The sequence below is a fragment of the Conger conger genome, chromosome 2, assembly GCF_963514075.1.
Source record: "Conger conger chromosome 2, fConCon1.1, whole genome shotgun sequence".
NCBI lineage: Eukaryota > Metazoa > Chordata > Actinopteri > Anguilliformes > Congridae > Conger > Conger conger.
In genome coordinates, this window is record NC_083761.1 from 88,504,789 (window position 1) to 88,560,759 (window position 55,971).

Genomic DNA, 55,971 nt, shown 5'->3' on the forward strand with positions numbered 1-55,971 from the left:
CACACAGAAGTGGTATCAAAACATGACACTCGTACCACTTCAGGTAAGTAAATATCCAAATACATAATGATTAACAATGAGACGTAATCCATGCTTTCATTCACTTCCATAAGCTGTAAACTTATTTTAACCAATGTACATGGACATTTCCATAGGATAACAAAACTTTAAAAATGACAATGTCTTTTTCACCTTTAATCAGTAGTCACGGTAAGACATATTAATAAACTTTTCTTTTCCCATTTTATGTAGTGACACAGTTCAGTATAATATAATTAATGTGCTTAACTCCCTCCTTTTAAGTTACAGTTAAGTTTCACGTAACAATAACCATAAATCATACACACACAGGGCAACAATAGAGCATTTAAATGAATTACTCTTCAGTGTGATTAATGCACTAGTTTAGACCCTTGAGATTGCTGCAAACTGCGACATACTCTTAATAAATTAATTACTGATCCTACTGATTATCAACACTCTTATTTTGGTTGTTGAGATCTCATTTCAACACGCAACACATAGTATTTTTTTAATAACACTGTCATGAACTCGGTATAACTTGTATATGAACTCACTGTTCAGCAGCCGCTCTTACTATTAACCAACTCGCGTGGCGTCCGCCATTTTGTGAACTGTTCAATGTGTGCTACGTATTTGATTAGTCTTCCAATTTACTTGTTAACAGAAATGTTAAACCGATTAATTGCACCAATAACGTTATTCCAAACGTAAACTTCATAGGATTCAAACTGAATACTGAAAATACATCACTCAATTTAGAATAATGTTTGTTATCGTTCACAATATGTCCCTATATGTGACTCACGTTAACGGTGCATATTAGCGCAGACCAACGTTAGCTATGTGGTTAGCTAGTAGTGGCTATCTCTGTCGACGAGGACTGGATAGCGCTTGTTAAAGCACATTTCTTGACACAGTACACGAACCAAATCAAAACCTTTATTATAACTAGATGCTAGATATTGTTATCTTTTCAAAATCTAATCAACCTGAAGTGTATAATAAGAGACACGACAGGTGATGAAGTTGTTTAGTGTAAAATCCACAAAGGAAACGCAGAATGTATTGATCACGAGCAGGAAGGTAGGTTTCTAGCGGTCTGGAAGGTAATTTCCATGGAATAAAAGGTTATTAATAGTTTAGATTCAGTAGCTATGATACTGGAGAGTATTCAAAATGAAAAATATAGGGTGTGCTTAATTTTCAATCCTGCCAACCTGTGTCTGTGTTCACGTCTGCCCAGTACCTTGCTTGTCTGCCTGTATTTGCCTTTCAAAAAAGTGTTCTGGGTGCTTGTTTACTGTAGGCCTATCTGAAAAGCATGTGGCCAAAAGATACAAGAGGAGACATGTATTATTATTATTATTATTATGATGATGATGTACTTGAAGTTAATGAAAAGGGCTCCCACACTGGCTCACCGTTGTTTAATCAATGGCAGAAAAAGCGAACAAAAAGCCAATCTGCATACAGCAATGCAGAATCTAGTGTTGGTACTACTGACCCCTCAGCAGTGCAGAATCTAGTGTTGGTACTACTGACCCCTCAGCAGTGCAGAATCTAGTGTTGGTACAACTGACCCCTCAGCAGTGCAGAATCTAGTGTTGGTACTACTGACCCCTCAGCAGTGTGTCTTTGGTGTTGTGCAAATTCACAGATCCCATTAATCACAAGTCTTCCATTCTGGAAATGTTTTTATTATTTTACTTTTTGTTTTTGTTTAACCAGCCACAGTGTCTGGTGGATGAAAAACTTTTTACCAGACCAGACCTTTGTTTCTGCAGGAAAATCACAGACCACAATCTCTCGCACTAGCCGTTAATATCCTCCACTTCATCATTAAGACTCTGTTCCTTTTTCAACCTCGCTTCAGTCAGGACCATTATAGTCAAAGTAAGAATCTTTATAACAATCTGAGAAGGCAACACAGTCGTTCAGCAGTGTGGCTCTGTTCTGGAAGACCTCCTGGCATGGACAGAGAAGACCAGGAGCAGGCACCCCCAGCGGGTACACACAGAACAGATCCGGCAGCACAGGACACCGTTATTTGTATGGGATCGGTTGACAGCATATCTTTGGATGTAGAAGGAAGCCGGAAGAAACCCACGCAGACATGGGGAGAACATGCAAACTCCACACAGAAAGGGTCAGTTTGGATTCAAATCCGGGACGTTTTTGCTGTGGGCTGAAAGTGCTCAGGAAAGTCAGGAGTCACACTAGCCTCCCCTGCCCCCCCCCACCACAGGTACCGGAATCCACCCACCACAAACAGCCAGGACACAGGGATAAGGTAAGCAGCGTCTTTAATTATTAAAACCGCTCATGACAGGGCAGCCACCCCGCTCTGACCCCCCCTCCCGTCTCCATCACCCCCCTGCTCGTGTGGTGGCCCCACCCACCGAATAACCCCAGGCCACATGGGAATCAACGCACCAGGGAGAGGGGGTTCACACACATACACACACACACACACACACACACACACATTCATACACATGCACTCACACACACACACACGCATACAAACAAAAATATGAGTCCTTGTAATACGTAGCTAGCCAACTAGCTACTCCTTTATTTTTCTCCGGACAAAAATACACCCAAAATATTACCCAGATTATGTCTATACTTACAACTAACAGTAACCCTGACACTGGAGGCTACCAACAGGATTTGTTTCCATGAGGGCAAACCCCCCCCCAACATATTTTAATGAACAAAAATGTATATTTTCAGCACCTTTTTATACTCAATACTTGTAGATATTTGGATTCAATATAGTGAATTATACAGCCTTTGGGAGACAGTATTTTATAAAAATATAATTAGCAAAAATGCTGTCGGGTTTATATTGAAGTTTATATTGAAAGATATATGTTCAATTAAAATATTTAAAATATAATACTTTTTTAGGATAGATGAAATGGAAGTGGGAGATTGAGAGTGAACAGAGACAGGACATCCCATTTAATGAGCAGCACACAGATCAAACACCAGTCTGCCTGTGGAGAGAGAGATGAGGAACGCTTGTTGCTATACATTGCTCTTGTGTTGAACATCACTGGATATAAGCATCTGCTACAGTAAGTGTACTGTAATGCATCTGCTACAGTAAGTGTCCTGTAATTAATCTGCTACAGTAAGTGTACTGTAATTAATCTGCTACAGTAAGTGTCCTGTAATTAATCTGCTACAGTAAGTGAGTGCAGTGTACTGTAATGTATCTGCTACAGTAAGTGTACTGTAATTAATCTGCTACAGTAAGTGCAGTATACTGTAGTGCACTGTGAACATGTGGGCGTGGCTGACACTCACCTGCAGTGATGGAGTCGCTGCTCTGATGTCACACTTCTCCCCCTCAGGCTCCAGGTGGGGGCGGGGCTGTGAAGACGGACAGACTGTGTCAAAATGCTAACTCCTAGAGCAGGGGCGTGTCACAGCGCTAACTCCTAGCTCAGGGGCGTGTCACAGTGCTAACTCCTAGCGCAGGGGCGTGTCACAGTGCTAACTCCTAGCTCAGGGGTGTGTCACAGTGCTAACTCCTAGCACAGGGGTGTGTCACAGTGCTAACTCCTAGCACAGGGGTGTGTCACAGTGCTAACTCCTAGCGCAGGGGCGTGTCACAGTGCTAACTCCTAGCGCAGGGGCGTGTCACAGTGCTAACTCCTAGCTCAGGGGCGTGTCACAATGCTAACTCCTAGCTCAGGGGCGTGTCACAGTGCTAACTCCTAGCGCAGGGGCGTGTCACAGCGCTAACTCCTAGCGCAGGGGTGTGTCACAGTGCTAACTCCTAGTGCAGGGGCGTGTCACAGTGCTAACTCCTAGCGCAGGGGCATGTCACAGTGCTAACTCCTAGCGCAGGGGCGTGTCACAGTGCTAACTCCTAGCGCAGGGGCGTGTCACAGCGCTAACTCCTAGCGCAGGGGTGTGTCACAGTGCTAACTCCTAGCACAGGGGCGTGTCACAGTGCTAACTCCTAGCGCAGGGGCGTGTCACAGTGCTAACTCCAAGCACAGGGGCGTGTCACAGTGCTAACTCCTACACACGATACACAAGATCCCTTGGCCCTGTTATCTCTGCTCATGGCATCTCATATCATTGTTATGCCGATGACACCCAACTCTTTCTCTCCTTCCGCCCATCAGACACACAGGTCTCTACCCGTATCTCCGCCTGCCTGAGAGACATCCAGAGCTGGATGGGCAACCACCATCTAAAGCTCAACCCAGGTAAAACAGAGGTAATCTTCATCCCTTCTCTAACCTCTCCCTTCTCCGATTTCTCCATCTCACAAGGGGATACCACAGTGACCTCATCCCCTAGTGCAAGAAACCTTGGAGGGGTGATGGACAACAGGCTGTCCTTCTCCGAGAACATCGCTACGGTGCCCTGGGCATGCAGGTTCTTCCTGTACGGAGAATCCAACCCTTTCTCACCACCTACTCCACTCAGCTCCTTGTCCAAGCAATGGTCCTTTCCTGCCTGGACTATTGCAATTCTCTGCTGGCTGGCCTTCCAGCATCTGCCATCAGACCCCTACAACTGATCCAGAATGCTGCAGCCCGTCTGGTATTCAGTGTTCCCAGACATTCACGTCACCCCCCTGCTCAGCAACCTCCACTGGCTGCCTGTTATGGCTCGCATCAAATGTAAAACCTTGGTGCTCGCATACCAGGCAGTTAAGGGATCATCCATCCATCCATCCATCCATCCATTACCTTAACCCGCTTATCCTGAACAGGGTCGCAGGGGGGCTGGAGCCTATCCCAGCATACATTGGGCGAAAGGCAGGAATACACCCAGGACAGGTTGCCAGTCCATCGCAGTGCACACACACCATTTACTCACACATTCATACCTATGGGCAATTTAGACTCTCCAATCAGCCTAACCTGCATGTCTCTGGACTGTGGGAGGAAACCAGAGTACCCGGAGGAAACCCACGCAGACACGGGGAGAACATGCAAACTCCGCACAGAGAGGCCCCGGCCGACGGGGATTCAAACCCAGGACCTCCTTGCTGTGAGGCGGCAGTGCTACCCACTGCACCATCCGTGCCGCCAGTTAAGGGATCAGCCCCTGTATATATTCAATCCCTTATCAAGACCTATACACCAGCAAGAGCCCTCCGTTCTGCCACTTCGTGCCTTTTAGTCATCAAGGGTCTGAGGTAAGGGACTTCACATGTGAATTGTGTGATGTCTTATTTCCTCTGTCATCAATCAGAAAAGGCAGAAAAGGGCAAGGTGTGTCCAAACTTTTGATTGGTACTGTATGTTCTATAAAGGGGCTATATTCACCCAGCACCACAGAAACTCTCACAGTGCACAGAAGACTCTTACCAGAACACATCAGGCCCACATCATTTCCATGGGAGCAGGGTTGGTTCTGTGAGGGTGCTGTGGGGCAGAAGTAAATCTGAGATTCGTTGCCTCTACACTGAATCTCCTCTGCCCACACCTGGCCCTGGCCCTGGCCGAATGCAGCTGCCCCGCGCAGCTCTTTAGGAGCCCCACAGCCCAGCTCCCTGCACACAACCTCTGCGTCCTGCTGGTCAAAGTCAGCATCACACACCGTGCCCCAGGAAGTCCCATGATGCACCTCTACTCTCCCAGAGCACAGGTCAGTCCCGCCCACCAGCCTGACCTTTCGATGGGCTGCAGTGAAACAGAGAATAAAAAGAATCATCAGAATGACCGGCACCTTATTCCAGAAACAACATTCAGCACAGCTGTGTGAACACAGGCCTGCACAGCTATTATAAATGGAGTACAGCAGTGTGAGATGAGCCAAGCCATCATAGTATTGTCATACCATCAGGCACCCTGCTCCTGCTGAAGCTAAGCAGGTGTGGGCTTGGTCAGTTCTTGGATGGGAGACCTCCTGGGAAACCTAAGTTGCTGCTGGAAGTGTTGTTGGTGGGCCAGTAGTGGGCAATCCACCCTCTCGTCAATTTCCCCCAATGTCCCCATCACTGTGCTGGGAGTCCTACCTGAGCAGATCACTCCAGCGTCCTTTCCATGATCACAGTTATGTTTACCCCATCCTGCTGACCCACACTGCTTCAGTGAGGATTCTGATCCACTGCAGTACACAGCACCCATCCATATTCTCCCAGACCGTGGTCCAAAGTGACCCTCTCTTAGTGCATCTACAGCATCTCCACAGCCCAGCTGTCTGCACACCACCCCAGCATCACTCATGTCCCACCAATCACCACACACTGTCCCCCACTCTCCCCGATGGTAAACCTCCACTCTCCCAGCACAGGGGCTGCCACCATTCACCAGCCTCACATCCTCCCTGCCTGAGAGAGAGAGAGAGAGAGAGAGAGAGAGAATGATCATGAGACAGAGAGAATGATCATGTTTTAACACTGATGAGAGGTCTTTAATACAGTTTAGCCAGGTGTACAATGGCTGTTTACCCCCAAGTTGTCACTGTGGATTTAAAGGATATGACCCCAGCAGTGTCTGCAGGAACACAGGGACACCACTAGGGTGCGCTCTATCTCCCTTGTTTTGTGCACTGGACACCAGTGATATGAGCTCTGCCAGTGAGGCCTGTCACATGACTGATTAAGCAGATGACACTCCTGTGACAGCGCTCATCTCTCAGGGAGAAGAAGCCCCTACAGACTGCAGGGACAGACGTTGGCCACAAGGGGGAGAAAAACCTTTTACTTTCTCGATCCAAGAACTACTTTACTGCCCATAAGAATGCTGCCTGAGACACGCACAATCTCAAATGGAGCACAGACACAAAGTATTGCATCCTCAAAAGGGAATCAGCATTACCAGTGTGGTAAAGGTGCTGGTGTAAGTAGAGGTTGAACAAATATAAAGTCTTAACTGAGTCTGGCATTTTAAAAGATTTCCACATGGAGTTTGCACAGGCGTGCACTGATGCACTCATTTATGGAAAGTTTTTTTATATACGTTTTATCACTTGTACACTCCAACATGTGTAATATATCCTTAATGTGCTACCATAATGTCATTCAACAGTTCCAGAAAGATCAAAAATGATCTACCATTACCTGTAAGTGCTGTTAGTCAGAAGACGTTTGATCGAGGCTAAGCTATCAGCAAGAAGCCCCCGTAAAGCACCATTGTTGAAAAAAGGCACTTGCAGAATCAGTAAAAATTTGCCAAGGAACACATCGATTGGCCCAAAGAGAAATGACGTAACATTCTGTGGACTGATGAGAGTAAAATTGTTCTTTTCGGGTCTAGTGGTCGTCGACAGTACGTCAGACGACCCCCGGGTACTGCATTCAAGCCATAGTACACTGTGGAGGCAGTGAAGCATGGTGCCGCAAAAATCATGGTCAGGGGATGTTTTTCACACTACGGTGTTGGGCCTACTTATCGGATACCAGGGATAATGGATCAGTTTGAATACATCAAAATACTTGAAGAGATTATGTTGCCGTATGGAAATGCCCCTGAAATGGGTGTTTCAACAAAACAACGACCTCAAACACATGAATAAGCAAGCAACATCTTGATTCCAGACAAAAAAGATTGAGGTAATGGAGTGGTCAGGTCAATCTCCCAACCTCAACCCCTTGGAAAACATGTGGGGTGACGTTAAAATTCACAGGAACTGTGGAATGTAGTTTTTTCATCCTAGGCTGAAATAACTGTTTCTAGGTGCCACAATGGTTATGCAACTAAATATAAGTTCAGTAATTTAAAGTGAAGTTAAATGTTGAAAAATGTCTTCAGTTTAGACAGCAACCGTTTGAGTTTGAAGAGAAAAATGTCGACACTGATTATTATTCCTTTCCTTTCTTCCTGTAAAAGAATAATGCAGACTTGATAAAAGTTATTCATGATTTTATTTGGAATTGAACGTGTAATGTTTCCATTACATTTGAAATATGGAACTAAAGGCTATTAAAAAATATTTGCACTTTATTCACTTTTCTTAATGCACTGCTATTCATTTGAACACAACTGTAAGTAGATCCAGTTCACCTGTTCTCCATTACCCAAGCCTTGTGCAATCAGTGATTATCGACTGTACGAGGGAGACATGAATGTGACAGGGCCGCCCTCTTGTGGCTCTAAGAGCTAATGTCCAACTAAGCAGGGCAACCCAGGACACAAACACGTCGATTCATTGTCCCTTTATATTCATCAGACATCTAAAGTCTTCTTCTCAATGTCTGGGAGTCAAACCTTGAGCTGCTTGCCCAGGAGAGGAAATAAGCTGGTAGAATCTCCTGAAAATATAAGTGGTAACAGTATGCAGTGGCACCCAGCCATCATGGTCCGCCAGCTGACGTATGAAAATGAATTTAGTTCATAACCTCACAACCTACCTCCTGTAACGTTACCGAATGCTAGCCATCTACCTGCTTAATGGTTCACCACCGAAGCTAATCTCTCGCAAACCCAGCTCACCACTGTAGCCAATCCACACACATCTCCTCATGCCCCATTTCTACTTGACCATAGTGCGTATGAGTTCAGTGTAATGGATCATAGAATGTATGAGTGCAGTGTAATGGACCATAGAGCGTATAAGTTCAGTGTAATGGATCATAGAGTGTATGAGTTCAGTGAAATGTACCATAGAGCGTATGAGTTCAGTGTAATGGACCAAAGAGCGTATGAGTTCAGTGTATTGGACCATAGAGCGTATGAGTTCAGTGTATTGGACCATAGAGCGTATGAGTTCAGTGTATTGGACCATAGAGCGTTTGAGTTCAGTGTATTGGACCATAGAGCGTATGAGTTCAGTGTATTGGACCATAGAGCGTATGAGTTCAGTGTAATGGACTCATGCTTTTCAGGTACAGCACAGAAATAAAAAGGGCCAAGCAAGGTATTGGGCAGAAGTGAGCACAGACACAGCCTGCCAGTGTATCATAGTCATGACAGAGCATGTTTGTCTTATAATATTTACATGGTTAAAATCCTGCATAGTACGTTTAAAAAAAAAAAGTATACTATGTATATGTTTTTACTTCATGAGAAGTAAGAACAGTTCCGCCCTGAATAGAGGAAATGAGGATGTTGAGATGGTTCTACGTCCATATCTGGGAGATCATCCAAACTCCACACTTGATTAAACTCACACACACTGGCGTGTAACATTTCACAGTATAATTAATAAAGACCTTGTTAAATATAAACTCATATGGCCTATTAATGGGCTATATTCACCCAGCATCACAGAAACTCTCACAGTGCACAGAAGACTCTTACCAGAACACACCAGGCCCACATCGTTTCCATGGGAGCAGGGTTGATTCTGTGAGGGTGCTGTGGGGCAGAAGTTAATCTGAGATTCGTTGCCTCTACACTGAATCTCCTCTGCCCACACCTGGCCCTCGCCCTGGCCGAATGCAGCTGCCCTGCGCAGCTCTTTAGGAGCCCCACAGCCCAGCTCCCTGCACACAACCTCTGCGTCCTGCTGGTCAAAGTCAGCATCACACACTGTGCCCCAGGAACTCCCATGATGCACCTCTACTCTCCCAGAGCACAGGTCAGTCCCGCCCACCAGCCTGACCTTTCGATGGGCTGCAGTGAAACAGAGAATAAAGAGAGAATCATCAGAATGACCGGCACCTTATTCCAGAGACAACATTCAGCACAGCTGTGTGAACACAGGACTGCACAGCTATTATACATGGTTTACAGCAGTGTGAGATGAGCCAAGCCATCATTGTTGTCACGTTTCATGTTTGTCATGTCATGTTTTATGTTTACTTATTGTCTTGGTTATGTTATTGTCATGTTACATTACATTACATTATTGGCATTTGGCAGATGCTCTTATCCAGAGCGATGTACAACAAAGTGCATACCCATTACCAGGGGTATATGCGTGAAAGACCCTAGAGGGAAGTACAATTTCAATTGCTACCCGTACAACAAAGATAAGGACAGGGCCTATTTTTTTTTTTTGTTTTTTTTTTTTAATCAACAAATAAACAAACAAACAACAAAGCAAAAGTGACCAAACTTAACTATCCAAATACTGCTTACCTAGCCAACTAAAAATACCGAAACACTACGTAAATCACAAGGACAAGAATTTAAGTTCACAGGGAGGTAGGGAGGGATGGGGAGAGGTGCTGCTTGAAGAGGTGCGTCTTCAGTTTGCGCTTGAAGGTGGGGAGAGATTCTACAGTTCTGACCTCAACGGGGAGTTCGTTCCACCACCATGGAGCCAGAACAGACAGTAGTCGTGAGAGTGAGGTGGAGGTTCGGAGAGGGGGAGGTGCCAAGCGGCCTGTGGAGGCTGAACGAAGAGGTCTGGCAGGGGTGTAGGGTCTGATGATTTTTTGTAGGTAAGCTGGAGAAGACCCCTTAACTGCTTGGAAGGCGAGCACCAATGTTTTGAATTTGATGCGAGCCATGACAGGCAGCCAGTGGAGGGAAGTAAGGGGTGACGTGTGAGTATTTGAGAAGGTTGAAGACCAGACGAGCTGCTGCATTCTGGATAAGTTGGAGGGGTCTGATGGCAGACGCTGGGAGGCCAGCCAAGAGGGAATTGCAGTAGTCCAGGCGGGCAGAACCATCGCTTGGACCAGGAGCTGGGTCGAGTAGGGGGTGAGAAAGGGGCGGATTCTCCGTATGTTGTATAGGAAGAACCTGCATGACCGGGTCACCGCCGCAATGTTCTCGGAAAGGGACAGTCTGCTGTCCATCACCACGCTGAGGTTCCTTGCACTGGGTGATGGCGTGAGTGTGGTATCTCTGAGGGAAATGGAGAGATCCAGGTGGGGAGAGGTATTACCAGGGATGAATATCATTTCAGTCTTGCCTGGGTTGAGCTTTAGATAGTGGTTGTCCATCCAGCTCTGGATGTCACTCAGGCAAGCAGAGATATGGGCAGAAACCTGTGTATCAGATGGTGGGAACGAGATGAAGAGTTGGGTATCATCCGCATAGCAGTGGTAGGATAGCCCATGTGCAGTGATCACAGGCCAAGGGAACGAGTGTAAAGAGAAAAAGGAAGCGGGCCTAGGACTGAGCCCTGGGGAACTCCTGTGGCAAGAGGCCGAGGTGTTGATACCGTACCAGCCCAGGCAACCTGGAAGGAGCGACCAAAGAGGTAGGACTCAATCCAGTCCAGGGCTGTGCCACAGATGCCCGTTGCTGACAGGGCAGACAGGAGGATGGAGTGATCCACAGTATATCATGTCACGTATAATGTAAGTCTAGTATCACCACGTTTTTATGTTTCATGTCATGTTATGTTTCATGTTTAGTTGTTGTTACGATTTAATTGTTAGTCTTGCCATGTCATGTTATTTAGTTTATTGTCATATTTCGCAAACTTGTTATGTCACAATTTATGTTTCATGTTACGTTGTACTGGTCATTGATTAGCATACACTTTTTCATGTCTTTCTGCAAATCTTGCATGTTTACTGATTACGAGACTGCCTTCTCCCTCGGTACTGCGCTTTGGTTTTTTGGCTGGATATTACGTGTACGAACAATGCTTGTTTTTTGACTACGTTCTCTGGATTTCCCTGAATAAAGCCCTGACGGGACTTAACTACATCATTGTTTCTGAGTCGTGCATTTTGGGTCCAAACCCCCCACGTCTCAATGGTATTGCCATACCATCATGCACCCTGTTCCTGCTGAAGCTAAGCAGGTGTGGGCTTGGTCAGTACTTGGATGGGAGACCTCCTGGGAAACCTAAGTTGCTGCTGGAAGTGTTGTTGGTGGGCCAGTAGTGGGCAATCCACCCTCTCGTCAATTTCCCCCAATGTCCCCATCACTGTGCTGGGAGTCCTACCTGAGCAGATCACTCCAGCGTCCTTTCCATGATCACAGTTATGTTTACCCCATCCTGCTGACCCACACTGCTTCAGTGAGGATTCTGATCCACTGCAGGACACATGAGCCATCCATATTCTCCCAGACCCTGGTCCAAAGTGACCATCTCTTAGTGCATCTACAGCATCTCCACAGCCCAGCTGTCTGCACACCACTCCAGCATCACTCATGTCCCACCGATAATCACACACTGTCCCCCACTCTCCCCGATGGTAAACCTCCACTCTCCCAGCACAGGGGCTGCCACCATTCACCAGCCTCACATCCTCCCTGCCTGAGAGAGAGAGAGAAAAAGAGAGAGAGAGAGAATGATCATGAAACGGAGAGAGAATGATCATGTTTTAACACTGATGAGAGGTCTTTAATACAGTTTAGCCAGGTGTACAATGGCTGTTTACCCCCAAGTTGTCACTGTGGATTTAAAGGATATGACCCCAGCAGTGTCTGCAGGAACACAGGGACACCACTAGGGTGCGCTCTATCTGCCTTGCTTTGTGCACTGGACACCAGTGATATCATCTCTAGCAGTGAGGACTGTCACATGACTGATTAAACAGATGACACTCCTGTGACAGCGCTCATCTCTCAGGGAGAAGAAGCCCCTACAGACTGCAGGGACACACGTTGGCCACAAGGGGGAGAAAAACCTTTTACTTTCTCGACCCAAGAACTACTTTACTGCCCATAAGAATGCTGCCTGAGACACGCACAATCTCAAATGGAGCACAGACACAAAGTATTGCATCCTCAAAAGGGAATCAGCATTACCAGTGTGGTAAAGGTGCTGGTGTAAGTAGAGGTTGAACAAATATAAACTGAGTCTTAACTGAGTCTGGCATTTTAAAAGATTTCCACATGAAGTTTGCACAGGCGTGCACTGATGCACTCATTTATGGAAAGTTTTTTTATATACGTTTTATCACTTGTACACTCCAACATGTGTAATATATCCTTAATGTGCTGCCATAATGTCATTCATCAGTTCCAGAAAGATCAAAAATGATCTACAATTACCTGTAAGTGCTGTTAGTCAGAAGACGTTTGATCGAAGCTAAGCTATCAGCAAGAAGCCCCCGTAAAGCACTATTGTTCAGTTTATATAGCAACCGTTTGAGTTTGAAGAGAAAAATGTTGACACTGCCATTTTTTTGACAGATTATTATTCCTTTCCTTTTTTCCTGTAAAAGAATAACGCAGACTTGATAAAAGTTGTTAATGCTTTGATTTTGAATTGAACATGTAATGTTTCCACTTCATTTGAAATATGGAACTAAAGGCTATTAAAAAATATTTGCACTTTATTCACTTTTCTTAACGCACTGCTATTAATTTGAACACAACTGTATGTAGATCCAGTTCACCTGTTCTCCATTACCCAATCTTCATGCAATCAGTGATTATCGACTGTACGAGGGCCTATAAATGGGCTATATTCACCCAGCATCACAGAAACTCTCACAGTGCCCAGAAGACTCTTACCAGAACACACCAGGCCCACATCGTTTCCATGGGAGCAGGGTTGATTCTGTGAGGGCGCTGTGGGGCAGAAGTTAATCTGCGATTCGTTGCCTCTACACTGAATCTCCTCTGCCCACACCTGGCCCTCACCCTGGCCGAATGCAGCTGCCCCGCGCAGCTCTTTAGGAGCCCCACAGTCCAGCTCCCTGCACACAACCTCTGCGTCCTGCTGGTCAAAGTCAGCATCACACACCGTGCCCCAGGAGCTCCCATGATGCACCACTACTCTCCCAGAGCACAGGTCAGTCCCGCCCACCAGCCTGACCTCTGCAGTTCAAGAGAGAATAAAGAGAGAATCATCAGAAATGACCGGCACCTTATTCCAGAGACAACATTCAGCACAGCTGTCTGAACACAGGCCTGCACAGCTATTATACATGGAGTACAGCAGTGTGAGATGAGCCAAGCCATCATGGTATTGCCATAGCATCATGCACCCTGCTCCTGCTGAAGCTAAGCAGGTGTGGGCTTGGCCAGTACTTGGATGGGAGACCTCCTAGAAAACCTAAGTTGCTGCTGGAAGTGTTGCTGGTGGGCCAGTAGTGGGCAATCCACCCTCTCATCAATTACCCCCAATGTCCCCATCACTGTGCTGGGAGTCCTACCTGAGCAGATCACTCCAGCGTCCTTTCCATGATCACAGTTATGTTTACCCCATCCTGGTGACCCACACTGCTTCAGTGAGGATTCTGATCCACTGCAGGACACATGAGCCATCCATATTCTCCCAGACCCTGGTCCAAAGTGACCATCTCTTAGTGCATCTACAGCATCTCCACAGCCCAGCTGTCTGCACACCACTCCAGCATCACTCATGTCCCAGTCATAATCACACACTGTCCCCCACTCTCCCCGATGGTAAACCTCCACTCTCCCAGCACAGGGGCTGCCACCATTCACCAGCCTTATACTGTCTGAGAGAGAGAGAGAGAGAAAGAGAGAGAGAAAATGATCATGAGACAGAGAGAATGATCATGTTTTAACACTGATGAGAGGTCTTTAATACAGTTTAGCTAGGTGTACAATGGCTGTTTACCCCTAAGTTGTCACTGTGGATTTAAAGGATATGGCAGTAGTGTCTGCAGGAACACAGGGACACCACTAGGGTGCGCTCTATCTCCCTTGTTTTGTGCACTGGACACCAGTGATATGATCTCTGCAAGTGAGGACTGTCACATGACTGATTAAGCAGATGACACTCCTGTGACAGCGCTCATCTCTCAGGGAGAAGAAGCCCCTACAGACTGCAGGGACACACATTGGCCACAAGGGGGAGAAAAAACTTTTACTTTCTCGACCCAAGAACTGCTTTACTGCCCATAAGAATGCCCATAAGAATCAGCAAGAAGCCCCTGTAAAGCACTATTGTTGAAAAAAGGCAAGTGCAGAATCAGTTAAAATTCGCCAAGGAACACATCGATTGGCCCAAAGAGAAATGGCGTAACATTCTGTGCACTGATGAGAGTAAAATTTTTCTTTTCGGGTCTAGTGGTCGTCGACAGTACGTCAGACGACCCCCGGGTACTGAATTCAAGCCATAGTACACTGTGGAGGCAGTGAAGCATGGTGCCGCAAAAATCATGGTCAGGGGATGTTTTTCACACTACGGTGTTGGGCCTACTTATCGGATACCAGGGATAATGGATCAGTTTGAATACATCAAAATACTTGAAGAGATTATGTTGCCGTATGGAAATGCACCTGAAATGGGTGTTTCAACAAAACAACGACCTCAAACACATGAATAAGCGAGCATCATCTTGATTCCAGACAAAAAATATTGAGGTAATGGAGTGGTCAGGTCAATCTCCCAACCTCAACCCCTTGGAAAACATGTGGGGTGACGTTAAAATTCACAGGAACTGTGGAATGTAGTTTTTTCATTCTGGGCTGAAATACCTGTTTCTAGATGCCAGAAGTTGGATGACTCGATGCAACGTAGATGCAAAGTAGTTATCAAAAACAATGGTTATGCAACTAAATATTAGTTTGGTAATTTAAATTGAAGTTAAATGTTGAAAAATGTCTTCAATTTATACAGCAACTGTTTGAGTTTAAAGAGAAAAATGTTGACATTGCCATTTTTTTTTTTTACAATTATTCCTTTCCTTTCTTCCTGTAAAAGAATAACACAGACTTGATCAAATTTGTTAATGATTTTATTTGGAATTGAACGTGTAATGTTTCCACTACATTTGAAATATGGAACTAAAGGCTATTAAAAAATATTTGCACTTTATTCACTTTTCTTAATGCACTGCTATTAATTTGAACACAACTGTAAGTAGATCCAGTTCACCTGTTCTCCATTACCCAAGCCTTGTGCAATCAGTGATTATCGACTGTACGAGGGAGACATGAATGTGACAGGGCCGCCCTCTTGTGGCTCTAAGAGCTAATGTCCAACTAAGCAGGGCAACCCAGGACACAAACACGTCGATTCATTGTCCCTTTATATTCATCAGACATCTAAAGTCTTCTTCTCAATGTCTGGGAGTCAAACCTTGAGCTGCTTGCCCAGGAGAGGAAATAAGTTGGTAGAATCTCCTGAAAATATAAGCAGTAACAGTGTACAGTGGGACCCAGCCATCATGGTCCGCCAGCTGACGTATGAAAATGAATTTAGTTCATAACCTCACAACCTACCTCCTGTAACGTTACCGAACGCTAGCCATCCACCTGCTTAATGGTTCACCACCAAAGCTAATCTCTCACAAACCCAGCTCACCACTGTAGCCAATCCACACACATCTCCTCCTGCCCCGTTCCTACTTGACCATAGTGCGTATGAGTTCAGTGTATTGCACCATAAAGTGTATGAGTTCAGTGTATTGGACCATAGAGCGTATGAGTTCAGTGTATTGGACAATAGAGCGTATGAGTTCAGAGTGTTGGAGTATAGAGTGTATATGTTCAGTGTATTGGACTCATGCTTTTCAGGTACAGCACAGAAATTACATTACATTACATTACATTATTGGCATTTGGCAGACGCTCTTATCCAGAGCGATGTACAGTTGATTAGACTAAGCAGGAGACAATCCTCCCCTGGAGCGATTCAGGGTTAAGGGCCTTGCTCAAGGACCCAACAGCTGTGCGGATCTTATTGTGGCTACACCGGGATTAGAACCACCAACCTTGGGTGTCCCAGTCCTTTACCTTAACCACTACACCACGGGCCTCCCAGAGCTGTAGAGCCATAGAGCTGTATGCATTCCATACAATCATTAAAGGTACTTCTAATGGTCAAGAGAGGAATTGCAGTGACAAACTCCTTCAAACCACAACACTGTTTATCCCTTCTGCTTCTTTGTAAACGCGCTGACGCTGAAACGCCATTGGCTGTGGCAATTAGAACCAATTTTCAACCAACGAGCTTCAATTATTGTTCAGCAATACAATGATTTGGTACAAAGTGTCAGGCCATCAACTGCAACTGTATACTTTGAAATCCAAATTTAAGGACTATAAACACAGGCAGAGGGTGAGTCAACATGTCAGTGAAACTTTTACATGACAGGAAGGGATTTACAATGGTCTTGTAACAATGTTTTAACGCAAAAATCTCACCTATTGTACCTTTAATTAATCTAGATTTTAAAAAAGAAAAAAGAAAAAAATAAATAAAAAGGGTCAAGCAAGGTATTGGGCAGAAGTGAGCACAGACACAGCCTGCCAGTGTACCAGAGTAATGACTGAGCATGTTTGTCTTATAATATTTACATGGTTAAAATCCTGCACAGTATGTTTAAAAAAAATAGTATACTATGTTTATGTTTTTACTTCATAAGAAGTAAGAACAGTTCTGCCCTGAATAGAGGAAATGAGGATGTAGAGATGGTTCTAAGTACATATCTGGGAGATCATCCAAATTCCACACTTGATTAAACTCACACACACTGGCGTGTAACATTTCACAGTATAATGAATAAAGACCTTGTTACATATAAACTCATGTGGCCTATTAAGGGGCTATATTCACCCAGCATCACAGAAACTCTCACAGTGCACAGAAGACTCTTACCAGAACACACCAGGCCCACATCGTTTCCATGGGAGCAGGATTGATTCTGTGAGGGTGCTGTGGGGCAGAAGTTAATCTGAGATTCATTGCCTCTACACTGAATCTCCTCTGCCCACACCTGGCCCTCGCCCTGGCCGAATGCAGCTGCCCCGCGCAGCTCTTTAGGAGCCCCACAGCCCAGCTCCCTGCACACAACCTCTGCGTCCTGCTGGTCAAAGTCAGCATCACACACCGCGCCCCAGGAGCTCCCATGATGCACCTCTACTCTCCCAGAGCACAGGTCAGTCCCGCCCACCAGCCTGACCCCTGCAGTTCAAGAGATAGTAAAGAGAGAATCATCAGAATGACCGGCACCTTATTCCAGAGACAACATTCAGCACAGCTGTGTGAACACAGGACTGCACAGCTATTATACATGGAGTACAGCAGTGTGAGATGAGCCAAGCCATCATGGTATTGTCATACCATCATGCACCCTGCTCCTGCCAACGCTAAGCAGGTGTGGGCTTGGTCAGTACTTGGATGGGAGACCTCCTGGGAAACCTAAGTTGCTGCTGGAAGTGTTGGTGGTGGGCCAGTTGGGGGCTTCCCTCTGGTTCAATTACCCCAATGTCCCCATCACTGTGCTGGGAGTCCTACCTGAGCAGATCACTCCAGCGTCCTCTCCATGATTACAGTAATGTTTACCCCATCCTGGTGACCCACACTGCTTCAGTGAGGATTCTGATCCACTGCAGGACACATGAGCCATCCATATTCTCCCAGACCCTGGTCCAAAGTGACCATCTCTTAGTGCATCTACAGCATCTCCACAGCCCAGCTGTCTGCACACCACCCCAGCATCCCTCATATCCCAGCCACGGTCACACACTGTCCCCCACTTTCCCCGATGGTAAACCTCCACTCTCCCAGCACAGGGGTTGCCACCATTCACCAGCCTTATACTGTCTGAGAGAGAGAGAGAGAGAGAGAGAGAATGATCATGAGACAGAGAGAATGATCATGTTTTAACACTGATGAGAGGTCTTTTAAAACAGTTTAGCCAGGTGTACAATAGCTGTTTACCCCCAAGTTGTCACTGTGGATTTTAAGGATATGACCCCAGCAGTGTCTGCAGGAACACAGGGACACCACTAGGGGGCACTCTATCTGCCTTGCTTTGTGCACTGGACACCAGTGATATGAGCTCTGCCAGTGAGGACTGTCACATGAATGATTAAGCAGATGACACTCCTGTGACAGCGCTCATCTCTCAGGGAGAAGGAGCCCCTACAGACTGCAAGGACACACGTTGGCCACTGGAGTAGCCAATCGTCTCCTCTTGACCCAACCACCCACTCTTCTATTGGATCATAGAGCGTTTGAGTTCAGTGTATTGGACCATAGAGTGTATGTGTTCAGTGTGATGGATCATAGAGCGTATGAGTTCAGTGTATTGGACCATAGAGTGTATGAGTTCAGTGTATTGGATCATAGAGTGTATGTGTTCAGTGTGATGGATCATAGAGCGTATGAGTTCAGTGTATTGGACCATAGAGTGTATGTGTTCAGTGTGATGGACCATAGAGCGTATGAGTTCAGTGTATTGGACCATAGAGTGTTTGTATTCAGTGTGATGGATCATAGAGTGTATGAGTTCAGTGTATTGGACCATAGAGTGTATGAGTTCAGTGTATTCGAACATAGAGCGTATGAGTTCAGTGTAATGGACCATAGAGCGTATGAGTTCAGTGTGATGGACCATAGATCGTAAAAGTTCAGTGTATTGGACCATAGAGCATATGAGTTCAGTGTATTGGATCATAAAGCACATGAGTTCAGTGCATTGGACTCATTCTGAGACGGGTGCGTGGGGGTTGGACCCAAAATGCACGACTCAGAAACAATAGTTATATAAAGACCCCTCAGGGCTTTATTCGGGACAAATCCCAGGAGCGTAGTCAAAACAAGCAAAGTCCATACACGTAGATCCAGCCAAACAAATAGTAAACAAACAAAAAGCACGGTGCCGAGGGAAGAGGCAAACTCGTAGTCGGTAGACGTGCAGGGAGGTCCGGTAGCAGGAGAGCTGTCAGCGGGGCAGATGAACAGGCGGACGGCAGGCAGAGGCGTAGTCGTGGGCGAAGCGAGAGTCGGAACCATGAAACAATCAGCGAAGCAAAAGTACAAAACGGTAGGCGAGAACGTGGTCAAAAACAAACTGTGGTCAACAAAACAGAAATCAATAAAAAGTGGTCGGTAACAGGCTTGGATCGTAACGTGTAATCAAACAGTAAATAATGCTCAAGAGTTGCGTGGTAAACAGAGGCAGACAATTTCGCGAAGAACAGTTGCGCGACTGGGCTATAAATGCGGGTGTAGACAGGTGTAGACAATTAGTTAGAGCGTAGCAAGAAAATGGAAAACAGGTGCGATGGATGACAAGTATAACAAGGAGATTAGTAATCGTTAGTAATAAACCTATCCTGCCCTAGCATTAGTAAATTAGTAAATGACATGCACGAGAAACGTAAGGTAACATGAACACATGATTAGTTTGTTAGTTTCTACCCAATCCTGATCTAGCGTTAGTAGTTTTAGTAAATAGACAAATGGAAACAATTAGGGAGTGAATGACAGAAAGAGGGAGAGAGAAAAGGCGGAAAGACATGTAAAAGTGCATGCATAAACAACGACCAGTTAACGTAACAATAAACATAAATCAAAACATAACACAAAGCGAAACTAAGACGATAGCCACTCAACATAACCAGGTAATATAATCGTACGAAACATAACTAGACATGACAAGAAAATAAATCGTAACGAAACATAACTAAACAACATGACGAACCTAGACTAACATAATACATGATAAGACACTAAGTGACTAAGACAACATGAATAAACATAAAACAGACCTGAAACGTGACAGGACCCCCCCCTTAACGACCGACTCCTGGCGGTCCTTGGAATTTATCAGGGTGGTCACGATGGAAGTCTCTGATGAGCGATTTGTCCAGAATGAGACTGGGAGCGACCCAGGAACGCTCCTCAGGGCCATAGCCCTCCCAGTCAACCAAGTATTGAACCCCACGGCCCCTCTTACGAATGTTCAAGAGTTTTTTAACAGTAAATGCAGGGTGGTTGTCAATAATGCGGGGGGGAGGTGGTGGGGGATCCGGGGGACATATAGGGTGAGAGGATACAGGCTTAATACAAGAGACATGGAATGTGGGGTGAATCTTAAGGGAAGCAGGGAGTGACAGTTTAACAGAGGAAGGGTTGATGATACTGTGGATCTTAAAGGGACCAATAAAGCGGGGTTGCAGTTTGTGGGAAGTGGCTTGGAGGGGAATGTCCTTAGTGGACAGCCAGACGGAGTCACCTGGTTTGTAGGCCGGAGCTGGAGTGCGGTGGCGATCAGCAAAATGCCGATTACGGTCTGCCGTGCTTAGCAGCGCGGCCTTGGCATCCCTCCAAACTTTGGCGCACCGTTTCATGTGGATGGCGAGGGAGGGAACAGCGATCTCGGCTTCTTGGTCAGGGAACAGTGGAGGTTGGTAGCCCAGGGAGACCTCAAATAGAGATTTCCCGGTGGCGGCGCAGGGTAAGGTGTTGTGTGCGTACTCCACCCAGGTGAGCATCTTGCTACATGCGGCAGGATTCTTGGCCGTTGGACTGCGGGTGGTAGCCCAAAGAGAGGCTAGCTGTAGCCCCGAGGGCCACACAGAACACTTTCCAAACCTGGGAGATGAACTGGGGGCCGCGGTCAGAAACGATATCCGAGGGAAGTCCGTGGATGCGGAAAACCTCTCTCACGAGGACGTCAGCTGTCTCTTGGGCGGTGGGCAATCCAGCCAGGGGGATGAAGTGTGCCGCTTTGCTGAATCGGTCCACCACAGTCAGGATGGTGGTGTTACCCTCGGAAAGGGGAAGTCCGGTCACAAAGTCCACTCCAATGTGGCTCCAGGGTCGGCTGGGCACCGGCAATGGTTGAAGCAGTCCAGCCGGGGCCTGGTGTGATGCTTTGCTTCTAGCGAATGTGGTGCAAGCCTTGATGAAGCGTCTGGTGTCGGGGATCATGGAACTCCACCAGAATCTCCTCTTCAGCACCGCCAAGGTGCGGGTAAAGCCGGGGTGGCAGGAAAGGAGGGATGAATGGGCCCATTGCAGCACCTGTGTCCGAGCGGCTGCGGGAACGTATAGGCGTAATCCGGGGTTGGGCCTAGGATCGGGTTCATCCCGTAGAGCCCTCTGGATCACCGACTCGATCTTCCAGGTGACGGACCCCACGGTGCAGGAGGCCGGAAGGATGTTCTCAGGAACCTCACGCTCAGGACAGGTGTTAAATTGGCGAGAAAGGGCGTCAGGCTTAACGTTCTTAGAACCCGGGCGGTAGGTGAGTGAGAAGTTGAACCTCCCGAAGAACAGTGCCCATCTGGCCTGTCGGGAGTTCAGCCTCTTGGCTGTCTGGAGGTATGCCAGGTTCTTGTGGTCGGTCCAAACGATGAACGGCTTCTCGGACCCCTCCAGCCAATGTCTCCACTCCTCCAATGCCAGTTTGACTGCCAGCAGTTCGCGATTTCCGACAACATAATTCCTCTCCGCCGGGGACAGCTGCTTGGAGAAGAAAGCGCAGGGGTGTCGTCGGTTGTCCGCGGCCGCCACCTGAGAGAGCACAGCTCCCACCCCCGAGTCGGAAGCATCCGTCTCAACCACAAACTGGCGGGTGGGGTCGGGTTGAACCAGGATGGGAGCGGAAGAGAACAGTCTCTTGACCTTGGTGAAGGCCGTCTCAGCTTCGGGGCTCCACCGGAATGGCACCGCAGGGGACGTGAGCTTGGTTAGAGGGGAGACCACTTGGCTATAGGATCGGATGAACCTTCGGTAGAAGTTGGCAAATCCCAAGAAGCGCTGGAGTTGCTTACGTGAGGTGGGTGTGGGCCAGTCGGTGACCGCCAGAATCTTCTTGGGATCCGCCCTGATCCGTCCCCTCTCAAGGATGAATCCAAGGAACTCAACTGTGTCAGAGTGGAAGACGCACTTCTCCGCCTTGATGAACAATCTGTTCTCTAGAAGTCTCTGTAGCACTTGCCTGACGTGGTTCTCATGATCCTTGGCATTATTAGAGTAAATTAAGATGTCATCCAGGTAGACGAACACATGGCGGCCCAACAAGTCCCGAAGAACGTCATTAACCAGGGCCTGGAAGACAGCAGGAGCATTAGTGAGGCCGAATGGCATGACCAGGTATTCAAAGTGTCCGAGAGAGGTGTTGAAGGCGGTCTTCCATTCATCGCCCTCACGGATACGGACCAGGTGGTAAGCGTTGCAGAGATCCAACTTGGTGAAGATGGTGGCCTCGTGAAGTGGGTGGAACGCGGAGTCCATCAGGGGCAGAGGATACTTGTTCCTCACCGTGATGTTGTTCAGCTCCCTGTAGTCGATGCATGGGCGTAGGGAGCCATCTTTCTTCTGAACGAAGAAGAATCCCGCACTGACGGGAGAGGAAGAAGGGCGAATTAGTCCGTTAGCCAGGCAGTCACGGATGTATTTCTCCATCGCCTCCCTCTCTGGTCTGGAGACGTTGTATAGGCGACTTGAGGGAAGTGACGAACCAGGAAGGAGCTCGATGGCGCAGTCGTAGGGCCGATGAGGCGGCAAAGACTGAGCTTGTGTCTTGGAGAACACTGTGCCCAGGTCACGGTAAGGAGAGGGGACCCTCTCCAGGGAGGGTTTGGGAGTCTGTGGTAGAGCTGGCACTCCCTCTGCTGGTGGTGGGGCGGAACGCAAGCAGGACAGATGGCACTTAGGATCCCATGCTTGCACTTGGTTAGAACTCCAGTTGATCGTGGGGTTGTGTTTCTGGAGCCAGGGTAATCCCAAGATGAGTTGGTCATTAGGGGACTGGATGACGCGGAACTGGATCATCTCCCGATGGTTCCCAGAAATCGGATCGTGGTGCGTATAAGCTGGTCGAACTGGGTGATGGGGTCCAGTAGCGCCAACTCGTCCTGGAGCGTCTCCCTCAGGCCGGCCAGGAAGAGATTCGCCAACGCCGCATCGTTCCAGCTAGTAGCCGCCGCGAGGGTGCGGAAGTCAATGGAGTGGTCTGCCGCGGTCTTCCGTCCCTGGCGCAGAGCAATCAGTCTCTGGGATGGCTCCTGGTCGCTAGATGCGTGTTGGAAGACCTTCCGAATCTCATCGGCGAAGACTGGGTAAAGAGGAGGGAATGAATCCCCAGACCACACCGCCGTAGCCGAGTCCAATGCCCTCCCCTTGAGTAGCCCCATCACGTAGCCAATCTGACGGTCGTCGCTGTTGTAGGTCTGGGGCTGTTGCTTGAACACGAAGTCGCATTGTAGTAGGAAAGCCTTGCACCTCTCAGGTTCTCCGCCAAACCTCTCTGGAGGGGGCTCTCAGAAGTGGCAGGTTCCCGTGGGGTTGAGCGCTGGGGATGTGGGTGGGTGGGAAGGCTCCTCCCGTGGTTGTGGCAGGACTGCGACGGCAAGCCTCTTCATCTCCGCACACAGTTCACGAATCTCCAGGTGAAGTTCGGAGATTCCTTGTGAATGCTGCCGGACGATGGCTCCTTGTTCCTGGAGGGCGTGGAACATGGCAGTAGAGTCAGCAGGGTCCATTGTGGCGAAATTGTTCTGAGACGGGTGCGTGGGGGTTGGACCCAAAATGCACGACTCAGAAACAATAGTTATATAAAGACCCCTCAGGGCTTTATTCGGGACGAATCCCAGGAGCGTAGTCAAAACAAGCAAAGTCCATACACGTAGATCCAGCCAAACAAATAGTAAACAAACAAAAAGCACGGTGCCGAGGGAAGAGGCAAACTCGTAGTCGGTAGACATGCAGGGAGGTCCGGTAGCAGGAGAGCTGTCAGCGGGGCAGATGAACAGGCGGACGGCAGGCAGAGGCGTAGGCGTGGGCGAAGCGGGAGTCGGAACCATGAAACAACCTGCGAAGCAAAAGTACAAAACGGTAGGCGAGAACGTGGTCAAAAACAAACAGTGGTCAACAAAACAGAAATCAATAAACAGTGGTCGGTAACAGGCTTGGATCGTAACGTGTAATCAAACAGTAAATAATGCTCAAGAGTTGCGTGGTAAACAGAGGCAGACAATTTCGCGAAGAACAGTTGCGCGACTGGGCTATAAACAGGTGTAGACAGGTGTAGACAATTAGTTAGAGCGTAGCAAGGAAATGGAAAACAGGTGCGATGGATGACAAGTATAACAAGGTGATTAGTAATCATTAGTAATAAACCTATCCTGCCCTAGCATTAGTAAATTAGTAAATGACATGCACGAGAAACGTAAGGTAACATGAACACATGATTAGTTTGTTAGTTTCTACCCAATCCTGATCTAGCGTTAGTAGTTTTAGTAAATAGACAAATGGAAACAATTAGGGAGTGAATGACAGAAAGAGAGAGAGAGAAAAGGCGGAATGCAAGGTTTGCGGAAAGACATGTAAAAGTGTATGCATAAACAACGACCAGTTAACGTAACAATAAACATAAATCAAAACATAACACAAAGCGAAACTAAGACGATAGCCACTCAACATAACCAGGTAATATAATCGTACGAAACATAACTAGACATGACAAAAAAATAAATCGTAACGAAACATAACTAAACAACATGACGAACCTAGACTAACATAATACATGATAAGACACTACGTGACTAAGACAACATGAATAAACATAAAACAGACCTGAAACGTGACACATGCTTTCAGGTACAGCACAGAAATAAAAAGGGCCACGCCCAGAAGAGGTCCAGAGGAGTTTTGAGAAGAACAAATACAAGTAAACAATCAAGGTATTGGGCAGAAGTGAACACAGACACAGGCTGCCAGTGTATCATTGTCATGACTGAGTATTTTTGTCTTATAAAATTAACATGGTTAAAATCCTGCAGAGTATGTTTGAAAAAAAATAGTATATACTATGTACATGTTTGACTTCATGAGAAGTAAGAACAGTTCCGCCCTGAATAGAGGAATTGAGGATGGAGAGATGGTTCTGAGCACTGGGGGCGACATGGCTCAGGCAGTAAGAGCAGTTGTCTGGCAGTCGGAGGGATGCCGGTTCGATCCCCTGCCCAGGCTGTGTCCAAGTATCCCTGAGCAAGACACCTAACCCCCATTTGCTCCTGATGAGCTGGTCGGTGCCTTGCATGGCAGCCAATTGCCGTTGGTGTGTGTGTGAGTGTGTGTATGAATGGGTGAATGAGAAGCATCAATTGTACAGCGCTTTGGATAAAAGTGTGATATAAATGCCAACCATTTACGTATCTGGGAGATCATCCAAACTCCACACTTGATTAAACTCACACACACTGGCGTGTAACATTTCACAGTGTAATGAATAAAGACCTTGTTACATATAAACTCATATGGCCTATTAAGGGGCAATATTCACCCAGCATCACAGAAACTCTCACAGTGCACAGAAGATTCTTACCAGAACACACCAGGCCCACATCGTTTCCATGGGAGCAGGGTTGATTCTGTGAGGGTGCTGTGGGGCAGAAGTTAATTTGAGATTCGTTCCCTCTACACTGAATCTCCTCTGCCCACACCTGGCCCTCGCCCTGGCCGAATGCAGCTGCCCCGCGCAGCTCTTTAGGAGCCCCGCAGCCCAGCTCCCTGCACACAACCTCTGCGTCCTGCTGGTCAAAGTCAGCATCACACACCGTGCCCCAGGAGCTCCCATGATGCACCTCTACTCTCCCAGAGCACAGGTCAGTCCCGCCCACCAGCCTGACCCCTGCAGTTGAACATAGAATAAAGAGAGAGTCATCAGCAATGACCGGCATCTTATTCCAGAGACAACATTCAGCACAGCTGTCTGAACACAGGCCTGCACAGCTAAATGCCAATAATGTAATGTAATGTAATTATACATGGAGTACAGCAGTGTGAGATGAGCCAAGTCATCATGGTATTGTCATACCATCATGCACCCTGCTCCTGCTGAAGCTAATTAGGTGTAGGCTTTGTCAGTACTTGGATGGGAGACCTGATAAACCTAAGTTGCTGCTGGAAGTGTTGTTGGCGGGCCAGTTGGGGGGAGATCTTCCTTCTGGTTCAATTACCCCCAATGCCCCAACACTGCGCTGGGAGTCCTACCTGAGCAGATCACTCCAGCGTCCTCTCCATGATTACAGAGATGTTGACCCCATCCTGGTGACCCACACTGCTTCAGTGAGGATTCTGATCCTCTGCAGGACACTTCATTCATCCATATTTTCCCAGACCCTGGTCCAAAGTGATCCCCCCCTAGTGCATCCACAGCATCTCCACAGCCCAGCTGTCTGCACACCACCCCAGCATCACTCATATCCCAGCGATCATCACACACTGTCCCCCACTCTCCCCGATGGTAAACCTCCACTCTCCCAGCACAGGGGCTGCTACCATTCACCAGCCTCACATCCTCCCTGCCTGAGAGAGAGAAAGAGAGAGAGATAGAGAGAGAGAGAGAGAGAATGATCTTGTTTTAACACTGATGAGAGGTCTTTAATACAGTTTAGCCAGGTGTACAATGGGTGTTTACCGCCAAGTTGTCACTGTGGATTTAAAGGATATGACCCCAGCAGTGTCTGCAGGAACACAGGGACACCACTAGGGTGCGCTCTATCTCCCTTGCTTTGTGCATTGGACACCAGTGATATGATCTCTGCCAGTGAGGCCTGTCACATGACTGATTAAGCAGATGACACTCCTGTGACAGCGCTCATCTCTCAGGGAGAAGAAGCCCCTACAGACTGCAGGGACACACGTTGGCCACTGGAGCAGCCAATCGTCTCCTCTTGACCTTACCACCCGCTCTTCTATTGGACAATAGAGTGTATGAGATCAGTTTATTGGACCATAGAGCGTATGAGTTCAGTGTAATGGACCATAGAGCGTAGGACTTCAGTGTGATGGACCATAGATTGTATAAGTTCAGTGTATTGGACCATAGAGCGTATGAGTTCAGTGTATTGGATCATAAAGCACATGAGTTCAGTGCATTGGACCATAGATCGTATGAGTTCAGTGAATTGGATCATAAAGCACATGAGTTCAGTGCATTGGACCATAGATCGTATGAGTTTAGTGTAATGGACTCATGCCTATCAGGTACAGCACAGAAATAAAAAGGGCCATGCCCAGAAGAGGTCCAGAGGCGTTTTGAGAAGAACAAATACAAGTAAACAAGCAAGGTATTGGGCAGAAGTGAACACAGACACAGGCTGCCAGTGTATCATAGTCATGACTGAGCATGTTTGTCTTATAATATTTACATGGTTAAAATCCTGCAGAGTATGTTTTTAAAAAAAATTGTACATACTATGTACATGTTTGACTTCATGAAGTAAGAACAGTTTCACACTGAATAGAGGAAATGAGGATGTAGAGATGGTTCCGAGTTCTGGGGGCTACATGGCTCAGGCAGTAAGAGCAGTCGTCTGGCAGGCGGAGGGTTGCCGGTTCGATCCCCCGCCCGGGCTGTGTCGAAGTATCCCTGAGCAAGACACCTAACCCCCATTTGCTCCCGATGAGCTGGTCGGTGCCTTGCATGGCAGCCAATTGCCGTGAGTGTGTGTATGAATGAGAAGCATCAATTGTATAGTGCTTTGGATAAAAGCGCTATATAAATGCCAACCATTTACCATTTACGTATCTGGGAGATCATCCAAACTCCACACTTGATTAAACTCACACACACTGGTGGGTAAAATTTCACATTATAATGAATAAAGACCTTGTTAAATATAAACTCATATGGCCTATTAAGGGGCTATATGCACCCAGCATCACAGAAACTCTCACAGTGCACAGAAGACTCTTACCAGAACACACCAGGCCCACATCGTTTCCATGGGAGCAGGGTTGATTCTGTGAGGGTGCTGTGGGGCAGAAGTTAATCTGAGATTCGTTGCCTTTACACTGAATCTCCTCTGCCCACACCTGGCCCTCGCCCTGGCCGAATGCAGCTGCCCCGCGCAGCTCTTTAGGAGCCCCACAGCCCAGCTGCCTGCACACAACCTCTGCGTCCTGCTGGTCAAAGTCAGCATCACACACCGTGCCCCAGGAGCTCCCATGATGCACCTCTACTCTCCCAGAGCACAGGTCAGTCCCGCCCACCAGCCTGACCTCTGCAGTTGAACAGAGAATAAAGAGAGAATCATCAGAAATGACCGGCACCTTATTCCAGAGACAACATTCAGCACAGCTGTCTGAACACAGGCCTGCACAGTTATTATACATGGAGTACAGCAGTGTGAGATGAGCCAAGCCATCATGGTATTGCCATCCCATGATGCACCCTGCTCCTGCTGAAGCTAAGCAGGTGTGGGCTTGGTCAGTACTTGGATGGGAGACCTCCTGGGAAACCTAACTTGCTGCTGGAAGTGCATAATTTTTACCAGGTGTGCTGGTATCGCTGCGGACCGTCCACTAGACGCGGTAAAGTTTGATTTGTAATTGCTATTTTGAACATCAGAGGTTAGGGCTTGAGCCAGTTTGTTTCTATTGCTGTGTCAATCACTTATACTGGTTGCATACCTGTCAAGTGATTGAACATTTGTTTTAAATAGCTGTGGAATTTGTCAGTAGATTAGCTTTGATTTGATATTGCTTGTGAGCGATTGTAGGCGATTTAAATAGGTGTGTATCCGTCCCAGTTTGTTATGTTATGTTTCATCCCATCCCAGTCTGCTCTCTCCCTCGAAGACATCCCCTGCGATGTGGGCCTCCATGGCGTCGGAACCCCTCCAACCTCAGCTACCCCCCCGCTGACCCCCTGTGAGGACTTTGTTGTCACAGGGGGACTATGGAATTGCCAGTCTGCCACTCGGAAGGCTGACTATATCCCCGCATATCCCTCCCTCCAGTCCCTACAATTCCTTGCCCTCACGGAGACCTGGATCACACCAGACAACACCACACTCCCGTTGCCCTCTCATCCTCCTTCTCCTTCTCTCACACTCCCCGGCCTTCCGGCCGTGGCGGTGGTACTGGTCTTTTAATTTCCCCCTCATGGAAATTCTCTGTTCTCACCCTCTCTGACCTGTCCATATCCACTTTTGAATTCCATTCTGTTGCAGTATCCTACCCTACTAACCTTTTTATTGCAGTTATCTATCGTCCTCCAGGGCCCCTGGGAAGCTTCCTTGATGAGCTAGACACACTTCTCAGCTCCTTCCCTGAGGATGGCACCCCACTGACTTCAACATCCACCTTGAAGCCTCCCAGGCTGCTGCCTTCCTACCGCTACTCCACTCCTTTGGCCTCTCCCTGCAACACTCTCCTCCAACCCACAAGGCAGGCAATTTCCTAGACCTTGTCTTTGTGAGGAACTGCTCATGCTCCAATTTCACGGTTACCCCTCTGCATACATCTGATCACCACTTCATCTCATTGTCTCTCCCTGTTCCTCCCCATCCTCCTCCCCCTCCTCCCACCCACACTTCCTCAGCCCGCCGTAACCTCCACTCCCTCTCATCCTCTTCCTTTGCCACCACTGTCACCGCCTCACTCCCCCCTCTCGAATCCTTCTCCGAACTCCCCACTGACTCTGCATCTGCCACCCTCCTTTCATCTCTCTCCTCCGCCTTTGACTCTCTCTGTCCCCCTGTCTCAAAGCCGCCTCGCACATCCCCCCCCAGTCCTTGGATATCTGACACCCTCCGTACCTCCAGGGACAGCCTCCGTGCAGCGGAGAGGAAGTGGAGAAAATCCAGAGACCCTTCAGACCTCACAACTTACCAGTCTCTCCTGGCGGCATTCTCTTCTGCTGTCACTGCCGCCAAAGCAAAATACTATCAAACACAAATTCAGAACTCCACTTCTAACCCCCGGAAACTGTTCTCCATTTTCTCCAACGCACCGCCTCCTCCACCTCAGTCCTCCTTTGCTGCTGATGACTTTGCTGATTTTTTTGATGAGAAGGTCACAGTCATCCGCAGATCCTTTACAACCACCGCCCCCCTTACTGTGCCCTTCCCCCCCTCTAGGCCCATCCTTTCCTTTTCCACATTCTTCCCCCTTACAGACTCTGATGTTTCTCAACTCCTGCTCTCCCACGCTCTCCCTGTCTTCTGGCTGTTTTCCAGCATCCTCCAAGAGGGCCCACATCACTCCACTGCTAAAAAAGCCTACTCTGGATCCCTCCATCATCCAGAACTACCGCCCAGTATCTCTTCTTAGTTTTCTTTCTAAAACCATTGAACGAGCCGCTTCTACTCAACTTTCTTCTTTCTTTTTCAACAACAACCTGCTAGACCCCCATCAGTCTGGCTTCAGATCGGGCCACTCGACAGAGACTGCGCTCCTCTCCGTCAGTGAGTCGCTCCATGCCGCATGGGCAGCCTCCCTCTCCTCTGTCCTCATTCTTCTAGATCTCTCGGCTGTCTTCGACACTGTGCTATCTGTGCTTGCCTGAGTGACATCCAGAGCTCTTTTTTTTTTTTTAAATCGAATAGGCCCTGGTCCTTATCTTTGTTGTACAGGTAGCAGTTGAAATTGTACTTCCCTCTAGGGCAGTGGTTTTTAACTTTATTGGAGGTACTGAACCCTGCAAGCATTCACCAAACCCTTCGTAATTGGAAAAATGAAATATGATTTCTTTAACACATAGGTATATATTTTAATAGTGCACAATGGCTATACTGTGTGTGTCTTGACCCCTGCCGAACCCCTGAGACTGTCTCAACGAACCCCTGGGGTTCGAACGAACCCAGGTTAAGAACCACTGAACTAGGGTCTTTCAGCGCACTTATCCCTGGTTATGGGTATGCACTTTGTTGTACGTCACTCTGGATAAGATCGTCTGCCAAATGCCATTAATGTAATGTAATGTTGTTGGTGGGCCAGTTGGGGGGAGATCTTCCCTCTGGTTCAATTACCCCCAATGTCCCATCACTGTGCTGGGAGTCCTACCTGAGCAGATCACTCCAGTGTCCTTTCCATGATGACAGAGATGTTTACCCCATCCTGCTGATCCACACTGCTTCAGTGAGGATTCTGATCCTCTGCAGAACACATAATCGATCCATATTCTCCCAGACCCTTGTCCAAAGTGAGCCTCTCCTAGTGCATCTACAGCATCTCCACAGCCCAGCTGTCTGCACACCACCCCAGCATCCTTCATGTCCCAGCGATTATCACACACTGTCCCCCACTCTCCCCGATGGTAAACCTCCACTCTCCCAGCACAGGAGCTGCCACCATTCACCAGCCTCACATCCTCCCTGCCTGAGAGAAGGAGAGAGAGAGAGAGAGAGAGAGAGAATGATCATGTTCAATGATGAGAGGTCTTTAATACAGTTTAGCCAGGTGTACAATGGCTGTTTACCCCCAAGTTGTCACTGTGGATTTAAAGGACATGACCCCAGCAGTGTCTGCAGGAACACAGGGACACCACTAGGGTGCGCTCTACCTCCCTTGCCTTGTGCACTGGACACCAGTGATATGAGCTCTGCCAGTGAGGCCTGTCACATGACTGATTAAGCAGATGACACTCCTGTGACAGCGCTCATCTCTCAGGGAGAAGAAGCCCCTACAGACTGCAAGGACACACGTTGGCCACAAGGGGGAGAAAAACCTTTTACTTTGTCAGACACAAAAACTGTTTCACTGGCCATAAGAATGCTGCCTGAGACACGCACAATCTCAAACGGAGCACAGACACAAAGTATTGCATCCTCAAAAGGGAATCAGCATTACCAGTGTGGTAAAGGTGCTGGTGTAAGTAGAGGTTGAGAACATATATAAACTGAGTCTTAACTGAGTCTGGCATTTTAAAAGATTTCCACATGAAGTTTGCACAGGCGTGCACTGATGCACTAATTTATGGAAAGTTTTTTGTATATACGTTTAATCACTTGGACACTCCAACACGTGTAATATATCATTAATGTGCTGCCATAATGAAATTAAATGCTGTGGAGAGAATGTCACATTTCTGTTCAGCAAAAACTCTGAGACTTTTCACTAAATTAATCTATTAAAAATGCAATACTTGCATCTGAAGTGATACTAGTAATATATAAGCCTAACTTAGGACATACATTTGACATTATACAAGAGGTTGTATTTTTAGGAGCCACCTGTTTATTTGCTGAATTTACTACCTGACTTTTTCATGAATATCAAATGCAACGAGTATGAGAAATCAGAAACACCATAAAGATCTGTAAATACAATACAACAAATACATGAGCATAATATTTTTTATAACTTTACTAAGGGTTAGGGTTAGACAAGAGGGATAGTGGAAGGGGGAGGAGATCAGGAGGGAGGACTAGGGTAAAGTTTGAAAAGGTGCATTTTCAGTCAGTCAAAATAGGGGGAGGGGTCCTGCTGTCCTGACAGTTGTCATTCCACCTCTGAGGAACCAGAATGGAAAACAGGCATAAACGTGCAGCTGATTAAGTGATTAAGGATTGTATGTATGGTGGGGCAGTCCCCTTAGCAGCCTGAAATGCCATCACTAGGGCCTTGAAGCGGATGCGTGCGGCAATAGGAAGCCAGTGGAGGCCAATGAGGAGTGGGGTGACATGAGCCGACCTGGGCTGACTGGTGGTCAGGCGGGCTGCCGTAATCTGTGGTGTTTAGAGGCTGCCTTTAACCCTGCTCTTACTGGAGAGCCCTTTGACCAGCAGACCCTCTGACCCCTTGGCCCTGGCCCCCAGTCTCTGACCCCCAATCTCTGGCCCCCAGTCTCTAACCCCCAGTCTCTGACCAGCAGTCTATGACCCCCAGTCTCTGACCCTGACCCCCAGTCTCTGGCCCCCAGTCTCTGGCCCTGACCCCCAGTCTCTGACCCCCAGTCTCTGACCCCCAGTCTCTGGCCCCCAGGCTCTTGCCCCCAGTCTCTGACCCCCAGGCTCTGACCCCCAGTCTCTGGCCCTGACCCCCAGTCTCTGACCCCCAGTCTCTGGCCCCCAGTCTCTGACCCCCAGTCTCTGACCCCCAGTCTCTGACCCCCAGTCTCTAACCCCCAGTCTCTGACCCCCAGTCTCTGACCCCCAGTCTCTGACCCCCAGTCTCTGACCCTGATTGAGTGTGGAGAAGCAGGGGAGGAGGATGAATCTGTGCTGTATGGATGGATGGGATAACGGACTTGAAGACACTCCAGATCTAGAACAAACAAAACATACATGATGGGGAATTATTCTATAATTTCAAATTAATTATAATTATTTTATAATGTATTATTCATGATAATTATTTTATAATTCATAATTATATTATAACAAGTCGCAATTGTAATAATATAATTATAAATTATATTTCTGATTCCATGGAATAAATACACCTATGTTGGCACTAATTCCAAGAGATTACGGATTTAAACGAGAAGCTTTCACGTGTTGCACGGCAGAGTTCAGTGCGGCATGTCAAGTTTAAAGCAGCACTGCACAATCTAGGTCCAGGTGCAGAATTTCTATCTTTAAGCCATCTGTAAATGTGAGTTTACCAAATTTCCTGAAGGTCGTGCAACTCGACATGCCACACTTAAAGGTACAGCAGGTAAGATTTCTGTTTTGAAGTATTGTTACAAGACCATTTCCCATAATTGAAAAAGACTCAGTGACATGTTGACTCACCCTCTGCCTGTGTAACGAAAAGACGTTTCATATTATTAAAAATAGACTTCGGGTTTTGTGAAATTCAGATTAAAAAGATAGTAAAATCGAACATGCGTTTTACAACAGGTCGTCCTCTCTTGGCTAACGTTAGCTGGCTGGCTCATTACATTACATTGCATGTAATGCAATTTCGGACTTTACAATGTTGGCTAGCTGGACTTCCACGTTAGTTTCTAACACCGTTGAGTATAACTTCTGAATGCCGTAGAACTTAACAAGACAAAATAGCTAGATAATCGGTGAATTTCAAAAAGATTTTCGAAATCGGTGTTCTACGTTTAGTCAGTGTTGCAAATAAAAGGTTTCACCAGACTGGGTCGTGGTTCTTAACTCCACCTCGGCTGCGTCTCGTGTCTCCCGCTTTCCTTTTTTTCCCCTCGATTGGTAACCAGCCTAGAATGATCTTGGGAAATACGCCGAGACAACATTACTTTTAAGCAGGGTTGTTATTTCAACAAGCATTGAGCAAAAGAGAAATAGCAAGTAAAACTCACCTTTATTTGATCTGTGAAATTCCTGCATTCTTCTTCAGCTCAGGTTGGTGCAGAGGCAAAATATAATAGAAGCCTTTTCTTTGATAGACGCTTCAGGTAAGGCAGCCAGGATATACACAGTACAATGCTGTATTAAATAAACAGTGAAATACTGTGGGGAAATCAGTGTAAATGTACAGATGTGTTTTACAGTGTGGTACTCACTGGCTGTACAGAGCAGGAGCAGGGAGGAGAGAGAGAGGAACGACAGACATCTCTCCATCTTCAGCGCAGACAGCAGAGTGGATGCTCACACCTTCCCCTCTGAGCTCTGAGATAATGGGAACCCTGCGCTTGGACCATGGAGACAGGCTTGGACCCTGCCATCGAGAGCACACCCCCACCCCCCACCAATCACACTCACTGCTCGGCCACGCCCACAGAAGCTTCAGGGACTGAGAGCCAGAGCAAATAAGACTATTTCCTTTCAAGCCCCCCTTTGGGCTCTTTTCATAGTTAGAGTTTAATACAATGCTTTGTTGTAAATGCTCAATATGAGGTTTTGACTGAGTGTTGTAAATGCTTAATATGAGGTTTTGACTGAGTGTTGTAAATGCTCAATATGAGGTTTTGACTGAGTTACGTTAAGTTTGAGTATTGGCTGCATCTCAAACTTTTTACTTTTGTTTTAGAATGCCCAATTTTGATTTGGTGTAAAGATTTGTTTCAAGGAATGATTGAGTTTCATTGTGGTGATTAAATATTTATGTTAATTGCTTTGATAATGATTGATTAGTTTTTCTAAATTTAAGATTAATATTGTACGGAAAGTGTGGGAAGATTTTAATTGGCTCACGAAATATAGCTCAAATGGCATTAACTGTGTAATTTGTGCAAAGCATGAATATGTGCCCACTTCTCCTAATGTGCATTAATATGTGCCCACTTCTACTAATTTGCAGAGAGAAGCTGTCTACCTGTGGATATTTCCACTGAACTGTCGCAACATGAGCAAATATGGGCATGAATACCAGTAAGATAAGAGAATCAGAAACTGTTCCAGGAACTGTGAGTTGTCGTTGTCCTCTAGCTCATTTAGAGTGAAGGAGCCGCCATTTGGTGTGCTACACCGCACACAAGCTACGCGCCAGGCCTGCAACAACCACTTTGACTTGGGGTATTTTTAGTTATATTGCCGGGTATAGGGTTTATGATGTCATTGAGGTATTTCATTTCATTGAGGCTTAGAGCCCTGTTATGTATGGAGGTATGTGGTTCTAGTCTCGCCCTACAGGTGGAGCCAGGAGGTGTACCCTGCACTGATTGCTAACCTGCCACACCTGCCATGGGCGGGAGTATATAAACTCCTCCCCTTCCTCCACATGGTCTCTCCTTGTCTTGGCAGCCAGCTCTGCAGCAGCAGGGCCTTCAACAGCCCCCATTTTGTTTTGAGCAGTTCATGGTTCTTGTGTTACAATAAATGTAGTTCTTTTCAAACACTTTGACTGTGTCTGTTTCCTCTATGTTATATTCCCTGAGCCAGGGTTGTAACATATTGGGGGCTCGTCCGGGATTTTCCGGAGACGTTGTGCTGAGGCTGCATGGTCTCTCTTCCTCTGGTGTGTACAGTTGCTTTGAGTGCTGTTATTTGAGTTGGGCATCTCCCAGGTTAGGTAGGAGTGATCCAGCTGGATTGAAACATTCAGTCCTTCCAACGGGTCACTCTTTTACTCTTGTTATTTTCAAGGCAAATCCCGGTTGGACCCTTGCCTCTGTTGGGGGTAGACGGTTCAGGGCCATTTTGGTCCTGTCGTTTGCTTTTAAAGTGGCCTCGAGCCTGGCACGCCTCAGAAGATAGGTAGGCAGGCAAAGCCAAGGATAGGCAGGGTCCTGGGGAGATTGCTCATGTCCTATAAACTGTATTGTTAAAACTGCACTCATGTCACTGTGCTTGCTAGAGAGGGGGAGTGGGTAAGTTAGGTGAGTTTAGTGTCCTATTCAGTAGGCATTATATGTTTCCATGATTCTAACTTTTGTAGCGGTTTTTAAGAGGCTCTAGCGATGTATAGCGTCTTGGTAGGATAGGTCACCCTGAGTTTTGTGTCGAAGTTTCGACACTTATGATTACTAATGAGTTCCATGTGGGAGAAAATGGTACTTGTTTCTGTGAGTAATCTTAACTGGAATAGCTGATGAGTAAAACCTAGTTCTGCTTGTAATTGGTTGACGTTGGTTGACATTGAGAGCATTTGAGTCAGGCCACTGTGTGTAGCTGTAGGTTACTTTTAGTATGGACACTTGTGCGGTAGTTCCCCTTTAATTAGGCACATCTGTGCTTGTGATGTGGCCATTCTCCCTTGATTAAAACTGGCATATCATTTAGTTTAGGTGCTATAGTTTGGGGCACTCTGCCAAATAGGGTCAGTCAGGTCCCTGGTGCATGTTTCCTGAATTTTGTATTGTGTGTGTTTAAGTTCCCTACTAAAATGGCAACTATTGAGGACCTCATTCTTAATCCTTCTGAGGAGGTGTTGGCCTACTTCACTAAGGATCAGCTCTTAAAATTAGCAGCATTACGAAATAGAGATTAGTAGCAGTGAGCGGTACCTTAAGAACAACATTAGGACGATACATTAATGTAATGTAATGTACTGTACTGTAATGTACTGTACTGTAATGTAGTGTACTGTACTGTACTGTAATGTAGTGTAATGTAGTGTACCGTACTGTACTGTAATGTACTGTTATGTAATGTACTGTACTGTACTGTACTGTACTGTAATGTAATGTAATGTACTGTAATGTAGTGTAATGTACTGTACTGTAGTGTAATGTAGTGTAATGTAATGTAATGTAAATGTAGTGTTGTGTAGTGTAATATACTGTACTGTAATGTAATGATACTGGTTCACAGTGGTGTTCTTAAGACCAAGACTGTGGAGCCGCCTGTTTCCTTACAACCTAGTTCCTCACCACTCGGCAAGGCTGACTGAGTTAAGACTCAAGGAGTTTCAACTGAAAGAGAAAATGATGTACTTGGAATATGAACGTTTCTTAAAGCCAACGTAGGACTGACAGTCAGACCTATGCTGAGTTTGCGAAGGAAAAGGAGAATCTGCTGGATAGATGGTGCATGTCTCAAAAGGCAGAGACTAGAGAGCAGCTTAGACAGCTGATTATTTTAGAGGAATTTAAAAATTGTGTTCCAGTGATTGTGGCTACCTATCTGAATGAGCAAAAAGTGAAAATGCTAGATGAAGGACATTAAATATTTTTGTTAATTGCTTTGAAAATGATTGATTAGTTTTTCTAAATTTAAGAATAATATTGTACAGAAAGTGTGGGAATTTTAAGTGGTTCACGAAATATAGCTCAATAGGCATTAACTGTGTAATTTGTGCAAAGCATGAATATGTGCCCACTTCTCCTAATGTGCATTAATATGTGCCCACTTCTACTAACGTGCAGAGAGAAGCTGTCTACCAGTGGGACTTTCCACTGAACTGTAGCAACGTGAGCAAATATGGGCATGAATACCAGTAAGATAAGAGAAGCAGGAACATTTGTTTCAAATATCATCACAAGTTTGCAGAAAAACAGGAGCCCACCGAACCACGAAGGAGGGGGCCACACTGGATTGACCCCAGAGCTTAGAATTGTTTCTCTTGGTGCATGTGCTGGCTGCTGACTGGAGGGAGACAGGGACTGCCCCACTCTCCCCAGCAACAGAATGTGTATATAAGCTGTAACGAAGCATAAGGCATGGTTCTCCGCTTTGGAACCGCTGGATCCGATATGCATATTGTATGAAGCTGTTAAACTCTGACTTGTGCAGAGCTGTTATTGTGTTGCAGATTTGTATCCAACAAAAGTCTATTGATTTCAGCGCACTTATCCCTGGTTATGGGAATGTACTTTGCACTTTGTTGTACATCGCTCTGGGTAAGAGCGCCTGCCAAATGCCATTAATGTAATGTTTGATGTGATTTCAAAAGAAGCTCTTCTTGCCAAGGCCAGCCCAATCGTCCTGCTTTCTGCGGTGGCGTGCTCTCCTCGTGTCGATGTTGAGAGCTTACTGTATGGACTCTAAAAGGGATGGGGATGAGGGTATATTCGATGTTGGACTTCAATAGGTCAACAGAACAAGACCAGAAGCTATAACGTTGTGGTTAATCAGGACAGTTGAACTCCGAGATCGCAGCACAACGCCTCCTTTCAGTTATCCTCGCTCTTTTAACATTACGGCGATGCTTGTCTAAATTATTACAATGGTGACGAACTCCAGAGCAACCCTGTTATAATGTGGGACTTCCATCATCAATGCACAATCTTTCAGGGAGCAAGGTCATTCTATTTGCCAAATTCACATTCTCAATTCTTCACTTATTTTTCTTTCATCTTTTCCTAGCCTCTCCCGATGGGTAGAGCTAGGGGCAAGAGAAGGAGCAAAGAAAAAGAGGAGAAATTATGATATGAGACGATACAGTCTATGGTCTAGTCATATAGTCAGTGATGTACACCACACACACACATCAGTGATAAAAACAGAAGCTGATCTGTGCTCCACACTGGGGATCTTATTAAGACGGAGAGCCTAGACTTTACAGAGCTGGGATATGTCACCCATCTGCATTCTGACCAAATGAAAACAGAGAGGTTGGAGAATACCATAAGGCAGAACAGATCAGTGACTCTGAGTATTTTAAATCTGATAAAATGACGTGTGAATCCAGTGAAAGTTTAGTGAGTGATCTCATGAACACTGTGATGGATGAAGCTGGTGTTGATCTCAAAGATCAGGTTGAACCGTGGCAATGTGCAGGAGAGACAAACCCAAACTGTGTAAAGGAAGGAATTGATGAAATTTTTATCTTTAAGACAACCATGAGTGAATGTGAAGTGTCTGAATCTGCTGGAAGGGGGAGCATTACTCCCTCCCAGTGGAAATCATATCTGGTGTCAGCTGCACTTAAGTTGGTAAACAAGTTTATGATTCACCACATATCTGTACATCCAGGAACCAGTGGGCCTGATGGAAGGGCCAGTGGCCAGAGCCAGAGGACCTCAATCTGGGACAGCTGCACTGAGGGTGTGTAACTTTCCCCACAGATGCTGCTGCACTGAGGGTGTGTGACTTTCCCCACAGATGCTGCTGCACTGAGGGTGTGTGACTTTCCCCACAGATGCTGCTGCAATGAGGGTGTGTGATTTTCCCCACAGATGCTGCTGCACTGAGGGTGTGTGACTTTCCCCACAGATGCTGCTGCACTGAGGGTTTGTGACTTTCCCCACAGATGCTGCTGCACTGAGGGTGTGTGACTTTCCCCACAGATGCTGCTGCACTGAGGGTGTGTGATTTTCCCCACAGATGCTGCTGCACTGAGGGTGTGTGACTTTCCCCACAGATGCTGCTGCACTGAGGGTGTGTGACTTTCCCCACAGATGCTGCTGCACTGAGGGTGTGTGACTTTACCCACAGATGCTGACCCAATGTAAGGGACATAACCATCACTGAGGATGTTACCAAATAATTTATGAATGCCAAAGTATCAGATGTTCCTGTAACATCTGGGCTCAGTCATTGCAATGATGCACTTATTACCCGCCCTCTACTAGGGGTCAGAGGTCAGATAACCTGTAGTGTGTAATAAGAGACACGACAGGTGATGAAGTTGTTTAGTGTTTCAACGGTAGATTTATTTTTAAATCCTTTATATATCAGTTATACACACAAGTGGTATCAAAACATGACACTCGTACCACTTCAGGTAAGTAAATAACCAAATACATAATGATTAACAATGAGACGTAATCCATGCTTTCATTCACTTCCATGAGCTGTAAACGTATTTAAACCAATGTACATTTCCATATGATAGCAAAACTTTAAAAATAACAATGTCTTTTTCACCTTTAATCAGTAGTCACAGTAAGACATATTAATAAACTTTTCTTTTCCAATTTTATGTAGTGACACATTTCAGTATACTACAATTTATAATAATGTGCTTAACTCTCTCCTTTTAGTTTACAGTTATGTATCACGTAGCAATAACCATAAATCATACACACACAGGATAATAGAGCATTTAAATCTCTTCAATGTGATTAATGCACTAGCCTGGACCCTTGAGATTGCTGCATACTGCTATTATTATAATGGCATAGTCTTAATAAACTAATTACTCACCCTACTGATTATCAACACTCATATTTTGGTTTTTGAGATCTCATTTCAACACACAACACATAGCATTTATTTTAATAACACACATTCATGAACTCAGTGTTCAGTAGCCACTCGCATGGCGACCGCCATTTTATGAACTGTCCAATGCTACGTATTAGATTAGTCTTCCAATTTACTTGTTAACTGAAATGTTAAACCGATTAATTGCACCAATAACGTTATTCCAAACGTAAACCTCATAGGATTCAAACTGAATACTGAAAATACATCACTCAATTTAGAATAATGTTTGTTATCGTTCACAATATGTCCCTTTATGTGACTAACGTTAATGGTGCATATTAGCGCAGACCAACGTTAGCTATGTGGTTAGCTAGTAGCGGCTCTCTGTCGACGAGGACTGGATAGCGCTTGTTAAAGCACATTTCTTGACAATCAGGTTTCAACAAAATGGATGATGAATCAGTGGGGTTCTTACTTCTTTCATCATCATAAATAATGATGATAGGGCAACAAATTTGAAATTACGTGATTCTCCAATGAAGGCGTTCCCTTGTTGCGTAGATGCCCGCGTCATGCAGAAGTGGGCAGGGTTTCATTTAAACATAGTTGGGAAATGCATACACTATCGAATAGGGTAGGTGCACCAGAGGTGCGCAAGATGGCGTCTGCAGCGCGAACGTAATGCACCTACACTATTCTTCGGTAGCTACATATATCATACTGCCTATCAGAAAGCAATACATTATGTTATCTAAAAAGCAGTTTCTGGGATTCTCCTGTCATGTTGAACTATTTACATTTTTACAACCTCTACTATCTCTCTCATCGGTATTTATCTGTCTTCATGATTCGCTGGAGTCTGACTGTCTAGAGTTTAGAGTTTACTAACAAGCGACCATATTTTTAAAACAAGCCCAAAAAAACGCAACCCGCCACTCGTGATTTTTTCAAGCAACTTCAAAAAATAAGAAGCCCAACGTCGCTTATTATAAGCGGACTTGGCAACACTTCCTAGCGGTCTGGAAGGTAATTTCCATGGAGTAAAAGGTTATTAATAGTTTAGATTCTGTAGCTATGATACTGGAGAGTATTAAAAATGAAAAATATAGGGGGTGCTTAATTTTCAATCCTTTACACACTGCCAACCTGTGTCTGTGTTCACTTCTGCCCAGTACCTTGCTTGTCTGCCTGTATTTGCCTTTCTAAAAAGTGTTCTGGGTGCTTGTTTACTGTAGGCCTATCTGAAAAGCATGTGGCCAAAAGATACCAGAGGAGACATGTATTATTATTATTATTATTATTATTATTATTATGTACTTCAAGTTTGTGAAAAGGGCTCCCACACTGGCCATGGGAATACAGGCTTCACTGGCTCACCATTGTTTAATCAGTGGAAGAATAAGCGAACAAAAAGCCAATCTGCATCCAGCAGTGCAGAATCTAGTGTTGGTACAAGTCACCCCTCAGCAGTGCAGAATCTAGTGTTGGTACAAGTCACCCCTCAGCAGTGCAGAATCTAGTGTTGGTACAAGTCACCCCTCAGCAGTGCAGAATCTAGTGTTGGTACTAGTGACCCCTCAGCAGTGCAGAATCTAGTGTTGGTACTACTGACCCCTCAGCAGTGCAGAATCTAGTGTTGGTACTAGTGACCCCTCAGCAGTGCAGAATCTAGTGTTGGTACTACTGACCCCTCAGCAGTGCAGAATCTAGTGTTGGTACTAGTGACCCCTCAGCAGTGCAGAATCTAGTGTTGGTACTACTGACCCCTCAGCAGTGCAGAATCTAGTGTTGGTACTAGTGACCCCTCAGCGGTGTGTCTTTGGTGTTGTGCAAAGTCATAGATCCCATTAATTACAAGCTTTCCATTCTGGAAATGTGTTCATTATTTTACTTTTTGTTTTTGTTTAACCAGCCACTGTGTCTGGTGGATGAAAAACTCATTTTAATTTTTACCAGACCAGACCTTTCTTTCTGCAGGAAAATCACAGACCAGTCTTTCTTACTAGCTGTTAATATCCTCCACTTCATCATTAAGACTCTGTTCCTTTTTTAACCTCGCTTCAGTCAGGACCATTATAGTCAAAGTAAGAATCTTTATAACAATCTGAGAAGGCAACACAGTCATGTTCGGCAGTGTGGCTCTGTTCTGGAAGACCTCCTGGCATGGACGGAGAAGACCAGGAGCAGGCACCCCCAGCGGGTGCACACAGAACAGATCCGGCAGCACAGGACACCGTTATTTGTATGGGATCGGTTGTATGGGATCGGTAGACAGCATATCTTTGGATGTGGGAGGAAACCGGAAGAAACCCACGCAGACACAGGGAGAACCTGCAAACTTCACACAGAAAGGCTCCATTACATTATTACATTACATTACTTGGCATTTAGCAGACACTCTTATCCAGAGCGACGTACAACAAAGTGACGTACAACAAAGTACAACAAAGGCTCCGTTCATATTCTAACCCGGGACGTTCTTGTTGTGAGCTGACAGTGTTATCCACTGAACCACTGTGCTGCCCATATACGATAGTCTCATGAACACGAGGGCAGAGCAGGGGTGGAGGGGGTTTAGACTAGCAGTCAGTAGTGAGCATACATGACTTAGACAAGCAGTCTGTAGTGAGCATATGTCAGAGGGTCAGGAGTCGCACTGCCACGCTCTCAATCACAGCGTAAGGAAATCCCCCACTGCCACGCTCTCAATCACACCTAAAGGAAATCCCCCACTGCCACGCTCTCAATCACACCTAAAGGAAATCCCCCACTGCTACGCTCTCAATCACACCCAAAGGAAATCCCCCACTGCCACGCTCTCAATCACACCTAAAGGAAATCCCCCACTGCCACGCTCTCAATCACACCTAAAGGAAATCCCCCACTGCCACGCTCTCAATCACACCTAAAGGAAATCCCCCACTGCCACGCTCTCAATCACACCGAAAGGAAATCCCCCACTGCCACGCTCTCAATCACACCTAAAGGAAATCCCCCACTGCCACGCTCTCAATCACACCTAAAGGAAATCCCCCACTGCCATGCTCCCTCAATCACACCTAAAGGAAATCCCCCACTGCAACGCTCTCAATCACACCTAAAGGAAATCCCCCACTGCCACGCTCTCAATGACACCTAAAGGAAATCCCCCACTGCCACTCCCTCAATCACACCTAAAGGAAATCCCCCACTGCCAAGCTCTCAATCACACCTAAAGGAAATCCCCCACTGCCACACTCTCAATCACACCTAAAGGAAATCCCCCACTGCCAAGCCCTCAATCACACCTAAAGGAAAACCCCCACTGCCACACTCTCAATCACACCTAAAGGAAATCCCCCACTGCCATGCTCCCTCAATCACACCTAAAGGAAATCCCCCACTGCCACGCTCTCAATCACATCTAAAGGAAATCCCCCACTGCCACTCCCTCAATCACACCTAAAATAAATCCCCCACTGCCACGCTCTCAATCACACCTAAAGGAAATCCCCCACTGCCACGCTCTCAATCACACCTAAAGGAAATCCCCCACTGCCACGCTCTCAATCACACCTAAAGGAAATCCCCCACTGCCACTCCCTCAATCACACCTAAAGGAAATCCCCCACTACCACACTCTCAATCACACCTAAAGGAAATCCCCCACTGCCACGCTCTCAATCACACCTAAAGGAAATCCCCCACTGCCACGCTCTCAATCACACCTAAAGGAAATCCCCAACTGCCACTCCCTCAATCACACCTAAAGGAAATCCCCCACTGCCACTCCCTCAATCACACCTGAAGGAAATCCCCCACTGCCACGCTCTCAATCACACCTAAAGGAAATCCCCCACTGCCAAGCTCTCAATCACACCTAAAGGAAATCCCCCACTGCCACGCTCTCAATCACACCTAAAGGAAATCCCCCACTGCCACGCCCTCAATCACACCTAGAGGAAATCCCCCACTGCCATGCTCCCTCAATCACACCTAAAGGAAATCCCCCACTGCCACGCTCTCAATCACACCTAAAGGAAATCCCCCACTGCCACTCCCTCAATCACACCCAAAGGAAATCCCCCACTGCCACGCTCTCAATCACACCCAAAGGAAATCCCCCACTGCCACGCTCTCAATCACACCTAAAGGAAATCTCCCACTGCCACACTCTCAATCACACCTAAAGGAAATCCCCCACTGCCAAGCCCTCAATCACACCTAAAGGAAAACCCCCACTGCCACACTCTCAATCACATCTAAAAGAAATCCCCCACTGCCACACTCTCAATCACACCTAAAGGAAATCTCCCACTGCCACTCCCTCAATCACACCCAAAGGAAATCCCCCACTGCCACGCTCTCAATCACACCCAAAGGAAATCCCCCACTGCCACGCTCTCAATCACACCGAAAGGAAATCCCCCACTGCCACGCTCTCAATCACACCTAAAGGAAATCCCCCACTGCCACTCCCTCAATCACACCTAAAGGAAATCCCCCACTGCCACTCCCTCAATCACACCTGAAGGAAATCCCCCACTGCCACTCCCTCAATCACACCTAAAGGAAATCCCCCACTGCCAAGCTCTCAATCACACCTAAAGGAAATCCCCCACTGCCACGCTCTCAATCACACCTAAAGGAAATCCCCCACTGCCACGCCCTCAATCACACCTAAAGGAAAACCCCCACTGCCACGCTCTCAATCACACCCAGAGGAAATCCCCCACTACCACTCCCTCAATCACACCGAGAGGAAATCCCCCACTGCCACGCCCTCAATCACACCTAGAGGAAATCCCCCACTGCCACGCTCTCGATCACACCTAAAGGAAATCCCCCACTGCCACGCTCTCAATTACACCTAAAGGAAATCCCCCACTGCCACGCTCTCAATCACACCTAAAGGAAATCCCCCACTGCCACGCTCTCAATGACACCTAAAGGAAATCCCCCACTGCCACGCTCTCAATTACACCTAAAGGAAATCCCCCACTGCCACGCTCTCAATCACACCTAAAGGAAATCCCCCACTGCCACGCTCTCAATCACACCTAAAGGAAATCCCCCACTGCCACGCTCTCAATCACACCTAAAGGAAATCCCCCACTGCCACGCTCTCAATGACACCTAAAGGAAATCCCCCACTGCCACGCTCTCAATGACACCTAAAGGAAATCCCCCACTGCCACGCTCTCAATCACACCTAAAGGAAATCCCCCACTGCCACGCTCTCAATCACACCTAAAGGAAATCCCCCACTGCCACGCTCTCAATCACACCAAAAGGAAATCCCCCACTGCCACGTCCTCAATCACACATAAAGGAAATCCCCCACTGCCACTCCCTCAATCACACCTGAAGGAAATCCACCACTGCCACTCCCTCAATCACACCTAAAGGAAATCCCCCACTGCCACTCCCTCAATCACACCTAAAGGAAATCCCCCACTGCCACTCCCTCAATCACACCTAAAGGAAATCCCCCACTGCCACTCCCTCAATCACACCTAAAGGAAATCCCCCACTGCCACGCCCTCAATCACACCTAGAGGAAATCCCCCACTGCCACGCTCTCAATCACACCCAAAGGAAATCCCCCACTGCCACGCTCTCAATCACACCAAAAGGAAATCCCCCACTGCCACGTCCTCAATCACACATAAAGGAAATCCCCCACTGCCACTCTCTCAATCACACCTAAAGGAAATCCCCCACTGCCACTCCCTCAATCACACCTAAAGGAAATCCACCACTGCCACGCCCTCAATCACACCTAGAGGAAATCCCCCACTGCCATGCTCCCTCAATCACACCTAAAGGAAATCCCCCACTGCCACGCTCTCAATGACACCTAAAGGAAATCCCCCACTGCCACGCTCTCAATGACACCTAAAGGAAATCCCCCACTGCCACGCCCTCAATCACACCTAGAGGAAATCCCCCACTGCCATGCTCCCTCAATCACACCTAAAGGAAATCCCCCACTGCCACGCTCTCAATCACACCTGAAGGAAATCCCCCACTGCCACGCTCTCAATCACACCTAAAGGAAATCCCCCACTGCCACGCTCTCAATGACACCTAAAGGAAATCCCCCACTGCCACTCCCTCAATCACACCTAAAAGAAATCCCCCACTGCCACTCCCTCAATCACACCTAAAGGAAATCCCCCACTGCCACGCTCTCAATCACACCTGAAGGAAATCCCCCACTGCCACGCTCTCAATCACACCTAAAGGAAATCCCCCACTGCCACTCCGTCAATCACACCTAAAAGAAATCCCCCACTGCCACGCTCTCAATCACACCTAAAGGAAATCCCCCACTGCCACACTCTCAATCACACCTAAAGGAAATACCCCACTGCCACGCTCTCAATCACACCTAAAGGAAATCCCCCACTGCCACGCTCTCAATCACACCTAAAGGAAATCCCCCACTGCCACTCCCTCAATCACACCTAAAAGAAATCCCCCACTGCCACTCCCTCAATCACACCTAAAGGAAATCCCCCACTGCCACGCTCTCAATCACACCTGAAGGAAATCCCCCACTGCCACGCTCTCAATCACACCTAAAGGAAATCCCCCACTGCCACGCTCTCAATCACACCTAAAGGAAATCCCCCACTGCCACGTTCCCTCAATCACACCTAAAGGAAATCCCCCACTGCCACGTTCCCTCAATCACACCTAAAGGAAATCCCCCACTGCCACTCCGTCAATCACACCTAAAAGAAATCCCCCACTGCCACGCTCTCAATCACACCTAAAGGAAATCCCTCACTGCCACGCTCTCAATCACACCTAAAGGAAATCCCCCACTGCCACGCTCTCAATCACACCTAAAGGAAATCCCCCACTGCCACACTCTCAATCACACGTAAAGGAAATCCCCCACTGCCACGCTCTCAATCACACGTAAAGGAAATCCCCCACTGCCACGCTCCCTCAATCACACCTAAAGGAAATCCCCCACTACCACACTCTCAATCACACCCAAAGGAAATCCCCCACTGCCACGCTCTCAATCACACCTAAAGGAAATCCCGCACTGCCACGCTCTCAATCACACCTAAAGGAAATCCCCCACTGCCACGCTCTCAATCACACCTAAAGGAAATCCCCCACTGCCACGCCCTCAATCACACCTAAAGGAAATCCCCCACTGCCACACTCTCAATCACACCTAAAGGAAATCCCCCACTGCCACGCTCTCAATCACACCTAAAAGAAATCCGCCACTGCCACTCTCTCAATCACACCTAAAGGAAATCCCCCACTGCCACGCTATTAATCACACATAAAGGAAATCCCCCACTGCCACGCTCTCAATCACACCTAAAGGAAATCCCCCACTGCCACGCTCTCAATCACACCTAAAGGAAATCCCCCACTGCCACGCTCTCAATCACACCTAAAGGAAATCCCCCACTGCCACGCTCTCAATCACACCTAAAGGAAATCCCCCACTGCCACTCCCTCAATCACACCTAAAGGAAATCCCCCACTGCCACGCTCTCTCAATCACACCTAAAGGAAATCCCCCACTGCCACACTCTCAATCACACCTAGAGGAAATCCCCCACTGCCACGCTCTCAATCACACCTAAAGGAAATCCCCCACTGCCACGCTCTCAATCACACCTAAAGGAAATCCCCCACTGCCACTCCCTCAATCACACGTAAAGGAAATCCCCCACTGCCACGCTCTCAATCACACCTAAAGGAAATCCCCCACTGCCACTCCCTCAATCACACCTAAAGGAAATCCCCCACTGCCACTCCCTCAATCACACCTAAAGGAAATCCCCCACTGCCATGCTCTCAATCGTACCTAAAGGAAATCTCCCACTGCCACGCTCTCAATCACACGTAAAGGAAATCCCCCACTGCCACGCTCTCAATCACACCTAAAGGAAATCTAAGTTCCCCGGTCCATATTCCCATGCGTGCTCCCAATTACCATTCAAGGAAAGTGCTCTCACCAAGCCGGCGGCTTGTCAGGCTGGCCTGCTGACACATACCTGGTTTAGACTGGCAGCGTGCAGCAGCTCGCATGCAGAAGGAAGCAGCAATGAAAATTAATCAAAACGCAAAATACAAAATAAGAAATCCGACGGACAGCGGCATTTTCCGGGTTAAAATAACATCGCGCAGTTTGTCATTCAACTGTTATCAAATTGAAGTAAATGAGTAATCGTAACTCGATGAAATACCAACGTAACTTGTCTAATATTTCGCTAGCTATTAAGGTAATTGTTTTGTTATGCTATTGCGAAATCACGACTTTTGCACGCCTGTTTCTCGACATTTATCAGTCGACGAGCGGCTATTTAGAGTTTGTAAATGCAACAAATAATCAGACCAATTTTCACTAGTCACCCCCACCCCCCTCCCCCCGTTCTGACACAGCTCTGACATGGCTGCCAACTTCTCCTCAATCTTCAAAGTCATGGCAGCCAGTTCTTCCTCCTTCTTCCTGCACAACCGCGTCACGTTCTCCAGGTGTTTTCCTCTCTCCTGTCCAAGCTGCTTCTCAGCTGCCAGGTTGTCCACTGCAGCCTCATACAGGTAGGTAACGTCTTTCAGTGTCTTCTCCGTGGTCTGCCACAGGTCTGACATGGCCACCAGCTTCTCTTCGCTTTTCTCATGCTTTGCAGTCATGGCAGCCAGCTCCTGCTCCCTGTTCCTGCATAACTGCGTCATGGTCTCCAGCCTTTCTCCTCTCTCCTGTCCTCGCCGCTTCTCGGCTGCCAGGTTTACCGTTGCAGCCTCGTACAGGTAGGTCATGTCTGCCAGTGTTTTCGCCATGGGCTGCCACAGGTCTGACATGGCTGCCAGTGTCTCTTTGCTCGTCTCATTCTTTGAAGTCATGGCAGCCAGTTCTTCCTCCTTCTTCCTGCACAACCGCGTCACGTTCTCCAGGTGTTTTCCTCTCTCCTGTCCAAGATGTTTCTCGGCTGTCAGGTTATCCCTTGCAGCCTCGTACAGCCTGGTCATGACAGTCAGTTTGTCTTCCTTGATCTGACACAGCTCTGACATGGCAGCAAGCTCCTCCTCCTTGTTCCTGCATATCTGCATCACGGTCTGCAGGTGTTTTCCTCTCTCCTGTCCAAGCTGTTTCTCAGCTGTCAGGTTGTCCGTTGCGGCCTCATACAGCTGCCAGTTTATCCTCCTCAGCCTGACAGATGTGCTCCATGGCTGTCAGCTTCTCCTCACCCATCTTGAGCTTCACGGCTATAGCAGCCAGCACTTTGTCCTTCCTCTTCTTAGACATGTTTCCCATCAGTTTTCTTAAGGCCAGCTCTTCTTCCTGAAGTCCATGTTCCTCAGCCTTTGCTGCTTCTTTCAGGCAGGTATTTCCCATGGCTGAAAGCAACTTCTGCAAGGCCTGGACGATGTTGCACTGTTGCTTTGAGTTGCCTCCTGTACGAGACAGCTGGACGATTCCTGTTCAAAAGAGGACATTCATCACTTTGTCAAAATAGATAAGAATATGTCTACCCATCTGTTATGCCGGGGGGAACAGAGGAACGAAAAGCAGACAGGGGTGCAGAAAAATGCCAGGTTTAATTCCAAAAGGGACAGAGTGGAGTCAAAAAACAGGCCAGGGTCAAAAACCAGGGGGTCAGTCCAACAAAGCAGAGGTACAGATATCCACAAAGCAAAGAAGAGTCCAGGGAAGTAGGCAGGAGTCAGAACCGGAGGGCAAGGGCAAGGGCAAGGACTCAGGAACAAGGGCAAGGATTCACTGGATTCACAAAGACACACATGTAATATAAAGGCTCCGGACTAGAGAGTAGACAATTGCAGACAATCAGGAGATGCAGAGATACAGAGAGACAGGTGCGAATACTTTGCTGAAACTAAGTAAGTAGTCAGTGATAGAATGGGGAGGCTGAGTTACAGAAAAGAATTGAAACTGGAGATGCATTAGTAAGTTAGTTAAGTGATTTAAATTACAAATACCCAAAACTAGTGAATGTTAGTTTGTTAGTCTGACAAACATATTAGTGTGTTAGTATAATTAGTACTGTACAAATTCTATGTTAGTTGGGATTAGTATATTAGTGCTATGTACAAACATGAAATGGAGAGAAAGCAGGAAGTAAGGAATGCAAGATTGGAAGGAAGATTGAACCCCGGAACTACCGTAAACACCCGAATAGTGGGGCACGCAGACAAGGGGAGTGACTGGGCTAGTAAACATTCAGACTCAGACATCACAGGGGAAGACGAGTGCAAAGATATTAATGAATATAAACAGCAGACATGAATATGAAAAATAATAAATGACAAGAATAATGATAATAAACAATGATAAACTAACACACCGACCACAGGAACACAACACCATCGATTCCACATAAATCACAATTGTGTGTGTAGTTGTGAGATGCCACAGTGACACAGTGTTAGAACATCATTGTTAATCAGCTGGCCAAACTGCCCATTACTACCGATCTTACCTTCAGCTCCTCACGAAGGTCTTCAACTTCGGAAGCACAGTCCTTGCAGGTAAACAGTTCCTGCTGAAGTTTCCGAATCTTCTTCCTATTTATTCCTCGTCTCGCTCACTTCGAAAGCAATGTTAAAATGAGAATTGAACTTTAATCATCTCATTCTAAAAGGCAGTAGGCTAGCTAAGCCATGTAAAGCGGTAGTTCATGTCTAAAATTAAACCTGGAGAAAAATGAATGAACGGAAGAAAAATTAACCCAGACAGGATAATTAAGTGCACACAGGGCAAATTTCCCCCCAAAAAAGGCAGCGTTGTAGCCTTCAAGACGCTAAAGAAAAATAAGTAGCTAATTGCATTTCACGTACATCGATGAAATGTATTCCATAAACGAATATTTGACACAATAATTACTATGATTAACTTACCCTACATTTCCATGAGCAAATTAACATTTAACGTACATTTAGGGTGTTATCGCTCCGGAAAATAACATTCTTAGCTCAACAATATATTATATTATACTCACCACAATGATGATAACAGCGATCACCGCGACTGAATTCAACTAAGAAAAAAATTTAACAAACAAGGTCAAAAACGCCGTTTCCGTGGCCCTTATCGCCCACACACTTCCCCAAACACTCATCAAACACCGCACATTGCTGCTCTTGCAATGGGGTTTCTTATGGCATTCTAGCTACATGGAAATAAAACTTTAGCATAGCTTATTCGCTCTACGTGGAAAATATATTTCTGAAGACTTACAATTTCAGAAGAGACCAAAACAAATTTGCCGTTATCAAGAATGCGGATACGGATGTGAAAAGGTTATAAAATCGACTGAACTCTGTAAAGTAGGTAGGTTTATGATCTGGCCGACGTGAATAACCGTTATTTATTTAAAAAAATAAACTACTGTGACGCAGTCCTACTCACTGAAAATACAGTGACGTGATCATTTTAACAGAAAACTCCCTGTGGAAGCCTACCGGACATCGGCCTAATATATGAAGTTGTATCAATAACGAATAACTGTTTTATTCTCCAAAAGAGAATGCGAATTATTCGTCATATTAATATATATATACACCCAGGCAGCCAGCATATTTGGCCTAGTCCGGCACATTTGGCGCACTGCCGGTTCCTGAAAAATATTATGGGCCAGATCCGGTCCGAGCAGAGCATCTGATTCTGGCGTCTCTTACGGTATTTTGTGGGCCAACCTCGGCTGAGAGCCATGCTGCCGGATGTCCAATTTGACATTATTGTATCCTGACAACATGTCTAGAAAGTTTTTATTTTTATTTTTTTACATGAATGACATAAAGCAATTTCATCTTGAATGAAACTCCTGCAAACTCCATTGTAGCACTGGGATAACGTAACGTTTTTTTATTTGCACAAATATTTCATTTTCATTATTTTTATTTCTTGCTCTTAACTTGTTGTCTAGCACGTATAGTGTTCTGTTACTTGCTAGTTGGTTGTTGGGGATGTCATATTCTCACAATCAGTGTCGTCCCACTTGAGGGAGGTACAGGGGAAAGGCCCCAACGTGTTTGTCTTGTTTGTTGTGTGGATATATTTCCAAAATCAGTGTTTATTATTTTTACAATGTGCTGTCTTTGTCATTCTTTGTCATTGGCTTAATGTAAAGCATTGTCTGCTACATTTTCCGTATGAAAGCTGCCATATGAATAAAGTTTATTATTATTATTATTATTATTATTATTATTATTATTATTATTATTATTATTATGATAAAATAGGCCACGATCGTTAGTTTGCTGCTATTTCAATGTTTTAGATGAAGTAGCAACTTTCTAATCAAATGTAATACGAATCGGAAAATAAAAAAGTGAATGCACGTTGACTGACCGCAGCTCAGATAGATGTTTTCACATTTCAGTTACTCTGGAGGGCGCCAGCACGCAAGCTGTATGCGCCGATGCACTTGAGGAGAGACCGGGAAACACTTTTATTTTGGCGCGGCTTGAGTACAGGTAAGCCATTAGAAAACGAAAATAATAATTTACGGTATGATATCTGTGACTTTCAGTGAAACAAATATTCCTATCACTCACTTTAGACTAGGTTTCCATTTCGATAGCTAACGCTAGCTAGCTAGCCGACTATATTGTCATTTTTTTAAATAAGCAAGCTAGCTAACACTAGTAGCCTAACATTAGTTAACATAAACATGAGAGGAATACTGCTAGCTAAGTCACAAACAAGTGTTTATACATCGAAGTATATCTAACTCTATATCGAAGTAGTTCGCTATGTTGCATGATTTGTCTAGCTAATATGTTGGGGAGTAACAGGAGCAGCATTTAGCCAGCTTTAAGTTACAGCTGTTATTAGCTAGAGCTAGCTAGATGGCGAACGTTACTTCAATTTGATTCTCCTGTCTTGTATCACGCAAAGGAGTTAATGTTACAATAATAATTCCAATGTAGTTATACATATAATGCAAATGAGAATATTATAATCAATCCCCAATGGCGAAGCTTCTATTAATAAGCAGCTAACTTACCAAGCTAGTGACCGTTTTTTTTAATGCATGAACTGGAGAGGCGGGAAGAGCAAGGGGTTGCTAGCTAGCATTCATTCAGAAACTCATGGATGTTCTATGAAACGAAGGGTTTTGCATCCGTCCAATTGGGTAAAGGAAAAAAAATACTTCATACATGTTTCAATATGGATCTTTTTGTGGTTCTAAATATAGGTAATACTGGAAACATTTACAATTACAGCACATGCTTGTTTCACATATGTTTTGCTAACAAGCTTTTTTTTTTTGGATACCAAGTTAGACAGTTAGCACAAGAGCATTGTATGTGGACCAAACTGAATGACTTTTTGACAAACGAAGCTAAAAAATAATTTATCAGTCAGACTGAACCACCAAAAAACTATACATTTTTACAGCCCAATTTGCAAATGATTGACAGAAAAGAGTGCATCTTCTATAATGCCACTTGTTTAGTCACCATTGTTCTGTGATTGACAAAAAATCTTGTTGCAAGAAAACTAGTGCTGGTGGTTTGATAGAATGATTTTGCATGGTTGCAGTGTTTTGGTAGTTTTGGTGCATTGTGTGCATAAAATTAGCTATTGTGCCAAGCTGCTAAATCCTCAACTGTCCTCTCCCATGCCCCCCTGCCCCCACCTCTAAGGCAAGGACCAAGGCCACCTCTCTGAGTGGTACCCCACTTGCTTCTGCCACTCCACTGACCACTTCCTCCTGCTGTCGCTGCTTGATCTCTACTCCAACATGGGTCATCTGCCACTCTGGTTGAATACCCCCTGTGATAAAGGATGGTGATGATGAAATATTACATCCAATGATAATGTAGGAAAAAAGGTTGGTGCCTTGCATGGCAGCCAATCGCTGTTGGTGTGTGTGAATGGGTGAATGAGAAGCGTGAATTGTACAGCGCTTTGGATAAAGGCGCTATATAAATGCCAATCATTTGAAATTGATCATGTTCCAAAGTAATTGGTGTCAATCGATTTCTTTATCCTAAAACATTCTAGACATGGAATGCTGTCACAGTAATCAATTTCCATACAACTATGCATTCAGAGTAACGTTGCAATTACTTATCATTTTGATGTTGGATTTTGGATGCATTGGTAGTTAGATGTATTGCAATTAATTAAAAGGGCGGCCTGTAGCGTAGTGGTTTAGGTAAATGACTGTGACACGCAAGGTCGGTGGTTCTAATCCCGGTGTAGCCACAATAAGATCCGCACAGCCGTAGGGCCCTTGAGCAAGGCCCTTAACCCTGCATTGCTCCAGGGGAGGTTTGTCTCCTGCTTAGTCTAATCAACTGTACATCGCTCTGGATAAGAGCGTCTGCCAAAAACAATAATGTAATGTAATGTAATACTTTGAATGAAGTGATTTGGTTCAGTAAACAAACAAATTGTATTCAAGCAATTGAAAAAAGTGTTTAGAGTTTGGAAAAATGTGTGATTATCCGTTTTGAGTTTTGTGCCTGCAGTTTTGAAAAATGACCTTAAGGTTCTGTAATTAGTGTAAAAGTGATTTTAAAAAATGTAAGTTGGCTGACCAGGGTAGGGCACATGAGACTGGTGTTAGGCAGTCCTTAAGGACCCGCATTGGCTGTTGGGTTCTGTTCCAGGAAGTTGGAAGGGGTGAAGTTCACAGAGGGAACTACCAGAACCCCCTTGCTTACTGACAGGCATTCTCTTTTACTGGACAGAGAGTAATAGTATGGCCAGGAGCGAGGAGAGATGGGTCGCTGGACCGAGGAGAGACGGGTCGCTGGACCGAGGAGAGACGGGTCGCTGGACCGAGGAGAGACGGGTCGCTGGACCGAGGAGAGACGGGTCGCTGGACCGAGGAGAGACGGGTCGCTGGACCGAGGAGAGACGGGTCGCTGGAAGTGGATAGGCTGGCGTTGTGCCTGCCATTCAGACCGCCTCTCCTGTGGAGACTCCACCCTGATGGCCAGGTCGAGACTCCACCCTGATGGCCAGGTCGAGACTCCACCCTGATGGCCAGGTCGAGACTCCACCCTGATGGCCAGGTCGAGACTCCACCCTGATGGCCAGGTCGAGAATCCACCCTGATGGCCAGGTCGAGACTCCACCCTGATGGCCAGGTCGAGAATCCACCCTGATGGCCAGGTCGAGACTCCACCCTGATGGCCAGGTCGAGAATCCACCCTGATGGCCAGGTCGAGACTCCACCCTGATGGCCAGGTCGAGAATCCACCCTGATGGCCAGGTCGAGACTCCACCCTGATGGCCAGGTCGAGAATCCACCCTGATGGCCAGGTCGAGAATCCACCCTGA

The 55,971-nt window shown here is 46.5% G+C and overlaps 1 protein-coding gene across 5 annotated transcripts; it reads right to left on the reverse strand.

The window, feature by feature from the left end:
* Nucleotides 1-2,715: 2,715 nt before the first annotated feature.
* On the reverse strand, nucleotides 2,716-34,865 carry LOC133122723 (deleted in malignant brain tumors 1 protein-like). 5 transcript variants are annotated; one of them, XM_061232853.1, is made up of 16 exons: nucleotides 34,724-34,836; nucleotides 34,520-34,609; nucleotides 31,312-31,626; nucleotides 28,221-28,526; nucleotides 26,512-26,826; nucleotides 25,844-26,149; nucleotides 18,016-18,324; nucleotides 17,377-17,682; nucleotides 13,958-14,266; nucleotides 13,314-13,619; nucleotides 11,794-12,108; nucleotides 9,243-9,557; nucleotides 6,017-6,331; nucleotides 5,367-5,681; nucleotides 3,340-3,405; nucleotides 2,716-3,026 (listed from the first exon to the last, which is right to left on the reverse strand). In XM_061232853.1, exons 2-15 carry the CDS (start codon nucleotides 34,545-34,547, stop codon nucleotides 3,383-3,385), a joined length of 3,783 nt encoding a protein of 1,260 aa, XP_061088837.1. In that variant the 5' UTR covers nucleotides 34,548-34,609; nucleotides 34,724-34,836; the 3' UTR covers nucleotides 2,716-3,026; nucleotides 3,340-3,382. The 5 variants fall into 5 exon arrangements, with proteins under 5 accessions (XP_061088837.1, XP_061088836.1, XP_061088839.1 ...); XM_061232852.1 differs by lacking the exon at nucleotides 34,520-34,609 and having other exon boundaries at nucleotides 34,724-34,865; XM_061232855.1 differs by lacking the exons at nucleotides 28,221-28,526; nucleotides 31,312-31,626; nucleotides 34,520-34,609 and having other exon boundaries at nucleotides 34,724-34,865.
* Nucleotides 34,866-55,971: the final 21,106 nt, after the last annotated feature.

What these genes read in the sequence shown, in the direction of transcription:
- LOC133122723 (XM_061232852.1), bottom strand. Translation starts at nt 34,781, where the DNA reads ATGGAGAGATGTCTGTCGTTCCTCTCTCTCTCCTCCCTGCTCCTGCTC. An exon ending in CGCTGGAGTGATCTGCTCAG is followed by an intron (nt 13,620 to 13,957) that starts GTAGGACTCCCA and finishes CTTGAACTGCAG; the next exon opens with AGGTCAGGCTGGTGGGCGGG. An exon ending in CGCTGGAGTGATCTGCTCAG is followed by an intron (nt 5,682 to 6,016) that starts GTAGGACTCCCA and finishes GTTTCACTGCAG; the next exon opens with CCCATCGAAAGGTCAGGCTG.